Below are 72,089 nucleotides of genomic sequence, written 5' to 3' on the forward strand. Positions count from 1 at the left end.
ACCCAGAAACACCTACTGCACAACTTGAGTACACTGCACTTCTCTTTTGGCGTCACGAACAGGATACGCACGCTTTCTAGTGCAAGAAGCGTGAACTTTGTGCCTTATACCGTTGCCCTGTGACCAAAGTGACATTTTCCTGTTTTATTCAAGTGGACTTTGTGGATTAAAAATCATACCCAAAGTGTGTCAAAAACTTCTAAAAAGCGCTGTACAGTATTGCGCTGCACAGAGGAAGAAAATCGCCGCATTGGAGTGTGGTTTTGTGGACTTTAAACATTCCTGCTTGCCGTCAGTGAATAGACAGCGTTTGTACCTAAAGATGGCCGCTGGGCTTGCTGAATTTACTGCTGCGTCACCTTCATCCCGAAAAGGCGGGAAAAATTGGCGCCTTTCTGAGGAAAAAGCGGGAAGAAGGTCAAGGGCAGGCGCCACGGCTTATCTGGACATTTGCATGTCTGCCAGCATGGACACCGCCTTCCATATACTGGAATACCTGGGGGGCGGCTCCCCAGTGCAGGGGGAGGAGCTGGCTACTCTAATTGACGCGACCCTATCGCTCTCCTCAGAAGGATCGAGCATGTTGGATTGTGAACAGAGCGTTGCTGCAGCGTCCACACCTGTAATTAAAAAAATGACCGACACCGGTGTAGAGCCAGAAGAGGCTCCACCGGCCTACGCTCCGGGACCGGAGCAACCCGCCTGCCGCACCAGGGAGAAAGAACCCGAGCCCTACTATGGCTCATGGAGGGACTTTTTTCAGCCATCGTTCAAATGGTCTTCCCTGATGGCGGAGATTCGAGAGGCCGCTATCAAGCGGAACATAAAGACTAAGATCGTGTATGAGGAATTGACCAAGACCATCCACGAGAAGCATACACACACCCAACCCCGCCTGGAAAGGAGAAAGGGAGTGGTGCTGTCGTTTGACAAATCCCGTGGCTACGGGTTTATTCAGGACTATCTTACTGGCAGAGACCTCTATGTGAATCGAAGGTCTGTCAAGAGAGACTACCTCCCTTCGTACCAGCACAGCCTCCGCGAGGGAGAGGAAGTGGAGTACACCCCTGCCGAGGGCCTGCGAGGCCCCTATGCGACTGCTGTGACCCGTCCGAAGCGAGGACCTGAGGATTGGGAGGCAGAAGAAGGAGAAGACTACTCTGGCTGCGAGCGAGAACCGGAACGCTCTCCAGAGCCGGCCCATCACGCCTTTCAGGAGCGGAGCTCCTTCATCGGGCCGAACGTCTTCTGGCAGCCAACCGTGTTGGAGAAATGGGTGAGCCCCTATCCTTCCCCCGAGCTGCCTCGTCGGGAGAAGACAATATCTGAGCTGGAACAGTTAAAAGGACTTAGTGCTACCTTTGAGAACATCCGGATGGGACGGAGACCAGATGCAAGTCCAGAACCTGAAGAGGCCGAGTCTGCGTCATCGGTGACTGTACCTGCGCCGGCGGCGCCAGCAGAGAACAGCGACTCCGACACAGAGAGTATCGGTGAGCAGATCGTCCGGCTGGAGGAGAAGTTGCGGGAGTTGCGTAAGACCTACACCGCCAGGATCCAGACACCGCCGAGGAAGGATGAGGTAAGGGTGCCTGTCACCACCCGCCAACCACCTTCTGTTGTCACCGCTCCGTCAGTGCCCCAGACCGGACCCGCGATTGCCGTGAATTGCTGCACCCAGAGCACCGGACCGCTTGCTGCGGCGGTGCCAAGCACGTCACACCCTGCAGTGATTATGCCAGGGCCGGCACGGTCCACCAGAGGGTTCACCCCTAGGCCTATGGGGCCAATACCTATTAGGGGCCCCTTTACCTTACAGCTGCCCCCTGATACAGTCATGTGGGCCCCTCCTCCTGTAGAGGAATACTACAGAAGATACCTGCCAGCAGAGCCAAGCAGCTACAATATGCCACTGTGATCAGCCTGCTAGGCCTTTGATTTATTTCTTCATAAGAAGTTGATGTTAACCCTTCCAGGACAGGAGTCCTATGTTGCTGGTCCTTTGTTGCAGCTGCCAGTTTGTCCACGGCTCAGTGGTAGGTGTTGACCACTGAAATCACAAAGTCAGCAAGGCCACGTTTGTTTCCAGGACCTCCTGCCTGCTTTTGCTACCCACGCCAAGTTGTGCCTGTTCCTTTTTTGCACCTTTTACCCTTCACCCCCTTTTCAGGTTGATCAGGGGTATTACAGCACTTGTCTTTGCTGTCCATTTTATTGTGCAACCTGTTACCAAGGAACCGTGCCCGGAGACAGACTCAAAAGTACCTGAGCCTCTGAGATTCTTACTCTTTTAAAAGTATTGTGCCCAGAGATGGACTCCACCGCATGAGAGCCTCTGTGATTTAATGAGAAATGACCTGGGTACGGACTCATGTTTGTTATTTGAGCCTCCAAGAACTTTTATACCGTTTTCTACTGTTTTATCATGGACTTATTCATTGTCATGGACTATCCTGGTTCTAATGTTACGCTGTGCCAGGTCAGCGCCCCCGTTCCATTCACTATCCTGAGAGAAGAGAACGACGCCCCTTGTCACTACCCTGCACCTTTGCCAATTGGACCTGATGTAAATGTAAATGCAGATGAATTACATGTATGTATGACTGCATGTCTCTATTTTCTATTTCAGGTAGAGATTCCAGTTGGGAGATCCATGATGGAGTACGAGGTCGTACTCAGCTTAAAGCAGTGGGGTATGTAGTATACGGGAGTTGTAATACCCGTTACTACCAAAGGTCACTTGGTGTGCTGTCGTCCCTCCTAAATAATGGGAAGTTGCTTTATGTCAGTTTTATAAAATGTAATGTAATGTGTGTATTTTCCTGTCACTGAAACTTGCACTTACAGGCCTGCTAGGGGTGTCATTCCTACTTCTAGTCCATAGAGGGAGCTAGGGAGCCCTAGTTTATATAAGGCCAGACCAGGAAGTGCAAGGGAGACGGAGTCTAGTTTCAGTAAGCTACAGTTGGAGATTAGACTATGTCTGAGACAAGTCCAGGCCTGAAGCCTGCTGTTCAGGAGAAGATTCCCTCCTGAATACCCATATGCAGAAGCAGGAACATCTTAGCCTAAGGGCCTGAGGAACCATTCAGAAGCTAGGAGAGACTGAGGCAAAGATCAGAGGAGCCAGAGGTACTAAGAAAGACAGAGGAGGTACTTATCTAAGCCCAAATCAAGGATATAAAGCCAGACTTAGGTTAATGGGCCTTGGTGGAGGATTGCTACATTCCAGGATCAGACAGAGTTAGAGTGCAAGCTCCTTTGCTGCAAATCCTGTGTTCAACACTCTGTAATTACCCTGCTGTACTGAATTGCCTGCATCGACCGAATTGCACAATCGACTGTATGCTGAGGAACTGCGTTTCCAATATTGTCTCTGCCTGCAAACTACTAAAGTTGAAGTTCTGTTTAAGACTACGTTTCCTCAATTTATTCCTGCATCCGCAAACGGCGTGCCACCGTTTACTTGGCACTGGCGTCACGAACTATTCCCTACCTATACCTGCCCTTGCAGAGAGTCAGCTGTACCAGGTTAGTGTATATTGCACTACTACACCCAGAAACACCTACTGCACAACTTGAGTACACTGCACCTGTGCCCTGCCGCTGCCCCCCACTTGTCACCAGGGCCGCGCCGCCTGAGGTGATCGCCTCACCTGGCCTAATTGGTGGTGCGACCCTGCTGGCACCCCCTTCAAGTTTGCGGCCGGGGCAACGGCCCCCCAGCGCCCCCCTCCCACGCTATGCCACTGATAACCGCGGTAGGTCTACGTTTTACAATAGTACAATTAAATGGTGCTTTGTTCTCATTATCTGCCAGGCTTCCTGTCTCTGAGCGCTATCAAGGTATGGTTAATGTTTAACTGTAATAAAGACTTTTCTCTAGACTGTGATGCAATTACTGTTTTTTAAAGCTTTTAAGTGGTACTAGCTTATAGCATCACAAGACTCACTGGAGCCGCCCTGATAAAACCTGCTTTCGGCAAAACGCCAGAAATATAATAATATTACTATTAGTAATCCTACAATGTAAAGTGCCGCTCATGTATTACTAGTCATACCGCTACCAGAGAATTAAATAGTACTATTAGTAATAGTACCGCTCGTTACTGGTTCAATACTTCCAGTATAATACTGGTAGTAGTGCATTTAGGGCATGTTCACACAGCAGATATTCCATGTGGATCCATGTGAACCGTTCCTCAGTGGGAATCCATGTGGCCCAAGATTTTTTCAACACAGATTTAAAAGTGCATCAAGAAGAAACCTGGCGTAGATTCTGTGCAAGGATCTGTCACGTTCGTACCAAGACATAAGGATGTCCTGGCGACAGTGAGTGGCAGGAGATCTGGCAATACATAGTTTAATCTGACAGGTTTTCCTTGTGCATCAATAGGCGTCTGTGTTTCTGGTAATGGCCACAGCCCTTGCCTCCAGGTGTTACTTATGTGGTCATTTAACCTTCCTTATTTATAGTTGCTTCTCCCACAATGCTGTGCGGTTTATAGCTTCTGTGCCTGTGGATTGTTTGTGGTTGGATCTCGGCTGAGTTCCTAGTGCTTCCATAGCCTCTTTGAAGTTAAGTCTTGCCTTTCCCTATTGTTTGTATTAGGCCTGAAGTAGACTCCTGTTCGCCCTTCCTTTCGGAGGAACAGGTAGTCTCGTCCCTACAGTTAGTACCAGGGTCCTATAGGGCTAGATAGGACTCTAGGTAATCCTGCGCATGAACTCGCCTACCTTTGGGGTCTGTTCATACTGGTAATCAGTCAGGATTGGTGTCCATCCTCCTTCCCTAGTTCTCAGGCCTGATTCCCTGTTTCCTCCTATGCTCGGTGTGGTGTTTCCCTCCCACACCGAAGCGTGACAGAATCACATGGATGCCACAGCACAAAGCACCACGAAGATAATCTGTGATTCGGGATAACAAAGGGGCATCACTACAGTGATGGGGAGCATCCTTCATTTGTTGGAGGACCCTAAAAGGACATCACTACTGTGTGGAGAGCACTAAGGGAGCATAACTACTGTGAAGGTGGCATGTAGGAATGGGCACAAAAGAGGAATGATTCTTGTGTGGGGACCCTATTACTGCGTGCCACACAAAGAGGTCACTATCAAAGTGTATGGGGCACAAAGAGGCACTATTACTATGTGGGGGCACTTTTAAAGTGTAACTGGCGTTTTATTTTTATTTTTGTAATGTGTAGTGATACTGACTATTTTTGTAATATACTTTAATTACTGAAATCATACATTTCTATTAGAAAAATAGTGGCCCATTTTGAGCCTTAGCAACGCTGATCTGTCTTCCGTTTACATAACAGTGGAGACTTGCTATTACTGACTGCGTTATGTAAATGGAGATGGAGGAGCGTTGCCAAGGCTCAAAATGGGCCACTTTAGAGTTATTTTTCTAATAGAATTGTATGATTTCAGTAATGAAAGTATATTACAAAAATGGTCAGTATCACTGCCCGTATACATTACACAAAAAAACCACAAAAAAAACGGTTACACCTTAAGGCGGGTTTACACCATATGATGTTACAGCCGATTGTCAGGAAGCGTTCTTTCCAAACACTCGGCTGCTCGTTCAATAAAGGAGACCGCTGCATTTCCATGCAGCGATCTCCTCCACAGTATGACGAGGCATCACTATGGAGTGCACAATCTGCTGCCCAGAAATGATGATTGATGTGCCTGCACAAAGTACAGGATCCCCCGATGTACAAACGCTTTGTTCGTTCATTGGGTGATCGGCAGCACATTTAGACGGGCAGATTGTTGGGAACGAGCATTCGCAGGAACGGTCCTTCCCGATAATCCACCTTTAGGCCTCATGCACACAACCGTATGTATTTTGCCGTCCGCAAAACACGGATCCGCAAAAAAAAGGATTGCATCCATTTTTTTTTTGCAGATCCAATGTAACAATGCCTGTCCTTGTCTGCAAAATGGACAAGAATAGGACATGTTCTATTTCTCTTTTTTTTTTTTTTTTTGTGGAACGGACCTGCAGACATATGGACACAGAATGCACACGGAGTCACTTCCATTTTTTTTCAAGCCCCGTTGAAATGAATGCTTCCGTATACGGACCTGTAAAAAAAACGGAACGGAAATAGAAGAAAAATACATTCATGTGCATGAGCCATTAAAGGAATTGTCTACTATTTTGGATATCCCACTTTTGTGTGGGTTGATCACAGGTTGTCCTGTTAAAAGGCTGGAACCTCCACGATCAGTTGCAATCTGAGAACCTGGCAGCAAGTGTTCCATTTCCCTGCAGCACCCCCACAGGGCAAATGAAGTATTAGGCTAGGTCTACACGATGACAATAAGTTGCGCGACAGATATGGCACAACTACACTGCAACATTTGTCGCGCAACTATTTTTATAATGATAGTCTTTAGTGTCGCACTGCAGCATGTGGTAAAGATAGACCACGGCACTCGTTATTGTAAGTTGAATCAATTGTATTTTTTAATCCTCAATCCATCCAGGAATAAATGATGTATAAACTGGCCAACGTTTCAGTCCTTTGGACCTTGTTCACGGCCTGGGGTAAAGTAAAGATAGTATACATGGGTATTTTGTACATAATTCAACATTCCTAGATATGGTTTGTAGTATATTCCATTAGTGAGGCCTCCTGCACACGACCGTATGGCTTTTTCTGTGTTTTGCGGGTCGTTTTTTCCGGATCCGTTGTTCCGTTTTTTGTTTCCGTTGTGTTTCGGTTCCGTTTTTCCGTATGCCATATACAGTATACAGTAATTACATAGAAAAAATTGGGCTGGGCATAACATTTTCAATAGAGGGTTCCTCAAAAAACGGAACGGATACGGAAGACATACGGATGCATTTCCGTATGTGTTCCATTTTTTTGCGGACCCATTGACTTGAATGGAGCCACGGACCGTGATTTGCGGACAAGAATAGGACAAGACTCAAAATCTAGCGGAACGGAATTGCAGACATACGGAAACGGAATGCTCACGGAGTACATTCCGTTTTTTTGCGGACCCATTGAAATGAATGGTTCCGTATACGGAACGCAATAAACGGCCCGTAAACGTTCGTGTGAACGAGCCCTGACACGTATAGCAATGGCAAATATTTATGTCAAAGATCGCATTACAAAGAGGTATACAGAGGAGCAGCTGCCGTAAATACAGTACTATCTGTAGTTTAACCAAATAGCGGAAGTGGCAAAGTAGCAAAAATAGCAAAATAAGCAAACATAGCAAAATAGCAAAGTGGCACAGGGTGCAGAGTATCACAGGCCAACAAGTATTCCAAGAGCCATTTTTTGGTGGTGTAGCTTGTAGGGCATAAGAAGTATTGATTACAGTATGTAGACACACATAGTGGCGAATGCGGTATATCTTGGTCTATAATCACAAAACATATGGGATGCATAGGTGCCAGTGCCAGTGGTTGCCAGAGTCTGGGGCATCCGCTCATTAAGGTATATCAATATGAGAGCCTGGGTGTAGAACAATCAATTATATCAAACATATATCGCACATGGCGAGTGTACCTTAGTTTCTTGTAGCACGTTTCCTGCTGGATGGCGTTCTGTGCGATTGTTATGGCCCCAGTTTAAATGTAATTGGTGCCGGCATGCACCGCTTGTGACGCTATGCGTCCTGCGTCATCGCGGCGGGCCGTCATGCGCGTGACGTCACCGCGCGGATGCGAGTGACGTCACTGCGCTAGCGGCGTCGCCGCGCATGCGCGGTCAGCGGGCGGAAGTGGGAAATAGAATAAGGGTACTGGCCGAATTGTATTATGAGAGGGGAAAACCGTAGGTATTATAATCGCTAAGTCTATAGAAATATAGATGCAATAGTAGGCCAAAGGAGCAATTTTCTAAAGAGGGTCTATATCTATATGACTATATAGTACAACTATATAGAGTGTTGTATAAATCACCCATACTTCTACAAAGGGCATATATCTAGACGACTATATAATGCAACTATAATATACAGAGTGTTAAGTTAGATCACTCATACTACCCGGCTGGGACGGACTTTCTGAGTCATTTTGTCTGTGGGGGGGGTAGAAAAAGAAACAAGATGTTAGTAATCATATCCTGACAAATTACCATATGAATAGCAATGTAGCGGGGGCGCAGACCTAGCGGAATGCGTCTTGACTTGGGGGGGAGACTTCAGGCAAGGTAAGGGTTAAGAGTTGCGAGTGTGGTAAGATGGGAGGTAGTTAAGGGGTGGAGTCAGAGTCGGTTTGGCGGGCATTATAAAAGAAAGAGAGGGGAGGGGCTAGGGGTAGTTGAAAAGAGCGAGGAAGTTCCCTCCCACCCGCCCTGGTTTAGGAGTTATTTATAGTGTGCTGGATTAGGGGTGCGTTTCGAGTTAGGCGGGGCAGTTTCTGATGTGGGATCCTGGAGGGCAATTCATGGTTAAGAGATGCGCTAGATGGTGGAATGCGCGTCTATTGGAGTTAAAATAAGCTGGTAATGCGCTTCCTGTTCGGCCTAAGTTGGCCTAGGGGAGTTGTATACTTGGAATTGGTGGATCTGGTGTCCTTGGGTCGGTGAACGCGGCCAAGGGCAAGGAAAGTCAGGAGAAAAGGAGATCCGGAAAAGACGTGTTTTGGGGTTGCCTCCCAGGATCTCTTGGAGGGTTAACAGCGGATAATGTTAAGATAATGTGTGATATTATTGTTAAAGAATATGCATGTTTGGAAAAGTTGTAAGTTATATGTTAAATTAATAAAGGTGGCCTTGTTCGGCCATATTTTACCAACAAGACTGTGGTTGAGTATTATTAAAGGAGGAGGGGGTTGTGGTAAGGGTATGGGGTAGCCGGAATGGTTCTTCCATCCCATTAAGTCATACTCCTACTACCATTGAGCACCGTACCGAAGAAAAGAGGAGTGCCGTCCAACACAACTCTTAGCACTGCAGCATGTGACATGCTGTGACTGCAACGCGACGGTCGCAGAAAAATCCAGTCACAGCATATCGCAGTGCGACACCATAGACTATCATTATAAAAATTGTCGCGCGACATTGGTGCGACAAAATGTCGTCGTGTAGACCTAGCCGTACACCTGTTTTCATTTTAAATGAATGAACTGTGCGTGGAAAGCATGAACATATCAGGTCCTCCAGAGCAAGAAATGCCCTTTGTAGTCACTTTTTGCTGAGCAGGATTTATTTTAATAACTCAAAAATGTATTTTCTAAACCAGCCAAATCTTTAAAGATCTACAAAACTGAAATAACGTACCAGGAAACATCTGTCAGCACAGAATAGCCGATACAAAAAAAAAAAAAAGAGCACAGATATAACACAGCACAAAAATAGAATACAATGGAAATAAACATAGCAGAGCAGTGCCAGAAGTACCAGTCACACCTGGGCTTTTAACCCGTTGGTGACCGCCAATACGCCTTTTTACAGCGGTCACCAAGGGGGCCTTAGACTGGGCAGCCACCTTTTCATGGAAACCTGGTCTTTGCGCTGCAAGGGTCCCCCGTTCATCGGAAATTGGGGGCTCGGCTTTCACAAGTGCAGGAGTGCCATCCGGGCTGTTTAACACCTTACATGCCGCTGGTAATGGCGCCTTCCGCATTTAAGTGGTGACAGAGGAAGCAGATTTCCTCTATCTCCTATCAGCACCCCGCACATGCGATCGCGGGGTGCCAATATGTGTAATGCTGGCTGGGGCCTGGTGTAAGCTCCGAGAGCCTTTTTTTTTTTTTTTTCAGAGTATATGTATGATTTAAAGCATTTTATTTATTTATTTTTAATTTTCAAAAGCTTTATTTGTAAAAGCAGGAAATCACATAGGAGAATGAGGACTGACCTCCTATGCGCTAGTATATTAACAAACAAGTCAATAATAGTATGATGCATAAAAGATCACAAGTCATTTAAGAGACATTACGACATGTTGTATAAAGTACTAATGATTAGAGTGGGCTTAAGTGGAGTATGAGCACACGGGGACTATCTACCCTTAAACCCTCTATAGATTTCCAAGCAAGCCAAGTGACCTTGAATTTATGAATAGATCTGCATTCCCAGTGAGAAATTTCCTCAAGTCTGTATATCTGGTCTACTCTAGAGCACCATTTTTCAATAGCAGGGGTATCCGGCAAGAGCCAGTAGTGCGGAATTAAAAATCTAGCCGCATTGATTAACTGTCTGTAGAGGCCCATGTTTGGAGTCTTACTAGTTGTTGGATATAAATTTAACAAAGCAACCTCCGGCTGAGGAATGATAGAGGTCTCGCAAACTCGGTTGCATATCTCAAAAATCTGTTTCCACCAGTCCCTTAAGGGAGGACATTCCCACCATATGTGTAGGAAGGAGCCTCTAGATTTGGAGCATCTCCAGCATGTGCCCGAAGCAGATGTTGAATATAAACACGTTTTATCTGGGGTTTTATACCATCTGATTACCACTTTGTAGCATCTTGAAGCTCTGTGTGGGGAAATCAAGATTTGGTCTATTTCCTGTCTGGAAAACGTTCTATTCAGATCTCTTTCCCAGAGTCTAATGAACGCCGGGGTAAAGAGAGCGTCCGGAAGTCTTAATTTATTATAAAGTTGAGAGATTAATTTGGTTGGGGTCTGGGTACATTCTAAAAGACTTTCCAGCCATACTTGTGGGCGAGAAAAGTCCAGTGAGTTAATGTTTTGTTGAAGGTATGAGCGAAGAAAGAGTAATGGGGAGATATTTGGGTGAAGATAATTAAGTTTGGTCCTCAGATCTGTTAAGGAGTAAGGGCAGGAGTCTTCCGTGATGTCTCTAATAGGGGTCGTGGAGTTTTTAAGGGATCCCAACACACCCCCGAGACAGCCTTGAGTGCTTTCCACTCTCTGGCACAGCCTGCTGGTCAATGTCAGTATAGCATTGACATTAAAATGCAATACAATCCAGTATTTTAAAAGCAATCTCTTGTGGGACTATTGAGTGGTAAAAACAAAAAGTTAAAAAACAACAACATATCTTAAATAAAAAAATTCGTAGTACGCTTTTTTTCCATAAAAAAAAATTCAATGAAAATTGAAATATCCTCCACTTTTGGTATCGCCACATCCGTAACGACCCGCACGACATAAATATCATGTAAATTATCCACTATGGTGAAAGCCTTATTAAAAAAAATTAAAAATTAAAAACGCACAATTGCTAATTTATTCTTAGTCGCCACCAGAAAAACGTAATCAATGAAAACGCATAATCTACCCCAAAATGATACCAATGAAAACTACAAGTTGGCCTGTGCAAAAATTAAGGCCTCACAAAACTCTGTAGAAAGAAAAATAAAAAAGTTATGGGTCTTGGGAATCGGTGATACAAAAAGACTTTCTTCTTTTTAAAAGAAGGGGTTTATTGCACAAAAGTAGTAAAACGAAAGAAAAAAATATATATGTATTTGGTATAGCTGTAATTGTACTGACCCAGAGAATAAAGATATTATGTTATTTATACCGAAAAATGAACGACGTAAAATTTAGTGTCAGTATTGCTGTTTTTCCCATCTCCCTCCCAGAAAGTTAATAAAAGTTAATCAGAAAGTTATGTGTACCCTAAAATGGGGTCATTAAAAACTACAACTTGTCCTGTAAAAAACAAAAACAAGCCATCATACAGCTACATAGATGGAAAAATAAAAAAGTTATAGCTCTTGGAAGGCAACGATGAAAAAAGGAAGAAAAACGCTTGGCTAGCAAGACCCAAAATAGGCTGGTCACGAAGGAGTTAAAGCCTGCCCAGCCATTCATCTTGTCCTCTTTAAATTCAAGCAGCATGATATAATAATGTTCACACCCACCGATGTGCAGGTGGTAAGGAGAGTAAAGGCAATTTTTGGAGGTCTTTTTATGTGTTTCTGTCACGGCCTCAGTGCATGCCGCGACATTTTTGCCGCGCTTGCTGGTTGCCGGTGGCAACTTGTTTTTATGCATGTGTGTGCGCTTTCCCTTTTAGGATGTTTCCTTTCCCTGCTTAGGTGTGCACGGGGTTAAGGTGTGCTTGGTAGGTGTGGTGGGTGTGACCTCAGGCCTCCTATATGTTGCTGTGGTGGAGCCTGAGTGTCAGTTTGGCTGTTTGTAGCCATGATGGAAGGTGGCTCCAAGCTGGAAAAGCCCACGGGCGAGTCTTCGCTTAAACCCCTCCGGGAAAGCCTGCCCCTTTTGGAGCCTCATACAACAACCAAACTGACACTCAGGCTCCACCACACCAACATATAGGAGGCCTGAGGTCACACCCACCACACCTACCAAGCACACCTTAACCCTGTGCACACCTAAGCAGGGAAAGGAAACATCCTAAAAGGGAAAGCGCACACACATGCATAAAAACAAGTTGCCACCGGCAACCAGCATGCGCGGCGAAAATGTTGCGGCACGCACTGAGGCCGTGACAGTTTCCAACTTTTTGTAGTTTTTTTGCCCACGGACCTTAATCTGGCCTTTAAACGAGCAGTATTAGGAGTATACAGTATTAAGAAATGTGGTTAAACTGTGAGCGCTGCTTCCTGTGCTGTATAAACCATCTGGATCCGGCCGCTCCATAACAATGAAAACCTTTTGTCTATCTGCAGTTTGTCCATAATTTCTTGTGTACAACCATAGGGTGCTCATGTGATTGTGAGCAAGAGATCAGCTCCGGGCCAATTCCATATTACCTGGAGAAAGGTCCATTAAGAATGAAATAGCTTTGTGATTGATACTAAGGCTGTGTTCTCTTCTGCGGCAAGCTGATCCGGCACAAATACAAGCTGTTGGCCAGACCAAAAAAACTTTGCATCCAACGTTTTTTGTCCTGCAGAAACCCAGCATTCATGCCGGATCACAGCTGGAGCCTATTATAGTCAATAGGGATCCATTGGCGAACTGTAGAATGCGTTGGACTCTGGCAGGCTATTCTCTGCCGAACAGCCTACAGGAAACGTTCACCAGAGATGTGAACGTGGCCTAAGAACTTTCTGCAAAGCATATTATGCTCCACCAGCTAATGGACCTCTTTACTGTACATTATAAGAATTCACTGAGAAGGTCAGTGACCATATACATGCCGAGTAGAGTGCTTATGTATACAGGTCAAAGAACTCTGGGTCGCAGGGGAATTAAAGAACCAGATGCTCCTCCACAGATGAGAGCTGATCGCCAAGAGTTAGAGGACCAAGTCACAATAATCAGTAGGTTGATTACTATTTCGAAAATAATTTACCTCTCAAATCAATCCTTTTGCTCGATGCATTCCACCGCTATCAGGTGGATGATCTCCAATTTAAAGGGGGATTTTGGGGCACAATTCTAATTAGAAATGGCATTGGAGTGGGCAAAAATAGCAATCAGTACTCATCTTACCGATCTCCCCGATGCCGCTGTTCCGTTTTTGCTCTGGTCCCCACTTCTCTCCACACGGCCGTTGGTCGACCATCCCGTGCTTTGGAGAATGCAATTTGCGGTCCCCAATGCACGGGCAACATCTGTGCGGATACTGCGGATGGATCCACACCCATTCACGGAATGGGTCCGTGATCTATCTGCACCGCAAAAAAATAGAACATAGAACACTCTGTACCGCTAAAAATTTAACATAGAACACTCCGTAGTGCTTCCGTGGGTTTCCGTGCCTCAGTTCCACACCGCACCTTCCGGATTTCGGACCTGTTCAAGTGAATGTGTTCGCATTCGTGACGCGATTCAGGCCGCAATACGGGAATGGCCGGGCATCGGCTGTGTGCATGAGCCCTTACTAGTTCTCAGGCTCAATGTGCCGAAAATGCCTTTGACTGCCTGCTCTGCATAGCGCTGGCGGAGGACAGTTAGAGCTGGAACCAGTGACTGCCTGAGCGGGCATGTCCAAGCCAATTCTGATGTACTGAGCCCTAGACCAGGAAGTGGAGAGAAGCAGTGACCGGAGCAGGGGCAAGGGATCGGTACAGTTAGTACTGAGATTGCTACTTCACCCCATTCTGACCCCATGTTTAATTAAAATTATGTCCCAAAATACCCCTTTAACCCAAACAATGCCAACTGTGGCATATAAATGGAGAAACGGATATGTAAGTAGGCCACAACTGTCTGCTTTTATGGTCAGACAGTACATGACCAAATATATAGTTTATAAAAATTATATTAAAATTAAAAAGCAAAAAATTCAATAAAGAAATGTTAAAAACCTGCAAAAAATCCCAAGAAATCATATCAAAGTAAAATAATTAACACATATGCCGTATTGTACAATAAATTTTAGCATCATTTATTGTCACTGGTGAAAAGAAAGGGGTTAAATTGTTGCTCTTTTTCAACTGATCTAATACATTTAAATTATTAAATTTTTAACGTCTGTCTGGTTCTAGGACTGCACATGTCATCTCAGGAAAGGGAATGTGTTCCTTGGCGGTTTTAACGGATAACGAGTTCTGTTTCTTGTGGTTGTGGTGGTTGGGGGGAAGGTTGGGCTGGGGGGCTGGGGGCTTTACAGCTGCAGTTTGGGATGGAAATCCTGCTTGCTTTGGGACAGGTTCTACAAGTATTTAGGTCAGGGCTTCAGGATGATAAATCGTGCACCACTATTGCATCAATGTAAACACATTAGATTCGTGTAATATTCCTATGGAGACAAAATCCCCCGAAGGTGTTCGACTTCAGGCAAAAGCAAAGAATATTACAAAAAAAAAAATCACATACTTTGATCATCCTCTCTGAGTCACTGGTGGTCCTGATATGCTGGCGTCCTTCTGCCCCTGCACAGCGGACTTGTGGTGTTCTCTTCACACAGACCGAGGCCTGCTATCTGCCTGCAATATCCTTTACTGCCCATAGAGTGTGCATAATTGCTCTCTCTCTGACTCTTAAAAGGGCCAGTGCGCACTTACCTTGTTCTTCTCCAGCCTATGGCTGGTGACCCTACGGTATTTAAGGCACGTTCCCTTTTGGAAGGTGCCTGAACAATAGGTTCCAGCACACTAGTTTCTTGCAAAAATGTGCCGTTTACTCATTGCCTATTCCACGTACCAACTTCTGACTGACTCCTGGATTTGACCTTTCACTGCCTGACCTGATCTCTGCCCGATCTCCATTCTGACCTCAGACTGTTTATTGGATTGCACATACTTTGCCTCACCTTGGCCAGTAGTGTTGATCGCGAATATTCTAATCGCAAATTTTTATCGCGAATATCGGCACTTTGAGAATTCGCAAAGATCTAGAATATAGTGCTATATCTTCGTAATCATGAATATTCTAGATTTTATTTTCATCAGTAACCTCCCTTATTGCTTGTGGGCCAATGAGAAGGCCACAATGTCTTTGTCAGAGCTTAGCAACATCCCTAGCAACTAATAGGAAAGTTGCCTACCCCTTACTATATAGGAAACTCCCCAGCAGCCATTTTCTGCTGTTTTTTGCAGTTCTGAGAAAGAAAGAGAGCAGTGTCATTGCTGTGTTCTGTGCTTTGCAGACTCATCTGGATCCTTATTCAATTACTTTAGATAGTTAGCTCATATATATAATACAGATAGTTAGTGTGAGATAGTCAATGTAGGTGATATAGTGTAGCTGATAGGTTCCAGTTCAGGGTGTTAGGTAGTGTGATAGGAATTACTGTGCTGTGATAGGAATTAGTGTCTTTGTCATTTGCTGTCTGTTTTTCTGTGCTGTTTTAGGGAATACTGTGCTGTGATAGGGATTAGTGTGATTATTGCGATTGTATGTGTGTGGGGTCTGAACAATCAGAAATTGGCCAGCTGAGCAGAGATGTACCTGTCTAGTGAAGTGATGGTATGGTATAAGGGGGGAAAGCTGGTTCGCCTCCCCGTGGTGCGCCCTGGGTAATGCCAAATCAACCAGCAAATACTGGCGGTCAGACAAAGAAAGCTTCTCCTGACTAACAGGACACAAACTCTAATCTATAGACTGTGTGTGTGGTATATAGTGTGTGGCAGGAAAATGGATGTGCAATGTGCATGTGAGAGATATTTCTCTGCTGTCCATACATACAGGTGAAACTTGAAAAATTTGAATATCGTGCAAAAGTTCATTTATTTAAGTAATGCAAATTAAAAGGAATTGCATTAATGCAGCTTAAAATTAGAATTTTGTGACAAGGTTCAATATTCTAGGCTCAAAGTGTCACACTCTAGTCAGCTAATTAATCCATATCCCCTGAGCAAAGGGTACCTGAGATTGTGTACAAGAAATTAATGGAAGTGAGCACTCACTCTATGGCAATGACTCAGATTTAATGGTTAAAAATAATGTTAAAATAACAATACAATTTGTAAAAACAATATTAATACAATTATAAGAATGAATGGTCGACCATATATATGACACTTATGGAAATGCCGCGCACATCATCTGATACAATTCATGGAAGATTTGGTTGCTATGCATAAATGGTTCTCCAATGGTGGCCTGATGAACAAATTAATAAATATAGTAGTGCAATAATCAATAGTGAACAACTCCTGATGGTGCAAGGTGGTTAGTAATAAAACACATACATAATTAGCCCTGTGGTCAGGGTAAGGAAATAATGATGTCCATAAAGTGAAAAACGTGAATCAACACGGTTTGCAACCAAACCCTGCAAAACATCTCCCTTTCTAGAGATATGACGTCCGCGCATATTGCTTTGATTCCTAAGGAGGGGAAGGACTCCAAAATGTGTGCTAATTATAGGCCAATATCTTTACTCAACATAGATCTTAAGCTTTTAGCGAAACTTTTGGCTAACCGTTTGGCGGTCCTTCTCCCTCTTCTGGTACATGTGGACCAGGTGGGCTTTGTCCGAGGTAGGGAAGGCAGGGACAATACGGCTAGAGTTATCAATATACTTTGCCATGCCAAATGTACTTCCACTCCACTTGTACTCCTCAGCACCGACGCTGAAAAAGCGTTTGATCGCATAAACTGGAACTACTTAAGTCATGTGCTGGATCGGTTTGGCCTACCTGGTCCATATATCAAGGCGGTATTTGCTATGTACGAGCAGGCCACAGCACAGGTCATGGTCAATGGCGATCTTTCCACTCCCTTTCGAATACATAACGGTACACGTCAGGGATGCCCGTTATCCCCCCTTTTATTCATCCTAGCTATGGAACCCCTTTTAATAAAACTCCGAGCAGACACTAGGATTGAAGGTTCGTGTTTGGGAGGTAGGAGTCATAAACTAGCCGCCTTCGCAGACGATGTCATGATCATGACCTCTAACCCCAGAGTTTCCCTCCCTTTAATCCAGGAACATTTAAGAACATATAGTGAGGTTTCAGACTTTAAGATCAATGAAAGTAAATCCATAATTATTAGTACAGGCATATCTTCTCAACTTAAACGTTCCTTGATGGAAAACTCCCCATTTAATTGGTCATCCCCAACTGTAACCTACTTAGGAGTAAAGATTAGCCCAAACACCCCAGACCTTTTCTCACTTAACTACACCCCTTTGAAATCCTCCTTATTTGAAGCGTTAGATAAACTCAATAAATCAGCCCCAACTCTCTCGTGGTTTGGAAGGAAAAACATTCTCTCTTCCCTTGTCATCCCCCGCCTCACTTACCTTCAACAGGTCCTACCAATTCCTATCCCAAAATCCTACTATACCGCCCTCAGACAAAAATTTAGTGCATTTATATGGAATGGGAGAAAAGCTAGACTATCTTATTCTTTCCTGTCCCGATCTAGAGTTACAGGAGGAATTGGCTTGCCAGATCCTGAACTTTATGGGAGGGCCATATTGATGACCAGAGTCGTCGATTGGTTGAGGAATTCAAAAAACAAGTCCTGGGTCGCCTTAGAACAAAATATCATTGGCATGCCCGCCCGTGCTGTGTGCCTTGGTACTATCCTCCCCCCCTCTATCAATTTACAGTCATACCCAATAATTAAAGCTACCATTGAAACATGGAAATGGTGGAACCAATCTCACTGTTCAACCCCCTTCCCTTCTCCTCTGATTATAATCAGTGATATTCTTGGTTCCGCTTCCTCTGGACCTCGCAACAACTTTTCCAATTCAATTAGATCCTCAACAGTACCTATACTGCATCTCCTGGAGCCCCAGGGCTTAATGCCCGTGTCTGACACTATTAAATCTCTACTCAAGCCCCAACCTTGTGACCTTACTCTTATTCCGCTTATTAATACTTTCATTCGGAAAAATAATTCAAAAGGTGAGCTTTTGCGGCCTCTCACCTGGTTTGAAGCCTTAATAATAAATCCAAATCCTCCAAAAAAAACAATTTCACTTATATATAATAAATTGAGATCTCCTCCCCTAACCTCCAAACCGGCTTTCATTCGCTATTGGGAGAAAGAGACGGGCCTGGATATTCCTTTCCAGACCCTTCCTTCATTATTTGAAACCCCTCACAAATCATCCAGATGCGTAAGGGCTCAGGAAAACGGTTACAAGATACTATCACAATGGTACATAACACCTATTAAATCAGCACGTTTCACCAGACCCTCTTCTAATAAATGCTGGAGATGTCAAGATGAACCAGGCACTTTCCTCCATATATGGTGGTCGTGCCCCCCCATAAACAAATGGTGGAAAGAGATCTTTCAATTATGCAATCAAATTTGCTCCTCCGACATGTCCGCTTCTCCATATGGGGCTTTACTTACTCTTTTCGACAATAAAGCTTCCTTAGCTCCTTCTTACCTCTTTAAACAGCTCTTGCTAGCGGCCCGTTTGTTAATTCCCAAATATTGGCTGCAAACAATTGTTCCCACAATGGAACAATGGAGGCTCAAGGTAGACCAAATACACAGGTTCGAAGAACTAGCATCATGGGAGTCAAGAACACACTTGATATTTATGAAGAGATGGGCCCCATGGACAAAATATAGATTCCCTCCTCCTGTTTTAAATTCAGCTTAGATAAGAGATTCTAAACGCACGAGATCACACTGAATTTCCCCTCTAACCTCTAGACATGTCTATTTGAAATCCTAAGTATTGAGATCCACATCATAACCTACTCCCTTCATGAAGATCCGTAGTGTTAGTCCTTATGGAATCCTGAACCTTCTTTCTCTTCTTCTTCGCTATGTATTGCTTGAGAAATATTGAACATTTAGGCTGTGTTTTTTGCATACTGAAATGTAACAGTCCTTTGTCTAACTCTGCACAGTCTAAATTATTAATGCTTTGTATTTGTCCGGTACCACTTTACACCACTGTTGGTGTTGTTCAAGTTGTATTTTCCTCAACTGAAAATAAAGCTTTTAAAAACTAAAAAAAAAAAAAAAAAAAAAAAAACGTGAATCAAAAATATAAACTTGTAAAAAAGGGGAAGAAAAAAGAAAAAAAAGGACATCCGTTGGAGCCCTGCACAAACGTATACGCTGGTATATTTGAAATCCTTCCTATGCCTAGTATCCGGATCGGTGTGTTAGTTCATCAACTAAAACCGCATCAAACACTTTTACCGCTGGTTATAACTGTAGTTGGTGCGTATATGGCAGATAGCCAAATCAATGGGTTAGTTCATATAGTGAAACCGCATCAAACACTATAGCCGTTGGTGATATTCAACTATTAAATAGTTGGAGCATATAAACAGTCTGTAATGTCGACTCGGCTCTTAGTTCTGAAGAGATAGGTTATCTTACCTCCTATGGTAGTTTATCAGAGGATCTCTTCCTTAGTACGCTGCAGGACATGTGCTGGAGACGCCGCTCCGACTTCACAGCTGGCAAACTCTGACAATCTAGCCAAATCTCGCGATGTTACGAGTGGGACTACCGTCCGGTCTCTGTACTCACTCAGGTAGATATTCAGGGCGATTCAATTGTTACAAAGTTGCCTTTTTCGGTTTGGTGATTCTTTTTTATTGCATGGCCATGCAAAAGTTCCTTCAATGGAGGTTTTAGCAGAGTGTCTGATTGACCAGACGCGTTTCGGGATAATTCCAATCCCTTCTTCGGTGGTTAGGAGATTGTGACTTTGGGGTTTTCATAAGCTGTAAGCCATAATCATCCAAATTATGACAAATAAAGGCTTGAAATATCTCACTTTGCCTGTAATGATTCTATCTCATATATTAGTTTCACCTTTTAAGTTGCATTACTGAAATAAATGAACTTTTGCATGATGGTCTAATTTTTCGAGTTTCACCTGTACACGCTACAGACATAGTGCTGTGATGTCACAACAATACTTAGTGCACCAATCAGTAATATCTACTCAGACCTGATAAAATGTGAAGTTGCATGTATTGCACCAAAAAATATGCGCTTCATTAGTGCCGGTTTGCGCAGTCACAAATATATTAGAGCACTCTATCTGCATATAAAGCTATTGTTCTGCCATGCATGTGAAATGTAATCAAAAACAGCGCTGTAAAATTACTTACAGTGATCAGGAGTTCTTCCTCACAGTCACGAAAGTTGCTGCCAACCATTTTCTCCAGTCTCAGGAAACTTCTAGCAGCTTGAAAAATGTAGCAAAAGTGAGCCACGCCTGTATTGCGCGCGCAATACGCGCATATTACATTGCCGATTTTCACAATCAAGAAAATAATGATTGGAGATCATGAATTCTAGAATTTGCGAATTTATGGCGAATATTAGGCCAAAAATTTGTGAAATATTGCGAAAACGAATATTGCCCATGCTGCTCATCACTATTGGCCAGTCCCTGACTACGGTTGTATCTGCTCACTTGGTGCTCCGCACTGTTGCCTTTTCACCACCGAAGGTCAGCAGTCATTTGAACAGAGACTACTCCGAGAGGTAGTCGCCTGGTGGTTCCCCTGCAGCGGAGTACAAATCCCTGTACAGGGGTGCAAAGGTGAATACGAGAATGGCCGCTTATAAAACACCCAAATCTGTTCATGTGACACTGTGGATCCACATCCGCTTCATTTTGCTTGTCATCTTTTCACATCAAGGGTTTAGATGTCGTCATTTGAACACATGTGGTTAACCATTTATGTCTACTGCTTGTAAAGAAGATTCCATAAAGTGACTCTCCGCCTCGTATCATTCTGTGCTTTAGTTTCATTTCTTAACCTATTTTTACAGTAGCAGAAACTTTTTATCCTCTACCTAAATACTTTAAAGGAGTTTTCTGGCAGTAGAATATTGATGATTGAGCCTCAGGATAGGTCATTAATATCTTGATTAAGGTATTGGTTGATACTCCGGGTCTCCACCATCACTTAGCCCCACCATTCCCATACCCGTCTACCCACCATTATCCCCCCAAAATAACCACACCACTCATCAAATGGATTTAATTGGCCACAGCAGCCATTTATTATTAATATAAATACATAACATATATAGCATAAATAACATCACCGCAGACGAAGGAGGTCCTGGAATCCCCAAATTGTCCACTTGCAAACCACACGGCAAATCCACCTTGCCTCCAGCCGCAGTATACAAGCTCGGAGACACCCGGTGGTGGACGCCTCGCCAAACCGAACAGGTAAGCCCCACCATGAGAGTCCAGCCCCCACCAAAAGGGGCCCTCTCAACCTCAAATCCCGATCCGTAGTCCCAGCTTCCAGTACCTCCTACCGCCTCGACTGCCATGACATACTTTTCCCCCACCACAAAAAACAACCCCCATAACCGCCTCTTTATGCCTTATATCCAATAAAATTAATATCCCTGTTATCAGTGCTTTAAGTGGGCCAAAAGAGGTGCCGGTACTCTATTAGGCGCCGGTGCTCCCCCCCCCTGCACATCAGACCCCCCCATCACACACATATATATTAGTTCCTCTATGTACCAGTACAGTACCCCCCCCCACCACCGCACATTCGTTCCTCTCTGTACCAGTACCCCCCTGCACATCAGACCCCCCCCCCCCACTCATCACACACACACACATTAATTCCTCTCTGTACCAGTACCCCCCTGCCAGGGGGGTACTGGTACAGAGAGGAATTAATGTGTGTGTGTGTGTGATGAGGGGGGGGTCTGATGTGCAGGGGGGTACTGGTTCAGAGAGGAACGAATGTGGGGTGGTGGGGGGGGGGGGGTACTGGTACATAGAGGAACTAATATATATGTGTGTGATGGGGGGTCTGATGTGCAGAGGGGTACTGGTACAGAGAGGCACTAATGTGTGGTGGTGGTGGGGGGGGGGGGTACTGGTAAAGAGAGGAACTAATGTGTGTGATGAGGGGGGGGGGGGTCTGATGTGCAGGGGGGGTACTGGTACAGAGAGGAACGAATGTGCGGTGGTGGGGGGGGGGTCCTGGTACATAGAGGAACTAATATATATGTGTGTGATGGGGGGGTCTGATGTGCAGGGGGGTACTGGTACAGAGAGGCACTAATGTGTGGTGGTGGTGGGGGGGGGGGGGGTACTGGTAAAGAGAGGAACTAATGTGTGTGATGAGGGGGGGGGGGTCTGATGTGCAGGGGGGTACTGGTACAGAGAGGAACGAATGTGCGGTGGTGGGGGGGGGGTCCTGGTACATAGAGGAACTAATATATATGTGTGTGATGGGGGGGTCTGATGTGCAGGGGCCCCCTACACATCAGACCCCCCATCAGACACATATATATTAGTTCCTCTATGTACCAGTACCCACCCCCCCCCACCACCGCACATTCGTTCCTCTCTGTACCAGTACCCCCCTGCACATCAGGTGGTGGGGGGGGGGGGGGGGGGTACTGGTACAGAGAGGAACTAATGTGTGTGGGGGGAGGGGGGGTGCCTGTCACTCACCAGTACTCTTCAGAAGTTGGATTCCAAAGCAAAGTCGATGTTCTTTGCTGCACCGTCCGACTCCTGACTCCAAGGAGGACCAGTCACTGGTCGCCGCACTGATCGCTCCTCAGTCACAGGCGCGCGGGAAGGAGTTGACGTCACCTAACGTGAGGTCAACTCCCTGCCTGCGCCAGCCTGAGCCGTACTCTGCAACGACCCGCCCCCCTCCACTAGCTGCCCAGCCAACGACATTAGGGAGGAGATACTGCCAGCTCTCCGCTGCGCTCCGGCAGGGCCGGCCTTAGGTGTCCAGGCGCCCTGTGCGAGCTAACCTTGTGGCGCCCCCCCCCCCCCCAAAAAAAAACAAAAAAACACTGCTTGTTGCTGGCATCATGGCATAGGCTGGCTGACTATCCAACCAAGTAGTTACCAGCCCGCACACCCCAAAGGCCGGTGTAATGTTATACTTCCCTACTTCGTGAGATTTCCCTACCTTCGTCACTTCCGGTCGCACCGGACATGACGTGAGGAGGTGTGCAGCGCCGCGCAGGCGCACAATGACAGGTTAGGGAAGTTTCACAGCAGAGTGCGCATGCGCCAGGAGTCTCGCCGGCGGTTAGGGTAGGGAAAAACTATGGGCCAGTGCGCAGGCGCAGTGATCGGATGGATGTTCTCAGCTGGACACCGGCCGACACTGCGCATGCACCGGGAGCCTCACCAGCGGTTAGGGAAGGGAAAAATTATGTACGGGTCAGTGCTTTTTCCCTACCCTAACCGCTGGTGAGGCTCCCAGCGCATGCGCAGTGTCGGCCGGTGTCCTGCTGAGAACATCCATCCGATCACCGCACCTGTGCACTGGCCCATAATTTTTCCCTACCCTAACCGCCGGCGAGGCTCCCAGCGCATGCGCACTCTGCTGTGAAATTTCCCTAACCCGTCATTGTGCGCAGTGCGCCCCCCCAATATAATAAACATTGGTGGCGCAGTGCGCCCCTCCCAACACTCCAGTATAATAAACATTGGTGGCGCAGTGCGCCCCCCCAACACCCCAGTATAATAAACATTGGTGGCGCAGTGCGCCCCCCCAACACCCCAGTATAATAAACATTGGTGGCGCAGTGCGCCCCCCCAACACTCCAGTATAATAAACATTGGTGGCGCAGTGCGCCCCTCCCAACACTCCAGTATAATAAACATTGGTGGCGCAGTGCGCCCCCCCAACACCCCAGTATAATAAACATTGGTGGCGCAGTGCGCCCCCCCCAATATAATAAACATTGGCGCAGTGCACCCCCCCAATATAATAAACATTGGTGGCGCAGTGCGCCCCCCGAACACCCCAGTATAATAAACATTGGTGGCGCAGTGCGCCCCCCCAACACCCCAGTATAATAAACATTGGTGGCGCAGTGCGCCCCCCCATCACCCCAGTATAGTAAACATTGGTGGCGCAGTGCGCCCCCCCCCCAATATAATAAACATTGGCGCAGTGCGCCCCCCCCAATATAATAAACATTGGTGGCGCAGTGCGCCCCCCGAACACCCCAGTATAATAAACATTGGTGGCGCAGTGCGCCCCCCCATCACCCCAGTATAATAAACATTGGTGGCGCAGTGCGCCCCCCCCAACACCCCAGTATAATAAACATTGGTGGCGCAGTGCGCCCCCCCATCACCTCAGTATAATAAACATTGGTGGCGCAGTGCGCCCCCCCCAACACTCTAGTATAATAAACATTGGTGGCGCAGTGCGCCCCCCCAACACCCCAGTATAATAAACATTGGTGGCGCAGTGCGCCCCCCCAACACTCCAGTATAATAAACATTGGTGGCGCAGTGCGCCCCTCCCAACACTCCAGTATAATAAACATTGGTGGCGCAGTGCGCCCCCCCAACACCCCAGTATAATAAACATTGGTGGCGCAGTGCGCCCCCCCCAATATAATAAACATTGGCGCAGTGCACCCCCCCAATATAATAAACATTGGTGGCGCAGTGCGCCCCCCGAACACCCCAGTATAATAAACATTGGTGGCGCAGTGCGCCCCCCCAACACCCCAGTATAATAAACATTGGTGGCGCAGTGCGCCCCCCCATCACCCCAGTATAATAAACATTGGTGGCGCAGTGCGCCCCCCCCCCCAATATAATAAACATTGGCGCAGTGCGCCCCCCCCAATATAATAAACATTGGTGGCGCAGTGCGCCCCCCGAACACCCCAGTATAATAAACATTGGTGGCGCAGTGCGCCCCCCCCAACACCCCAGTATAATAAACATTGGTGGCGCAGTGCGCCCCCCCATCACCTCAGTATAATAAACATTGGTGGCGCAGTGCGCCCCCCCAACACCCCAGTATAATAAACATTGGTGGCGCAGTGCGCCCCCCCATCACCCCAGTATAATAAACATTGGTGTCGCAGTGCGCCCCCCCTCAATATAATAAACATTGGTGGCGCAGTGGGCCCCCCCTCAATATAATAATCATTGGTGGCGCAGTGGGCAGTGCCAATGAGGGTTAAAAAATAAAAATAATAATTAACTCACCTCCTCCAATTGATCGTCTTCTGTTCTTTCTTCATGACCTGTCAAAGGACCTGTGGTGACATCACTGTTAGCATCACATGATCCATCACCATGGTAATGGGTCATGTGATGAGCTCAGTGACGTCACCACAGGTCTTGAAGAAAACAGGAGAACGGCAGCTACGCGATCATCTGGAGGAGGTGAGTTAAAAAATTTTTATTATTTTTTAACCCTCACTGGCACTTCCCACTGAGCCACCAATGTTTCTTATACTGGGGTGTTTGGGGGGGAAAGCGCACTGCCTACCAACGTTTCTTATACTGGGGTGTTGGGGGGGGGGGGGGGGCGCACTGTGCCACAAACGTTTCTTATACTGAGGGGGGGGTGGGGGCGCACTGCCTACCAACGTTTCTTATACTGGGGTGTTGGGGGGGGGGGGGGCGCACTGTGCCACAAACGTTTCTTATACAAAAACAGGAGGCGGGTGCTGGAATCAAATAGCCGACAGCCAACCTCTGTGACAGGGAGCTGCGATCAGCTACAATTAACCCCTCCAGTACCGCACCTGAAGGGTTAACTCAACTGCAGCTGATCGCAGCTCCCTGTCACAGAGGTTGGCTGTCGGCTATTTGATTCCAGCACCCGCCTCCTGTTTTTGTATTCAGGTCAGTTATCTTCATTGGTGGCGCAGTGGCCACAGCCCCTCCCCTCCTCCTCCTGCCTCTCTTCTTATTGGCAGCGGCGGGGGCAGCAGGCAGGTCAGACAGGGGAGGAGGAACGAATCAGGTCAGACAGGGGAGGGCTAGATGGAGGGGGCGCCCCGAGGGAGAACACAAGTTCAGCCTCGCCTGCCGCATATTACATTGCGAGCTGTCGGCCGCCCAGCGCCCCTGTTACTATGGCGCCCTGTGCGGCCGCACAGCCCGCACACCCCAAAGGCCGGCCCTGCGCTCCGGTACCGGAAACCCACGTACTGGGCGCACGGAGAGGTGCTGGTACTCTCCAGGGCAATTTTTGGAAGTGGCGGTACTGAGTACCGCCGCGTTCCGGCCCACTTCAAGCACTGCCTGTTATCAAACCAAAACGCCTTTTACCATCCACAAACCTGGCTCGATTCACTCCCTTATCTCACCCCCTCCACTACTACCAAATATATGGGAGGGTGGGTGGGAGTTTTCTCTTTTCACAAAATGGCACCCCTCGCCTCAGTACACCCCCATAAATAGCCCCCCAAACTCCTCCCCACTAGAGCAACGCCCCCAACCCCACCATTCAATTCAAATCCCTAAACCCCTTAACCACCAAGACCCTACAACCAAACCTAATCATGCTGGCCTACCCTTAGCTGCGCCCTAGTCCGGCCAAACTGATCAGCAGGGATCAGCTTTGGGCACCCTGGCGTGCACTATGGCTTCTTCCTAGGCCAGTGACTTCATGTTCATGACCTATTGAAGTGAATGGGTCTGATCTGCAATACCAAGCGCTACCAATATACAATGTACGGCGTTGTGCTTGGCATGCTGTCAGGAGGAGCTGATCGGCGGAGGTGCCAGGAGTTGGACCCCCCACTGATCACATATTCATTACATATCCTGAGAATAGGTCAGCAATACTTTACTCCCAGAAAACAAATTTAATATATTTTTATATCATCAAGCAATAAAAATAGTTACAAATTGTAAAATATGTCACCTGCAGCAAAGCACAAAAACTCTCTTCTGGTCATCTGGGCAAATGGACAAACCTGTGCCTTCCTCAAACAGTGACAAACACCCCAGTGTAAAGTGCATTTAAATAACCCACCAACAACAAATGTGATGTCATGTTGTCATGATGAACAATAAATAGTGATGAGCGGGCCAGTGGATGTTCAGGTTCGATGGGTTCAGCCAAACTTTGTTTCAAAGTTCGGTTCGGGTCCTGAACTTGACCCTGAACACCGAACCCCATTGAAGTGAATGGGGACTGTAAGGGATTGTCTCTTATCCGGGGGTCATTCTCACAGACTTCGCTACGGACACCAGATTGAAATCCAAACTATGCTTTATTTTCAAGCACATCAGCACAAAACAGCAACCAAAACATAAATCAAAAACAAATCCTCAGCCGTCTGGCTACTGACTAGACTAGACTTTCCCTCTCTCATAAACTTTAAACAATCAGGGTTCCCGTTATGCTCAAGGAGAACGAGTTTTGCAATTTTCTTGTCTCTCTTGTTTCTAATGTCGCCCAGATGTTCACCAACTCTCCCACGTATTCCTTGGTACAACTGCATGTGATTTTATATACTACTCCTTTACATATGCAGTTTATAAAATCTAGAATTTTATACTTCCTCCCGTACTCTGACCGATACAGGTTACACAGCCACCACACCTGTAGCATCCACAAACTTTCTAGCAGCTCTGACATCTTGGGGTAATTCTCCAGGGACCTCTGCACCACCAAATTCAGCACATGCACCAGGCAAGGGATGTGCACCAAACCGGCTAGGCCCAGAGCTGCTATGAGATTTCGCCCATTGTCGCACACCACCAGGCTGGGCTTCAGGCTCAGCTGCATCCAACCACTCATCGGTCTGTTCTTCCATGCCCACCCACAGCTCCTGCATGGTGTGGGGTCTTTCCCTCAAACATATGAGATTCAGAACAGCATGCTGTCGTTTCCCCTTGGCTGTGCTGAAGTTGGTTTTGCAGATGTTACACTGACCGGATGAGGAGGCAGTTGAGGAGGAACAGGAGGTGTAAGCGGAGTTGGAAGCAACAGAAGGCACCAAGAAACGTCCAGCAATCGCCCGTGGTGGTAGAATGTGCACCAAACCGCTTTCCGCCTCAGGCCCAGCCGCCACTACATTTACCCAGTGGGCAGTTAGAGATATATAACATGCCTGCCCGTGCTTACCGATCCACATATTGGTGGTTATGTGGACCTTGCCACTGATGGCATTGTGCAGCGCACACCTGATTGTTTCCGCCACTTGTTTTTATCTAGGGACAGCCCGTCTGGAAAAGTAGTGGCGGCTGGGAACCATGTACCATGGGACAGCCGCCATCATTAAGTATTTAGAACTGTCTGTCTCCACCAGATGGAATAGCAGCATTTCAAAGGCCAGGAATTTGGAAATGCTGGCATTCAGGGCCAGGGCTCGCGGGTGGGTAGGGGAGTACTTCCTCTTTCTCTCCAGTGTTTGGGGGAGGGACAGCTGAATGTTTCCATGGGACGGTGTGGAGATGCTCGGTGACACAGGTGGTGGTGGTGTTGCTGTCACATCATCTGTTTGCGGGGTGGTAGGTGGCCCTGTTGCTCCAGAGGGGGACAAAGAGGCTGAAACCGCAGCAGAAGAGGGAGCAAGAGGAACCTCACATCTTTCGTGGTTTTTCAGGTGTCTACTCCACTGCAACCAGGTCTGGCCTTAGGTGTTCAGGCGCCCTGTGCGAGCTAATCTTGTGCCCCCCCCCCCCGGTTCAGCTAATGTCCCCGTAGTGCCCCCATAATGTGCCAGTATAAAATACCCCTATACAGTGCCCCCATAGTGCTCCTCTCCCCCTTCCTTCTTGTGCCCCCCATAATGTACCAGTATAAAATGCCCCAGTAGATGCCCTCAGTGTCCCCCTTAATTTGCAAGTATAAAATACCCCTTCTTAGTGCCCCCCGAAGATGACCCCATAGTACTCCTCTCCCCCCTTCCCCATAGTGCCCACCATAATGTGTCCCAGTATAAAATTCTACTGTACAGAGCCCCCATATAAAATACCCCTTCTTTGTGGCCTCAGTAGATGCCCCTATAGTGCCCACCAATAATGTGCTAGTAAGAAGTGCCCCCAATAATGTGCCAGTAACAAGAGCAACCCCCCCAATCATGTGCCAGTAATAAGAGCCCCCCCATCATGTGCCAGTAATAAGAGCCCCCACATAATGTGCCAGTAATAACAGCCCCCCCTCAATGTGCCAGTAATAACAGCCCCCATCATGTGCCAGTAATAACAGCCCCCCCATCATGTGCCAGTAATAACAGCCGCCCCATCATGTGCCAGTAATAACAGCCCCCGCCCATCATGTGCCAGTAATAACAGCCCCCGCCCATCATGTGCCAGTAATAACAGCCCCCGCCCATCATGTGCCAGTAATAACAGCCCCCGCCCATCATGTGCCAGTAATAACAGCCCCCGCCCATCATGTGCCAGAAATAACAGCCCCCGCCCATCAAGTGCCAGTAATAACAGCCCCCACCCATCATGTGCCAGTAATAACAACCCCCCATCACGTGGTAGTAATAACAGCCCCCCAATGTGCCAGTAATAACAGCCCCCTAATGTGCCAGTAAAAGTATTGCATATATAAAATAAAAAAAACACTTACCTCAGTGTCGGTGTAGTGTCCCACTACGTAAGGGTGGGCACTACTAAGGGTCATGTTGCCCCACCTCCTGTGGGAAATTGCTATGGTATTTTATATTGCAATGTAATGTATAATGTCATGTTAATTCCTGTGTACCAGGCCTGTTAGGGGTGTAATTTCTCCTCCCAAGCTGTAGAGGGAGCTAGGGAACCCCTTAGTATATATAGTTAGGCCCAGACAGGAAGGAGTGAGTTCAGTCTAATCCAGGAGGCTAATTAGCTCAGGCTAGCCTGCCTGAGGTCCCTGAGCAAGAGAAGCTCAGAAGTTAATCCAGGGGAAGAAGTTACCTCCTGAAGATATATAGCACCTTTAAAAGTACAGTGCAGAGCCACTTTTATCCAGCCAAATAGAAAGCAGAAGGATATTTACAGCAAGAGGATATATACCAGAGGAAGTTTTCCCTACCCAAGGATAAAGTCAGCAATAGGGCATACGAGCCTTTGTGAAAGCCAGACAGGATCTGAGGAAAGTACAGCCTGATCTGTAAGTGTTATTCCCTCTGAGTATCTTGCAAAGACTTTGCCTGCCACTTATGTGAAGCCTGCCTGTATTCAACATTATACATATGGAACTAACTGAAGACTGTATATAGTTGAACTGTTCAGTAAAAAGAAGTTCTGGTTCACTGCAACTGTGTGTACCTCAATTCTTCCTACAATAAATCGGTGTGCCACCGTTACCAGCACTGGCGTCACGAATTATAAGGGATCTTGCCACAGGCAAACTAAACCTAAAACACCCAGGGCACCTCAACTACCACCTGGCCTGGTCCCTATACACAGAGAGTGCCCCAGAGGATCCATGTGCCAGCCTCTCCATCACTGCTGTACGCCTGCCCAGGGTATATAAAAACTGTGAGTACCAAGAGCAACCCTCGGTTTGTTAACTACCCCTGTGACCTCACATTCGCTCACCCTGCAGGACTGGCGCACTGCATCAGCGATGCGATGCAGGCCTCTTCCGGCCTGTGTCCCGCGCTGTACGGCTCAGGCGGCGCGATGATGTCATAGTGCCGGCAGCCCATCAGAGGAACAGAGAAGGGACACACCTCTCCCCTGCTCCTCCGCACAGCCTTCTGTATCGTTGTCCTGAGGATCGCGATAAAGATGACTATGGAGATGAGCGCTTCCACAATGGAAGTGCTCACCTCCCTGTGCCCTGCCGCCGCCCCCTACCGCGCCCCTGGATCCGCCACAGCCACTTGCCATGGCGCCCTGTGCGGCCGCTCAGCTCGCACACCCCTAAGGCCGGCCCTGACTGCAACTTGGGCTTTGCATTTAGATGCCTGGTCATGCAGGTGGTGTTCAGGTTTACAACATTTATGCCTCGCTTCAGGCTCTGACTGCACAGCGTTCAAACCACCAGTGTCTTGTCGTCAGCACATTGCCAGAAGAACTGCCACGCCAGTGAACTCTGCGCTGGCTTTGGTGTGTGTGTTATGTCACTGACCCAATTAACAAACTGATTAAATCTCTTATAACAGTAAGGCCTCATGCACACGACTGTTGTTTGGGTCCGCATCCGAGCCGCCGTTTTGGCTGCTCGGATGCAGACCCATTCATTTCAATGGGGCCGCAAAAAATGCGGACAGCACTCCACGCTTTGCGGACAAGAATAGGCATTTATATTGCCGGCGCCCATTCCGTTTTTTGCGGATACGCGGTTTGCAGACCGCAAAAAACGGCACGGCCGTGTGCATGAGTCCTAAGACGGATGAAAATGCGGAGTTTTGATCCCCAAAAATGGCTTTTGGTCACCCACAGAATTAACAGCCTGGTTAAGTATTGTATTTCTGTGTCACTGGTGCAAAGGTGTTGTTCGGTCCGGATTCGCTCGTCCCTACCAATAAACGAAAGGAAATACAAGTAAGAAGAGAGTGTGCAGATGCGCTCAGAATCAAGAATAATCTTTCAGTTGTGAAGAGTGTGAAGCCAGGCTTGACGAAATGACTCATTTCGTCAAGCCTGGTTTCATGCTCTTCACATGATCTATTCTGAGGATAGGTCATCAATATTTAACCCCTTCCTGACCAGCACCATACTTTAAAGATGGCACCTGCTTGCGAGTGCAGTGGGCGCCATGGCCTCCAGGTGTCTGCTGTTTTAAACAGCAGACACCCAGGACTAATGTGTGCGATCGACAATAACATTGATTGCATACTTTTAACCACTCATGACGGAGGTATTGGTTATTTGTCACTCGACCCCTCCCCCCACCATCCCAACTACTTAATTGGCCCATGCCTCCCCACCTGATCCCCACAACCCAGGTTAACTAACCCCAAGAAGACAAGGACACCTATGTTAGATTAAATCGGCCACAGCAGCCATTTTTATTAACATAACATACATATATGTAAATAACCCTTTTAATATTATAACCAACAATGTTTGCATAACCTATACTCCTCAAACCAAAAGTGGGAGGTCCTTGAAGCCCCAAAATAAATGAGTTACCCCACCGTGTTGAGCCGTCTTGCCACCAGCCGTTGACTGCCAGCTCGGAGGCACCACTGACGGCCTCCCAAATTTCAGCCACAACCGAACGCCAACCATGGGGGTCCAGCCCCAACCGTGGAGCCCTCCCATCCTCACCACCTGATAATCTCTCCAACTTCAAGGACCTCCCCCCCGCCACCAACACATAGGCTTGACCTCTCAAGCCTGCACGTCCCTCCACACCCGCAAAGCAGTCTCGATACCCTCCTGCAAGGCCAGACACCACATATCTAACCCCACTGCGTTCAGATAATCTCCGTCCGCCTGCCAGAAACCACCAGTACCTTTCTCAAGCTCCACGTCCCTCACTGCTACCGCCCCATTCCTCGCCATGAAACGCCCAATTGCCCGATTCACCTTCACCCGGGCCTTGTTCACACCCTTCAACGAATGCACCCCCCTCCACACCTTACTCGGCGCTATATCTGACCACACATTTACCAACCTCAGGAACAGCGCCCACAACCGAAGCAAATCGAATTTTATATCCTGGACTAACTGCCGAAAAGGTCGCGCCCCCAAATCGTTGCCCCCGATATGCAGGACAAGCACATCCGGACATCCGGAGCCCTGTCCTGTTTAATAAACCTGTGAACCTCAGGCAATACCCCACCCCAAACTATTCCTCTGCGACCCAGCCATCTTACCACCGCTACTGAACGAGAAAACCCCAACTGCTGCCCATCCGGCCGAACCGCTGCCCGGATGGCTCCCCAGAAGGCATACGAATGTCCCAGAATCCAAACTAATGCTGGGTCCACACCTGTAACGAGACAAACAAAAACACCAAGAAGCAACTCTACCAAATAGACTCCATCCTGTACAGCAGCAAACAGTTTCCGAACCACTCTCTATTATTTTTTAATATATTTTTTTAATAAACCATTGTTACATACGCTCTGGCCGGATATATGACCTAAACCGAATGGATTCCAATCTGCTGATCCGTTTTATCACATCGTCACCCAACCCCCACCGAGCAGCCTCAGTCGCCGCCCCAATTCTAAAGGAGTGACCAGAATAGCCTGCCTGCACAATGCCCAACTGAACCAAACACTTCCTAAAAACCGCTGGAAACGGGAAAGGAAAGACCCATCAGCATGAACCAGCAAAGGAGAGACTTCCCCACGAACCTCCGCCCAATACTTCTGCATACAATGAACCGGACACATTGGACAATCCGGGATCGCAAACACCACAACCCTGCGCCCCTTCCCTTCTACATCTGTTTTTGATCGTCTAATAAGAAACTCCACTCGATCCGGACAAAGGTCCACATCGTCCCCAAACACCCCCCCCCCCCCCATCTCCTAACCGTCAGACAGACCAGCTCACCCAAACGCAACGCTCCAAAAAATGCCAGTGAAAAAGCTAGACGAAACAGCTGTAACTCCCACCCTGACCTACAAACACTACCCAGCTGTTCCCCCACCCTTAAGAGCAATGCAAACAAAACTGGCCTCCTATCATCTACACCCGCCCACAAACGCCGCCAAGCTTTTAATGCCCTTACCACTAAAAAAGACTTCCGCAGCCTAAAACCAAATGACAACCCCGAAATATAACAATTCATTTTAGACACTGACCACCCCTCTTCCCTGCAATGCCCTATGAACAACAACAATGGTATTTCCAAATCATCCGTCTCAACCCCGAAACGAAACCGCCACTCTTCCCAACACCGCCAGGCTTTTAAGTATGTCTCCCACGTACCGGGCGCCAATGATGACCGGATAAGCCCTGCTACGGTGCCTCCAGAAGTTCGCGTAGGCAACTCGGGCAGCCAAGCCCAACCTCCTCTGCCTCCGGAGCCAGTCGACAGAAACTCTCCCACTGTGAACGAGAGAGAGCATCAGCAATGGAGTTGTCAACCCCGGGTACATGCACAGCTACCACCCACGCATTGAGTGACAGACACTCCAATACCAGCCTCTGTAATAGTTGCACCACTAAAGGCGACAAGGCCGACAACCCATTAATTGCCTGAACCACTCCCAGGTTGTCACAGTGGAAGTGAACCTTCTTGTTTTGAAATAACTCCCCCCACAACATTACGGCCACTACAATCGGGAACAGCTCCAATAAGGCCAAGTTTCTAACCTAACCTTTTTTTACCCAGCTCTCTGGCCATCTACCCACACACCATTGACCCCCGCGGTAAACACCAAAACGTCCCGACCCGCCGCATCGGAAAAAAGCTCAAAATCGAACGAATCCACTACCTCCCCCATAAACAACAAACGACCATTATAAGGCTACTTTCACACTAGCGTTCGGGTGTCCGCTCGTGAGCTCCGTTTGAAGGGGCTCACAAGCGGCCCCGAACGCATCCGTCCAGCCCTAATGCATTCTGAGTGGATGCGGATCCGCTGAGAATGCATCAGTCTGGCAGCGTTCAGCCTCCGCTCAGCGAGCGGACACCTGAACGCTGTTTGCAGCGTTCAGGTATCCGCCTGGCCGTGCGGAGGCAAGCGGATCTGTCCAGACTTACAATGGAAGTCAATGGGGACGGATCCGCTTGAAGATGACGCCATATGGCTCAATCTTCAAACGGATCCGTCCCCATTGACTTTCAATGTAAAGTCTTGACGGATCCGTTCAGGCTACTTTCACACTTGAAACATCAGACGGATCCGCTCTGAACGCTAGTGTGAAAGTAGCCTAATTCTCCAAAAATGAACCCCAAACTTCTAAATCCACCCTCAATTCCCGCCCTAACCTAATGTAATGATGGGGTGCCGCTATCCCCGCCGTCGCCCCCGCCAGCCTCCTGCTAAAAATCCTACCCATGGGCATTATTTGGCATGCAAAATTAAGTTTTCCCAGAAGTGACTGGAGCTCTCGCAACCAAATTTTCCTCAACCGACACACCCTCACAACCTCCCTTCTTAAGTCTTCCAGCTTATCCAGGGGGAGCCTACATTCCATCCGCACAGAATCGATCACTATTCCCAAAAAACTTAACCGAACCCGCCACCATCTGAACTAAAGGTCCTCATAGCATCTCACCTGGCTGCCTGGGTGCTGTGACCCCATCAGCCATAGATCCTATCTTCTGATGTCCCGTCCTCTGTGCTGCTCCCGGCGAAGCATAAAGAGTGCATTTGGATGTGGAAAGCGGAGTTCATCTTTTTCTATCAGAACTTTATAAAAACTGTTAATAAGAACTGTGCCTTTTGCTACCAGTACTTGTACATATAAACTGCTGGTTACAGTTTTTTACAATCTGGTCTCATCACTGTGAAACGCTGTGTGCTCATCTACCTGCCTTGCGCCCTACAATGCACCAACACCAAGAGTACCCCAATCACCACCAGGCAGCAGACCCCTAAACCAGGGTGTGCCCCGAGGGGATGAATGGTTGTGTCCCTTCACTGTGCTTACGGCCCCTAGGGGAGTGCTGAAGTGGGAGCTATTGCCACCATCCATACTACCACTCGCATGCTATTAACCCAGCACCTTTCCACGTAAGGACGGACGTTGCATCTGTTGCTTCCTACAATAGAGCACTGTAATATAACCCCAACATTATCTCTATCTACTAATCTACAACTCTTATCCTCCCTTATCACATACTCTCAATACATTCTGCAGGACTTCCCCCGTGCTGCACCCATTCTGTGGAATTCACTATTAGACTTGCTCCTATTATTCCCAATAGAGATTAGCAAATTGGAATCCAAATTTTTTATTTTATAAATTCTGATTCAAAATAGTTTCTTCAGATTCGTTTGAGTACAATTCTTTCAGAAGTGGGGAGGAAAAGTGGTGAGGAAGGCCCTCTGTGATGTCATGATCCTGTGACCAGTGCACCAAGGAATGTGCAGTACCCTAGATGGGGTATCCGCAATTGTTTGTTAATGTACTGTCAATGTAATGTGTGTAAACTGATGAACTGTGTGTTATATCAATTGGCCCCTCATCGGTCCACCGTGCACCTCACGTGTTGCCCCTGCGACTGGCTGGCTGCATAACTCCTGTCCACGCGGGCACAGAGAGGCAACAAGCTGAGAGAGCCTTTTCACTGCCGCAGTGAAAACAGCGCTCTCTCAGCCCGAGTAGACTGCCACCAGCTTCTTGTTTGATATAAGCCCGGTCCGCTAACCAGATTATATAGGGTGAGAAACCAACCCGTGGTAGGTTATAACTAGGCTGAAACACGGACGTGGGGATTCGTGATCGAGATACAAGACAGCACAAGATTAAATTATATATTTAATCGCCGTAAGGGTACACTAGATATAGCACAATATACACAAAGAATATATACAGTGGTCTGAGGTTACAGATACAGGTTATATGGGTACAACAGGGTTAAGCACAGTAAAAGTCAGTTACCTGGTAAATGGAAGTTCCTTTGGGTCATAAGGGTGGAATAGCCCTTGGCTGCAGTCACGTGGGGGCAGTAAGGTCAGCTGGTTCCTTGTTTCTCCAAACACATTGGCACAATGTGACCCCCTTCAGAAAATACCTGGCTTGCATGGGCTTATGACCTGTAGCCAGCCACTCCCCTCCCCGCCTATGGTAGGGTCCTTCTCTGGTGCTGGGAACAAATGGCCCATAGGGCTCATATCACCAGACCAGAATGTCGCAGGAAGATGGTTCCGGGCCCAATTGATCCGCCTGAGTTCCGGCTACAACTAGAGTCCAAACATGGTACCGGTATTTGGTTTCTGTGGGGAGATATGGATATCTCTTTTCCCTGGCATGCCCCCATCAAATAAAGCCCATGGGCACGTACATCGTGGCCACCAGGACACATATATGTATCCGGTTTGCGCCTGTGATGGCCGGGCGATTCATAAATCCTTATGAAATGTAGGTGCCAACATGTCTGGAAGGTATCCTTGATCCTGGCAAGGGCTGATACCTCCTGCTGGGGGGTTTTCCTGCAGAATTTAGCTTGCCTCCAACCTGGTTGATTGAGGTGTGACCTTCTTTACCTGGGGCCTCCTTGAAGCCTGGACCCCTGGAGCTTTCTTCCGTGCTAGCTGACAATCAGATGGCTGGGGGGTGGGAACTTATTTTGCATGTACACTGATAAACATGCCAAAAGACAATCAGGGCTGGGGCTTTGAAGCAGGGCCCTCCTGTGGAGTTCACTACATTTTCTATCTGTCAGCAAATGGGGGTGTGAGGACATGGCTTACAGTAAATATTAATCCATATTCCTCACACCCTTTCTATATATAACATATTTAACTCTCTCACTTTCCGTTCCAATACATATGGCGAGGGAGGGAAATTTTTTCCCGATTTGGGTAGAAGAGATTCATACCAATCAAATATATTGGCCGATTCTCTAATTCCCAGTTTTCAGGTTGCCTACAAATTCATCTCTTTAAGAAGGTCACACAACCATAGTCCGTGGTGGTGCCCAGCCTGAGCAGATATCTTCATTCCACCATGTCCTCAACTCACAACCCACAATGCCAGGTCTTCTTGTGTGGTAGAGGTCTTCTCAAGCTCCAGAACTCAGATGTCTGCTGCTGTTGCTGCATCTCTTCATTCCTTACCGCTCCCTGAAGATGACCTCTTCCCCAATTACCAGATTACACCACAACTGATATCAGAGACACAGACAAAGAACACAACATTCCTCCCTCCTCCAGTCATTACACAACCTTCTTAAGGGTACTTTCACACTAGCGTTATTCTTTTCCGGCATAGAGTTCCGTCCTAGGGGCTCAATACCGGAAAAGAACTGATCAGTTTTATCCTAATGCATTCTGAATGAAGAGCAATCCGTTCAGGATGCATCAGGATGTCTTCAGTTCAGTCTTTTCTACTTTTCAGGACGGAGGTAATACCGGCCCAAAAAACTGAACACTTGCCTAGAATGCCTGAATGATTTTTTTTCCATAGGAATGTATTAGTGCCGGATCCAGCATTCAAATTGCTGCATTGACGGATCCGGTATTCCGGACCTTTAAAAATGTGAAAAAAAATAAATGCCGGATCCATTTTGCCGGATGACACCGGAAAAACGGATCCAGTATTGGAATGCATTTTTCTGACTGATCAGGCATATTTTAGACTGATTAGGATCCTGATAATTCTGAAAAATGCCTGATCAGTCAGAAAAAATGGCATGCGTTTGCATACAGTTTGCCTGATCAGTTCAGTCAACGGAACTGCCTGGCGGAATCAAACAACGCAAGTGTGAAAGTACCCTAAGAAAGTGTCAGCAGAATAACAAATATTGCAAAAACCACACACTCTTACATCCATCTCTATTGCAAAACATAGGAATGGTTCATAGGTAACCCCAGAGACGAATCATAGGTAGAGTAGCAATTTTGTGGCACAAATATATATAAAAAATATATAAAATTATACTTCTGCTATACATGAATACATAATACATGGGAAACTACTATGAGGTTTTTAGCCAGAATATATCTGTGACTTATTAACATTGAGCTCTACAGCTCAGTGGTTAGGATTTGTGCCTTCAATGTACTGTAGTTGGTCAGGAGTTTGAAGCCGGACAGAAATACTTCAAAAATAGAGGTTAGGCTGAGTTCACATCACAGTTTAGCTTTCCGTTCTTCTGATCCGTCAAAAGAAGAAAGAGAGAAAAAAAATACAGGATCCTGTGAAAAAAAAAAAACGGATCCTGTTGCATCAGTTGTCATCTGTTTTAACCATTGCCGTCTGAGATCCGTTTTTTAGATGGGAAAAAAAGTACTGCATGGGTGTCCACCATTTGATGTGAGTACTAATTCCCCCTCTTCATGTGTGAACATACCCTAAGGCCTTATTTTGTATTGCATGTAAGTGAATGGCTGTGCTGTTCTTAAAGAGACAGTACCTTTAATTCTGTGGACTTACACTCTAAGCTCTCTAAGCTGGAGACCATACGATGGACTGTAAAAGATGGTGGTGCGGTGACCACAAGGTCCTGCAGAGGCGCTGAGTGATTTTCTTCTAAGTGACTGTGCATTCCTGGGAGTAGCATATAAACAGGCTAAGGGCAGCCTCTCAGAGACCCATTGCAGGACTGTAAGGCGAGTGCCTTTTGTACAACCTTTCCTGGTAGGAACTCCTGTGGGGATTAATGTCTACAAACCCAGACATGTCATGTATTTTCAATAGAACCTCTAACTCACTGTTGACCCAGCCTACACGCCACACAGCGTGGGCACAACGCAGCATACTGTAAACTGATCCGGGGGGCAGCTGCGAATCTCATCCACTTTCATTTCTTTTCAGTATTTTTTGGGGGGGTTTGTGTGGAATACATCCTTTTCTTAACTCCTTCCTGACCTACAGTATGTCCAGGTCGGATGCTAGTTTCCCCAGTACAATTCCATCACGGTGAGCTCGTGAGTGTGCTATGAGTGCTCTGGTGAATTAGCCATGGTAGGCAGGTTAGCGGACGCAGTACAGAGGCAACAACAAAGTCTTTAACTTAAACAGTTCAGTGTTTATTCACACAGAAGGCAAAACAAAATGACAGTTCGCAGTCTTGGTGTGTGTTCACACCATAGAAAGTCCACAGAACAAAACATTCACCTTGTTAGCAGTTTTTCATCAGCGGTCCCCAGCAGCTTTAGGGGCCTGTTTTCTAGCATGCGGCTCTCAGCCCTTTTGCACGGCACACATCTTCAGATCCCAAACCACAGAGACTCCACAGCTTCACTGTGAGATGGAGGATTTTCCACACCACCTGACAGTGCTGACTGCTTTTTATAAGTCTCCCAAGAACTGGCCTGGAATGTGGGGAGTAGCCACCCACCCAGCACTTTGGCTACTCCTAGTAAGAGCCATCCCGGATCAGCTTTACAGCCATACTAACCAGCTGAAGTGTCAAACTGCAAGAATGACATTTCAGGAAAAAAAAATCGACTCTTACCTCACCTAGGCCAGGATCCTCAGTGCAACAAACCGCCCATCAATGACGACCCCTTGTTCCTTCCTACAGTGCACATAAGATTCGTGGCTATATTACACAACTTTGTTCCTGTTGAAACTGCCAGCATTGAGGATAACGCTGATCCAGGTGGTTTAACCCCCTTAAATGCCACCGTCAAAGTGACCGCAGCATGCAAGTGGCCAGACAGAGGGAGGGGGCTGATTTACGTGATCACAGGGTGCTGAAGGATGCTATGGCACACAGGGCGCCTACCAGTCTGCCATGTAAACATGCCAGCAGCAGGGTCCAATAGGCTGCTTGTTAAAGAGGCTCTGTCACCTGTATCAACGCTACCCTAACAGGCATATAGCCTGGTAGGGTTGATGAAGCTGACAAAAAAGATACCTGTCTTCTGCTGTCGGTGCTCTGGTGATGAAGAAAAATTAACTTTTAAAAATATACAAATAAAGTATTCGAGCACCAGAAGGGGGGATTATGTGGTTCGAGCACCGCTCCAGTGACGTCCCTGATGCTCCTTCTGCTGTAGTTCATGCCTATATGCCTGGTAGGGATAGCGTTGATCCAGGTGACAGAGCCTTTTTAATGCCAACCTGACAGGTATAATACACAGCAATGCTAATGTATTACAGTGTATTATAGAATGATCAAATCCCCCAGTTTACTAGCAGTACTGAAAAAAAAATAGTAAAATTAAAAAAAATAAAATGAAAAAAGTCAAAAAGTCGTATGTGCCTCAAAATGGTACCAGTGAAAAATGTTAACTCATCCTACAAAAAATTAATAAATACATAAAGAAGCGCTCACACAGCTCGGTTAACAGAAAAATAAAAAAAGTTATGGCTCTTGTAAGATAAGGATTAAAAATTAAAAATTGTCAGATCTTTAAGGCCAAAAATAGGCAGGTTGTTAAGGGGTTAAACTTCTCCCTGCACCTCCTGCTATGCTCCCAAGAATCACAAGCTTCAATTTTGAAGAATTCCAGACTAAAAATTGCGAGAGACGATTATGGAAACTGCTTGGCACACTGCAGACATAAAACTGGCATACTTTAAAAGGAGCGCCCATGCGCACACACGATTTCAGAGGAATTATTTTGAAACAGTATTGTTGCAATTCATTTTTTCCAGCTATTTTTTGCTCATCATCAGCGCCATCTTGTCGCTTTTTTTTTAAGTGCAAATTGCTTTCCTTGCTGCAAATTATTTTATAATTCTAATGTTTCCTGTTGAATAGACAAAGATAAAAGAGAAATTCTTCCGGATGTTACAACAAGCCTAATGAGGTACTAAAGGTCTCCAGTATCCACGCTGGGGCAGACTCATATCCCCCCTCCCCGTCCCGCACTATTGATCTTCAAGAAACAGCGACATCTTGTGTCTTCTTTTGTTAACTGCAATGCTGTAATACATTCCCAGAGACACTGTTACTGTGCAATGTGTACTTATAACAGCGCACAACACAACGATCATAAATGACACCACAATTGTTTGGTCATGTGGCCTTCCCCATTTATAAACCCACAACCTGCATGCCCCCATTTATAATGCACCAATACACCCCCACCACAGACCAGACCTCTAGTAGTGCAGACCCTCAAATAAATATAGACCCAGACCATACAACAGACCCCCTAAACAAATACATACTCCATCAAAAAAATGCAGACCCCCTAGATAAATACAGATTTCCCAGACCCTCCACATAAATACAGCCCCCCAAAAAAAATAAACCACAGAAAACTCAGATGGCCGCAATACATAAAGACCCCCGAACAGAGCCCCTAATGAATGCAGCGTCATGCTCCAGTGGCACAGTATACTGCAAACTACAATGGTGCTATCTTTCTGTGTGATGGATGTGCAACGTTCCCCAGGGCCGTTCGTGTCCCAGGTCTATAGGAATGCCGAGCGGTGTGGTGCGGCCTTAATAGTCTCTGTGTGTGTCACGGTGCTCCTACCTGGATACCGTCGCTCCTTAGGCCTCTTTCCCACCAGCGTGACGGATTAGGTCCGGATGCATTCAGGGTGCGTTCAGTGAAACTCGAACCATTTTGCAAGCAAGTTCAGTCAGTTTTGTCGGCGATTGCGTTCAGTTGTTCAGTTTTTTGCAATGCGTTTTGATGCGTTTTTCACAAGCGTTATAAAAAAATGAAGGTTTGCAAACAACGACTCTCAGCCACCATCAGTGAAAAACGCACTGCATCCGTACTTGCTTCCGGATGCAATGCGTTTTTCACTGAAGCCCGATTCACTTCTATGGAGCCAGGGCTGCGTGAAAAATGCAGAATATAGAACATGCTGCGTTTTTCACGCAATGCAGAACTGATGCATGAAAAAAAACGCTCATGTACACAGACCCATTGAAATGAATGGGTCAGGATTCAGTGCGGTTGCTATGCGTTCACGTCACGCATTGCACCCGCGCGGAAAACTCGCTCGTGTGAAAGACTGGGAGGCAAACGTGAGTACCCTGCTTTCTCTCTCTCTGCTTTAGTAGCTGGACTTTACTCTGGAGAGACTCCTGCTGAAGCAGGGGGGACCTTTCCCCACGCTGCTCTATCTTTCATGTCTTCTCAGCTCCACTATGGAGTCCTAAAACTGGACCTAACTAGAACTGCAACCCCTCCCTTTGTTAGGAAACAGGACTCGCCCACCTCTGCCCAAAGGGGGGAGAATGGAATGGTAAGTTCCATTCTATCTAGAGATCTCTCATTCTACCAGATACACACTACCACCTGCTGGTGAACCAGGCATATAATATGAACAAAACAGACCATTAGAGACAGTTGCAGGATGAAGGAATGGTAATACCACTCTGGGGTGTTACAGATGCATTTACTATGTATGCATGTATTCACATGGTAATAACATGCCATATTCATAGCCATCACTAGATGGGGTTGCTGCCACCCTTAAAATCTATAGGAGACATTAGAACATTCTAGTTCAAGACAGTCTTTAGTCTGAACAGCAAAGAGAACAGATGCAAAAATGTAGAGCTGACACTCAAGCTCATCCTGGACCCGTTACCCCTCAGGATAGGGTTGGAACATCTACAGACCAGAGGAGAGATGGAGGTGTAGGGAAAGTCCAGTAGGGATAACTGTCTGACAATGACTCTATGTCACCTGTGTTCAGGAGTTTCCTTGGTGCCTTCAACACATAGTCTGTGAACATCTCCATATCCTAAGGTGGATTTTGTAAAAAATGTACTGTGAGAACTGCAACCTACTGTATTCAAAGAATGGAGCAGAAGTGTTTGCTTGCCATGAGGGAGAACCACCCTTCTCATTGGATTGTGCAGTGACCCCTGAGGAGCCGGTGTAGAGGATGGTAGTGGTAGTAGGCCTGATAAAGTGTTCACGGTGTACTCCCTCAGGGTGTTGCTCCCTGGAGATTGGTGCAGTGCAGTGGTACAGTGCCCTTCCCATCACTGCATGCCTGCTCAGGGTGCTTTCAGAACCTTGATTAAGAGACCTTTTTTGATATTATAGCAGTGCTGGTTGATACAATTATTAGTGTTGGGCGAGCATGCTCGGCCGAACACCGCGTGTGCTCAAGCACGATGCTCAAGTCTCCGCCCCGCAAGTTTGTTGAAATCACTGACCCAACCTGGGAAGGTGGCAAGCCGAGCGAGGACAGCAGTACAGAGGGGAGGGATCCGCAGCACCGCAACAGGCTGGAAGAGGTAGTGGGGCAGTGCCTCCTCTTCCCCTGTGTTACGTTCTGGCCAATCCCCTGTCCAAGACGCAGGCCCGGATGCCTCCCGCCCTGCACCTGGACCTTGGCAAGCACCATCAGCTAGCACATCCACTTCTGTGTCCCAGAGCAGCGTACAGATGTCCATACCCCAGGCATTTGAATGAAAGCGCAAATACCCAGCCACCCACCCACAGGCCATAGCACTAAATGCGCAGCTTTCCAAATTGCTGGCCCTGGAAATGTTGCCATTTAGGCTTGTGGACACTGAGGCTTTCCGCTGCCTGATGGCGGCGGCCGTCCCTCGTTTACTCAGCCCCCAGCCGCCACTATTTTGCCTGGTGTGCTGTCCCCGCCTTACACCAGCATGTGTCCCGTAACATCACCTGTGCCCTGACCAACGCAGTTATTGGGAAGGTCCACTTAACGACTGACACATGGACAAGTGCTTGTGGCCATGGACGCTACATTTCCCTGACGGCACAGGTGCTACCAACGCCAAGGATTGCGGGCCTTACTTCCATCAGGATTTCTGCCACCACCTACATAAGTGGCTGCAATCCCCCCTTCTCCTCCTCCACTTCCACCTCTGAAATGTCCTCTTGCAGCACCAGTCAGCCATCAGTCAGTAGCTAGAAGCAGTGTAGCACTGCAGTGGGGAAGCGTCAACAGGCCGTGCTAAAACATATTTGCTTAGGTGACAAACAGCACACCGCCGCAGAGCTGTGGAAGGGTATAAGGGACCAGACTGAGCTGTGGCTCTCGCCACTCAACCTAGAACCAGGCATGGTTGTGCCTGATAATGGCCGTAACTTGGAGGCGGCTTTGGGGCTCGGCAACCTGACACACATACCATGCCTAGCCCACGTGTTCAACTTAGTGGTTCAGCGGTTTCTCAAAACCTACCCCAATTTCCTGAGCTACTGGTGAAGGTGCGCTGCGTGTGTGCCCATTTCCGAAAGTCATCTACAGCTGCCACCGGTCTGACAGCGCTGCTGCAGCGCTTGCAATTGCCAGCTCACCAGCTCACTCCACGTTCCACATGTTGGCCAGGCTTTGTGAGCAGCAGAGGGCAGTAGTGGAATACCAGCTGCAACATGGTCGTCGCCTTTCCAGTCAGCTTCCGCTCTTCACTAGTGTTGAGCGCGAATATTCGAATAGCGAATTTTTTTCTCGAATATCGGCACTTTGCTAATTCGTTAATATTTCGAATATAGTGCTATATATTCGTTATTTCGAATATACATTTTTAAAAAAAAAAATTTATTGTTACCCTAGCTTTTCAAAAGGAGGTACTTTTAAGAGATGATTCCCTGCTCACTGCCCGCTCAAGTCATTGCCCGTTGCCGCCTCTATCTACTTCACCATGGGAACGCCTCCATGCTAGAATGTACTGTCGGATTTGAGAATCAAGTTGCAATCGCAATGCGAATAATATAACTTGAATAAATCGCATAACGATTTTAACTTGTACCTGGTTTACAATGGTTGGCTTTCTTGAATTAGCGAAGATGGAGAATATTTCGTTTTGACTAATAAATATATTCGTCATCCTCGCTAATTGAAAGTAATTTAGTAAACCAGGTCTAAGTTGAAATCGCAATGCGATTAATTCAAGTTATATTAATTGCATTACGATTTTAACTTGAAGCTGCTGCTGGGTCTCTAATGGGATGGGTCAGCTTGCTAGAATTAACGAAGTTAACGAATATGGAATCTAGCAGTGCTAATTTGTAATTGCAATGCGATAATATTTGCTATTATTATTAATCGCATTGCGAATACAACTTAGAATTGCCAGGATTAATGCAGATATCAATCCAACCTATAGGGTGAGTTGACTAAAAGTTGTAATCGCAATGCAAGAAAATTAACTAATATTGATCGCATTGCGTATCCAACTAACATCTCTGTATAGGCAAGTTTAGGATTGCTGGAAATAATTAAGGAAGATAGAGTAGTGTTATATTCATTCGTTCTCATCGTAATCAAAAACATAGGGCAGATAAGGCATGGCAGATAAGTGGCAGATGAGGTTTAACACTGAGAAATGTAAAGTTATGCACATGGGAAGGAATAATGCAAGTCACCCGTACATACTAAATGGTAAAACACTCGGTAACACTGACATGGAAAAGGATCTAGGAATTTTAATAAACAGCAAACTAAGCTGCAAAAAACAGTGTCAGGCAGCGGCTGCCAAGGCCAATAAGATAATGGGTTGCATCAAAAGGGGCATAGATGCCCGTGATGAGAACATATTCCTACTACTTTACAAATCACTGGTCAGACCACACATGGAGTACTGTGTACAGTTCTGGGCTCCTGTAAACAAGGCAGACATAGCAGAGCTGGAGTGGGTCCAGAGGAGGGCAACTAAAGTAATAACTGGAATGGGGCAACTACAGTACCCTGAAAGATTATCAAAATTAGGGTTATTCACGTTAGAAAAAAGACGACTGAGGGGAGATCTAATTACTATGTATAAATATATCAGGGGGCAGTAACAGAGATCTATCCATCATCTATTTATCCCCAGGACTGTGACTGTGACGAGGGGACATCCTCTGCGTTTGGAGGAAAGAAGGTTTGTACACAAACATAGAAAAGGGTTCTTTACAGTAAGAGCAGTGAGACTATGGAACTCTCTGCCTGAGGAGATGGTGATGGTGAGTACAATAAAGGAATTTAAGAGGGGCCTGGATGTATTTCTGGAGTGTAATAATATTACAGGCTATAGCTACTAGAGAGGGGTCGTTGATCCAGGGAGTTATTATGATTGCCTGATTGGAGTCGGGAAGGAATTTTTTATTCCCCTAAAGTGAGGAAAATTGGCTTCTACCTCACAGGGTTTTTTTTTGCCCTTCCTCTGGACAACTTGTAGGATGACAGGCCGAACTGGATGGACAAATGTCTTTTTTCGGCCTTATGTACTATGTTACTATGTTACTATGTTATATATCGCCTTACTCGATAATTACGTAGTTGTCATTATCGCTTAATGCGATAATAACTTAAATTGAGGAAGATGTAGAATACTTCGCTATGTTCATTGATGTAGAATACTTCGCTATCTTCGTTGATGTAGAATACTTCGCTATCTTCGTTGATGTAGAATACTTCGCTATCTTCGTTGATGTAGAATACTTCGCTATCTTCGTTGATGTAGAATACTTCGCTATCTTCGTTCATGTAGAATACTTCGCTATCTTCGTTGATGTAGAATACTTCGCTATCTTTGTTCATGTAGAATACTTCGCTATCTTCGTTGATGTAGAATACTTCGCTATCTTCGTTGATGTAGAATACTTCGCTATCTTCGTTGATGTAGAATACTTCGCTATCTTCCTTGATGTAGAATACTTCGCTATCTTCCTTGATGTAGAATACTTCGCTATCTTTGTTCATGTAGAATACTTCGCTATCTTTGTTCATGTAGAATACTTCGCTATCTTCGTTGATGTAGAATACTTCGCTATTTTCGTTCATGTAGAATACTTCGCTATCTTCGTTGATGTAGAATAAAGAATACTTCGCTATCTTGATTCTTTTATTAATATAAAGACATAGAATATAGCGCTATATTTGGGTTAAATCTAGATCTACAAGATTAAAGATTAAAGAATAGGAAAGTTGCCTTATTATTAAGTTATAAGGCAATTAGAAGTTATAATTTATAACTTCTAATTCTAAGCTTAAAAATCGCAATATGCGAATGATTAAATCGCATATTAATCGCGATAAATACAAAAATGCCGAATATTTGATTTTGACGAATATAAGACGAATATTCATATTATGAAATATCGCGAAATCGAATATGGCACCTCCCGCTCAACACTACTCTTCACAAGCGAGGAGTGGGCATGGATGTCTGACCTCTGTGAGGTTTTACACAACTTTGAGGAATAAACACAGATGTTGAGCGGCCATGCTGCTATTATCAGCGTAACCATCCCACTTCTGTGTCTACTGAAACGCTCGCTGCTGACAATGAAGGTGGACGCTTTGCATGTGGAAGATGTGGAAATAGGGGAAGACAGTACACAGGGTGATAGCCAGACCACCCTCAGTTCGTCTTCTCAGTGCGAATTGGATGATGATGATGATGAGTAGGAGCAGGAGACGGTTGCCTCCGCTACAGAGGGTAGTACCCATAGCAGGTTTATTCCATCTGTTCAGCATGGATGGGCCGAGGAGGAGGAAGAGGATGAGGAGATTGAGAGTCATCCTCCTGATGAGGCCAGCAAAGTCTTGTCTGTTGGGACTCTGGCACACATGGCTGACTTTATGTTAGGCTGCCTTTCCCGTGACCCTCGCGTTATATGCATTTTCGCCAACACCAATTACTGGTTGTTCACCATTCTCGACCCCCGCTACAAAGAGAACTTCTCATCTCTCATTCCTGTGGTGGAGAGGACTAGTAAAATGGTGCAATACCAGAATGTCCTTGTGGAAAAATTGATCCCAAAATTTCCAGCTGACAACGCTGGAGGCAGAGTACGTAGTTCCTTGGAGAGACGAGGGGAATACACAGCAGTTCCAACAGAGGCAGGGCAACACTCTCCAAGGCCTGGGACAGTTTCATAACACCCCGCCAGCACCCTCACCCTGATGCGCAGCCTACTGTCACAAGGAGGGAAAAATTTTGAAAGATGGTGCGTAGATGGTACGTAGCAGACCGTGTCAGCGTCCTCAATGATCCCTCTGTGTCTTACATCTGTTGGGTGTCCAAGCTGGAAATGTGGCATGAACTTGCACTCTACGCCCTGGAGGAGCTAGCCTGCCTTGCCGCCAGCGTTTTGTCAGAGTGGGTATTTAGTGCTGCTGGGGGCATAATAAGTGATAAGCGCATCCGCCTGTCAACTGAAAATGCTGACTTGTTGACTTTTATCAAAATGAACAAGGCCTGGATTGTCTCTGACTTCTCTACTCCACCAGAGGAAAGCGGCTGAACATAAAGGCACTCTAAATGTGGCTTTTATGGTGTATTGAATACACTGTATTCCCATGCACCCCTTCCACCACAAAGGGTTTATGGTTCAATCTTTTCTCGTCCTCCTCCATCTTATCAACATGCTTATTAGGCTGCCCTCGCTCCTAATGTTTTAGAGGATCAACTCAGCAGCAGGCCCTCAACCATAAGTTTTTTGAGGGTCAGCTCAGCAGGCAGGCCCTCGCCCATAATTTTTTCCATGGTCAGATCAGCAGCAGGCACTCGCCCCAAATGTTTTAGAGAGTCAGCTCTGCAGCAGACCCTCAACCATAATTTTTTTGATGGTCAGCTCAGCAGCAGGCGCTCGCCCATATTTTTTTTTTCCATGGCCAGATCAGCAGCAAGCACTCGCCCCAAATATTTTAGAGAGTCAGCTCAGCAGCAGACGCTCAAACCATAATTTTTTTGATGGTCAGCTCAGCAGCAGGCCTCACCACCCAGAATTTTTTTCCATGGTCAGATCAGCAGCAGGCACTCGCCCCTAATGTTTTAGAGAGTCAGCTTTGGCAGCAGACCCTCACACCTAATGTTTTAGATTGTCAGCTGAGCAGCAGACCCTCACCCCTAATGTTTGAGATGGTCAGCTCAGCAGCAGGCCCTCGCCCATAATGTTTTTAAATGGGTCAGCTCGGCAGTAGGCCCTCGCTCATATTTTAGATGGTCAGCTCAGCAGCAGGCCCTCGCCCATAATGTTTTAGATGGTCAGCTCATCAGCAGGCCCTCGCCCATAATGTTTTAGATGGTCAGCTCAGAAGCAGGCCCTCGCCCATAATTTTTCCATGGTCAGATCAGCAGCAGGCCCTCGCCCCATAATGTTTTATATGGTCAGATCAGCAGGCAGGCACTCGCCCTAATGTTTTAGAGAGTCAGCTCAGCAGCAGACCCTCACCCCTAATGTTTTAGATGGTCAGCTCAGCAGCAGGCCCTCGCCCATAATGTTTTAAATGGTCAGCTCAGCAGCAGGCCCTCGCCCATAATGTTTTAAATGGTCAGCTCGGCAGCAGGCCCTCGCCCATAATGTTTTAGATGGTCAGCTCAGCAGAAGACCCTCAACCCTAATGTTTTAGATGGTCAAATCAGCAGAAGGCCCTCGCCCCTAATGTTTTAGATGGTCATCTCAGCAGCAGACCCTCAACCCTAATGTTTTAGAGGGTCACCAACAGGCCATCAATCATAATTTTTCAAGGGTGTGTATGATGCCCTCCTTTATGTGTAATAAAAGGGTGTATTGGAGTGCCGGTTCCTTGTAATTTTTGGCAGCCCTTTCACTTAGTGCATAGGCTTTATGAGTGTAGGAGTCCCACTACCTGAACAATTGTACCACAATGTGAATGAGGCCTCCTTTATGTGATATACAGGTTGTATCGGAGTGCCTCTTCCTTGTAATTTTTGGCAGAACTTACACTCTGTCCTGGAGGCTGGTTTTTAAAGTCAGTATAAAACTGAGTCTGCTTATATAGAACCTACCAGTGGCCATTTGGCTCCAGGAGAAGTATAGGTGGCTCAGCATGCATGTTGGTACTTGCATCCCTGGATCCGATGAAAGCTGTAATGGCACCGGACGGGGTTACAAGCAAAGTGTACTTGGCGTGCACGCTGACCTGCATTCCCTGGATTTTGTGTGGCTGTCATGGCCCATAAACAGGTAGGAACTAGTGTTAGGTACCACTCAAATGGAGGCGACCTTGACGTGGTGAGTGGCTTATTACGCTTTGGCCAAAATGTACACCAATGTCTCATCCAGCATAGAGGCAGGGCAGAATGCTGGATGTAGTGTGCGATCACATTTGTATTCTCCACTTACACTTTATATGCAAGTAAATATACAGAAAAGAATGTTTCCTAACAATTTTTCTCTAAAATCGATTTTATCTTCGGTTTTGTGCGTATTATTGTCAGTCTGTAAAAATACGGTTTGGCAGGAAAAGATATGAGAAGGTATTGTTTTTCTTATTTAGTGATGATGATATCGTCTATGAATACACGGCCTTTCATTGACAGCTCTGTAAAGGGATCACCTTCTACCTTTATATAGTATTAGGCGTCGGTGAGTATACGAGAGGCCTCTGCCTCATGGTCTTCTAGGTTTTCAATAACAATACCACCAACGTTGTCGGCTGGCCTGTTCCTGATGACTTAGGTTACTGCGTCCTAAAGTAGAGAGGGTATTGAATTTACATGTAACCGATCATCGTACGCCTGCAGTCAGGTAAAAGCGGGAGGGGGTTAACTAAAGGAAGCCTCTCAACTGGGTGTGGTGGTGTGATTTTTCCCTTGCCTACGTTCCATGATGAGGAAGCGCAGGGATAAAGCTAGTTACGTTATGTGTGGAGAGGTTAAATATTTGAATTGTGGTTTTAAGGGAAGGTGATCATATACAGTATATGTCCAGTTATGAAGGTCCTGCCATTCCAGTGATGTGGCTTCTGTCCATCAGAAGTCATGATGTGCCTTTCCCTTTCACAAAACTGCTGCAGCCAATCACTGGCCTCACACGGCAGGTCACGTGTGCAACAACGGCACGTCACTGCAGAGGCTCAGTGTTTGCGTCAATGGAGCGGCACATCTTCACTTACAGTCCATTTGGGATTGGGAACCCTGGTGCTGGAATGATGGGGCTTTCAAAAAAGTGAACACGTTTACACCACTTTTCACCCCTGTACTTAAGGGATTTTTTTCTTGGTAGGACGACCCCTTTGATATTATTACCCTGATTCAGCGTGTTTCACCATCACCTGTATGCTGAGCAGCTTTATATTCTGTTGGTGTGCAGCGCCATCTTGTGTTCAATTGTGGTCACAATTTTCCCCTAATTCTTTTTTTTTTTTACCAGCGGCGCCATCTAGTGTGCATTTACATAAGTAGAGATTATTATTTTAATATAAATTCACGTGGATAGCTCACCACCCTTCTCAATATGAAAAAGGTGCTCTAGTCTGAAACTGATCACCCAATCAGTCAAGGCTTATGATAGAAATGAATATATATACGACTGGCACTCACTATGTGGGTCACGTCAACAGCATTTAATGAATGGGTTCAATAAAATCAAACAGCAAAGATTCGATGCTAATCACACTGTAAAAAGTATAATAGTAAAAATCACACTATTAAAAAATATAGTTATCGAAATATATCCGTCTCTTCTAGGTGCAATGTCCACACTGGTGAGTTGCGGTCCGGTCCGGTGGGAAGCAGAACCCCTTATTAAGGTTTGTAATGTTCCCAATATTAATATGGGCAGTGTCGCCTGGTGGCCCACATCCCCGTTTCTACTTACAATATATGGGACCACCTTGAAACCATAAGAATTTGGGCGTATCAAACCAGTGGATTGCACATTTTATATTTCAATATAGATATATCTTTTAGGGTGTATTTTGTATGTGATATTATTCCCACAGATATTATTTATTTAATAGTGTGATTTTTACTATTATACTTTTTTACAGTGTGATTAGCATCGAATTTTTGCTGTTTGATTTTATTGAACCCATTCATTAAATGCTGTTGATGTGACCCACATAGTGAGTGCCAGTCGTATATATATTCATTCTATTCGAGATTATTATTTATTCATTTCTATTCTATTTCTGTTATGTCAGGCCTATCCAAATAATTAGAGATGAGCTAAGTTCATATTATGAAATTTATTCACGCTTCATTTGGTGTAAAAGCAGAATTGCATTATGGATTCCATTACCACGGACCATAACGCAATTCTATGATGGAATGCATAACGGAATGCCTTTAGAGGCATTCCGTTATTCATTCCTCATAATCGAAGTCTATGGGCTGCAAAAACGGATCCGTCCCGTTTGCGTTATGCAGTGGAGTCCTCTCCTGCATGAAATTTACTCATCTCTACAAATAATGCACTGCTGTCTTCTCAAAGACATAGTGGCGCCACCTTGTGTCCATTTCTTGTATTGCATGTTTTCCTCTATAATATATTAAATTTTATATATATATATCTAGTGCAGTGTATTCGATGAGCCACCATCTCTTCTGTGCAGCAATGAGCAGGACACCGGTCTTGGTCACATCTCGTCTTAGTTCTGATCATTTATTAGCTGAGTTAACCATTTCCTGATCTGAAGACCTGAAGTCCTGGTAATTTGTTCTCTGGCCCTCTGCTTAGGGCCACTGTTCTAGGCCCCATTTAAATTGTCAGATCCCATGATCCCCAGTACAGAGGGAAGATGACTGGAGGCTGAAGGCCATGACAACGCTGGAGTAAATTCTGAAAGGGTTTTCTCAGGAATATGGATAATAATGGTATATCACTAAGGTAAAGTTAGGTTCATTGGTATTTCCTAGAACAGTCTGGAGCGGCGCTGTGTAAACTCGAGTGGAGTTTTCATTCAGCCACATCATTTTTAGTGATTGTGAGGGTCGAGAATTGATTTTTATTTCTTTATACAGTTCTTCTTATTTTACAACTATATGCACACTTATTTTCCACTAGAGGGAGCTATAAAGTATAACGGACTCCCCTAGTGGTCAATACTGGTAAAGAGCATTAAAAATCAGTTCCTGTAAACCAGAAGTCAGCAACCTTCCAGCAATCCAGCTGTTGTGAAACTACAACTCCCAGCATGTACACTTGCTCAGCTGATGTCAGAACTCCACTAGAAGTGAATAAAGCATGCTGGGAGTTGCAGTTACACAACAGCTGGAGTAATGACTGAACCCTGCCATAAACTATAATCTGTGGGGCTGGAGGAATGGGGAAAGGGAATAGTGTAACACCCCAGAGTGGTGTTACCACTCCTGCACCCTGCTACTGTCTTTATTGGTCTAACTTCATGTCATCGTATGCATTTGTTTCCAGGTCCTCCACACTGTGCGTTCCTAATAATGTTGTTATGTAACTGTTCATGTAATGTGCCTGGTTCACCAGCAGGTGGCAGAAAATATGGCAGAACTGTACTTAGAGAGAATTGAACTTTCCATTCCATTCTAACCCCCCTCTGGAGAGAATTGGGCTGGTCCTACTTCCTGCAGGAAGGGTGGGGACCAGTTAATTCCAGTTTAGGTCTTCCCTAGACAGGAAAATGGTGTGCAGGGGCACGTCTCTGCTGGACGTACCCATGCCAGCCAGAGCACCTTAAGCTCTGCTGGCCATGAAGGCCAAAGCTTAAAGCCTCAGGAGCCAATAGGAAAGTTCCCTGGCATAACCTAGAGTCAGGCTACAGAGAAGAAGTGCAGCATACAGAAGAAGCTGAGTAATACAGCCAGCCTGCCAGTACAGCAGAGTCAGAGAGAAAGATATAGCAGAGTTGAGTTTGCCTGCCAGTTTAAGGCTAAAGCCTGCTGGAACCAAGACAAAGCCTGAATCTGTTGGAGAAATGTTTATTCAAGTAAAGCTGCCATTGAACTTTATTTCAAGTCTGGATTCAAGTTATTTCTTCAAATCCCTTAATTATTCCTCCTATTTATTGCTTCAGAGCCAAAGCCTGGGGTCCAGCCATATCCAGGTAGGAGCACCGTGACATACATAAAGAGACATTTTAGCCCGAAACATACCACTCGGCATTTCCTACACCTGGGATGCGTTATAGAGAGGGCCCTGGGGTTAGGCGCCCGTTGCAATAGCAATGAGGAAAATAAGTGTTAGAATATCCCAAAGTCCCAAAGATGGTGCAGAGTAAGTTGCATCTTGCAGCATCAGGGACAAGAAGGATATTAGAGAGGGGAGGGTTTTCCAGGAATTAAATATCAATGACATAAGCTGGGTTACCAATATTAGATCAGTGGGAGCCCACCATCTGGCATTTCTGTCGATCAGCTACTTGAAGGGGCCATGGCACTTGGATGAGCCTCACAGTTCCATCTAGTGTGTGGTGGATAGGGCTGGTTACTCAATGGGAGCCGTGCTGCAGTAACCAGCTCTGGCCACTACACAGTGGATGGCACTGTGTAGTTCTGGTGCCTGTTCCCAACGCCAGAGCTACTGGAGAACAGCCGATCAGAAAGGCTTTTGGGAGTCAGACCCCAACAATCGGATTTTGTTGAGTTATCCAAGAATGAGCCATCAATATAAAAATCCTAGAGAACCCCTTTAACTCCCAGATAAGCCCTTTATACTTGTTCTTCCCAGGCCCCACCACTCGTCCCTTACTTGTCCCTTAGAACTGTTGGTCATACTTGCCAACTTTTGAAGTGAGACACCAGGAAGAGTCTGTAAAGAATAAACATGTTTGGTCTTATGTCTTGTATAGAGGACACACCCCCAACCTAAAGCATTTAAATTCTAAATATTACATATTACCCCAGTCATCATGTTCCAAAATGAATACAGACCCCAAACTTGCCCCCCCTTAAATTAAAGACACAGACGCAGCAATGTAAAAGGGGGACCTGAGGGAGTGCGCTAAGATACAGTCAGGCATACAAGAATGAACGCATGGACAGTGAGCTGTGTGAACCAAAATAACTTTATTGATTCTAGAGGAGAAAACTATATACAATATAATGTACACTGTGATCCAGCAGGACCACACGGAGTGGGGTGCACTTCGGTGTACTGAAGTGGTAGTACAATCTCTCTGGGTTGCTAGCAACCCGAGATTGTCCACAGTGGGACCCCAGCAAAAATAACTCAGTTACCGCAGTTGCTGACAAGAATAGGACATGTTCTATTTTTTTCAGGAACGGAATTGCGGATCCGGAAGTGCGGATCCGGACAGCACATAGTGTGCGGTCTGCATCCGTTCCGGCCCTGTTGAAAATTAATGGGTCTGCACCCGTTCCGCATAATTGCGGAACGAATCCTGACCATTCATACGGACGTGTGAATGGACCCTAAGGCTGTTCTGTCTTCATACACGTTCACACAGTGTGCAGTCTGACATTCAGCATAAACCATTCCTGTCTTCCAAATAAGAGGACTGTTCTTTGTAGTCTAATTTTATTGGCAAAACAGGAGTATTTGATCAATTGATCGATTAGTAAAACTATAAGAATACAAATAACATGAATAAGTATATAGCATAGCATGTACTGTAACATTAGCATAACACTGAAGCACATGGTAAAATGGCTGCCTAACATAGGACTTCATGTCTAACACCTAACAGTTATAACGACTTCCCTGAGTAGCAATGATAACTAGCTGAACAGCTCTGAATAACATAATGTCCCTGAAACAAAGATAGATCTCTCACCAGATATGATTTTACCAGGATGGTGGTTTTTAAGAAGGAGATATGCAGGAGGACAGCTCTGTACTGTGTCCTGGAGACTTCTCTTTCCCAGGATGCTTTGCACTCCCACAATGATTTGCACCACCCACAATGCAACAGTCTTTGTAACAATAAAAACAAAGTACAATACAATTTAACACCGATGGATGGTGCTATAACCACATTTATGGCAGGGCTGAAAAACGTATTGGTCGTGGGGTAAGACATGCCAAACCTGAACTATATGGCTGAGTTGTGCCTGGAGCCACGGGCGTGGGTAGGCCTGGAGAGGGCGTACCCTATTGGAGTGTGTGAAAAAAAGGGGATGGGAGGGAGGGGTAAGTGAGACACACCCCTGGTGGGTAGGAGTTACGGATATATATAGGGAACTTACGCCCTGCCCACAAATACAGGCTGATATCAGCCTTAATACTTATGGGCAGGGCTGAAAACGTATTGGTCGTGGGTAAGACATGCCAAACCTGAACTATATGGCTGAGTTTGTGCCTGGAGCCACGGGCGTGGGTAGGCCTGGAGAGGGCAAAAAGTCAAGGACACTATGTTGACTAGACCAATTTATTCATATTTTTCCCAACACGCATGAACTCTAACGCTATTGGTTTAAGAGAGGGGCTTGTTCTTGGAGGGCAGGAGAGGACTGTCAGGAGGTGCTGTTTGCAACAGGGACATTGATTTATTGAGGATCTGGACTGGGCACCATTATTCTGGTGCGAAATATTTAACTTCCGTGGGCGGCCCTGTCTGATTTGTCTTGGTCAATGGGATACGGAGTATATAGTGGTTATTATGCCAAGACAGCTGTTCTACGCGGAGACAGCCGTGTCCCAGAGAGCTGCTAGTGAACTCCCCTAGCCGGGGGAAGCCATGGAAACATGGCCGCTTGAATTACCGCTGGAAAAAGGCCCAAAAGGGTTGCCGTCCAGTGCAGAAGACAATTCCCTGAACAACTCGCTCGACACTGGCCGTCTGCGGGCGGAAGCCTGCTTTGTATTTAATTTATTTTTATATTTAATATATCTTTGGAAGAGCGACCTGGGTTACTACGTATGACGTGGTGTTAGAGGCCTGCTGGCTCAATCCTGATGGCATTGGACGAAAGCTTCTGTTGGGAGAAACAGAAAGCTATGAACGCCAATATGTAAAATATTTCATCCCAACTGCCCTGAGTATAGAGAAGTCTAAACTATCGAACGCTTTCAACCCAGCTCTGTAATTCCTGGTCGTGTTTGGAGCTAACGACTGTCTTATGAGATGTTTCGCTGCTGAAACCGCCTTTACCCTTGTTGCGCGTTTCTTACCTTGTGGAGGCTTTGTCTGATTTGAGAACGATAGTGGCCGGAAGATACTTCTCTGGAATCTGAGGGGAACATTAAGGAGACTGAATAACGTAGCCGTGGAAATCGGATGAGGACCACGAGACCCCTTGACCGTCCAGGAGCCCCTAACTAAAGGCCGAGCCTGGATAGACTGAAGTGGGGTGTGGCAGCTTTAACATGACATATAGCGTGGTAACAGCAGCAGTTGGGCCTGACGGTCCAGTTGTCACCCAGACATTTAGCTTGTCCTGGGTGATCTAAGAGACAAGATTAATGGCATGGCATGCTATCGGCAGTAGCTGAACCTGGGCGGTCAGGTCATTTAACATGGCCTGGACGATCCAGGTGACAGAGAAAGACATAGCTGGTAACTGCAGCGGCTGAACCTGGGCGATGCAGGTGACATGCAACATTTTATCATGGCCTGGACGATCCAGGTAACATACAACATTGAACTCGGCCTGGACGATCCAGGTAACATACAACATTAAACTCGGCCTGGACGATCCAGGTGACATATGACATTTAACTCGGCCTGGACGATCCAGGTGACATACAAAGACATAGCTGGTAACGGCAGCGGCTGAACCTGGGCGATCCAGGTGACATGCAACATTTATCATGGCCTGGACGATCCAGGTAACATACAACATTGAACTCGGCCTGGACGATCCAGGAAACATACAACATTGAACTCGGCCTGGACGATCCAGGTGACATACAACATTGAACTCGGCCTGGACGATCCAGGTGACGTACAACATTGAACTCGGCCTGGACGATCCAGGTGACATATGACATTTAATCATGGCCTGGACGATCCAGGTAAAATACAACATTGAACTCGGCCTGGACGATCCAGGTAACATACAACATTAAACTCGGCCTGGACGATCCAGGTGACATACGTCATTTAACATGGCCTGGACGATCCAGGTGACAGAGAAAGACATAGCTGGTAACTGCAGCGGCTGAACCTGGGCGATGCAGGTGACATGCAACATTTTATCATGGCCTGGACGATCCAGGTAACATACAACATTGAACTCGGCCTGGACGATCCAGGTGACATACAAAGACATAGCTGGTAACGGCAGCGGCTGAACCTGGGCGATCCAGGTGACATGCAACATTTATCATGGCCTGGACGATCCAGGTAACATACAACATTGGACTCGGCCTGGACGATCCAGGTAACATACAACATTGAACTCGGCCTGGACGATCCAGGTGACATATGACATTTAATCATGGCCTGGACGATCCAGGTAACATACAACATTGAACTCGGCCTGGACGATCCAGGTAACATACAACATTAAACTCGGCCTGGACGATCCAGGTGACATATGACATTTAACTCGGCCTGGACGATCCAGGTGACATACAAAGACATGGCTGGTAACGGCAGCGGCTGAACTTGGGCGATCCAGGTGACATGCAACATTTATCATGGCCTGGACGATCCAGGTAACATACAACATTGAACTCGGCCTGGACGATCCAGGTGACAAACAACATTGAACTCGGCCTGGACGATCCAGGTGACAAACAACATTGAACTCGGCCCGGACGGTCCAGGCGAAAAACAAATGACAGAGCCGGTATTTGCAGCGGCTGAACTTCGGACAGACCGGATAACGTGCGGGCCTGTTTGAGACTGTTCACTCGTCACTGGCAAATCCTCCCGGCTAGGACATGTGTTGGAAGCGATGAGCCTATTACGTGCAATCGTGGACCCCTGGAACCTGCTGGCATTGTGAGGCCCCGCCTCCATATTATGAAGCAACCCATGCCCGCACGTTCCAAATGAACCTTAACCGACCCGTTGTGTTTGTCAAGTTAATAAGTATATATTTTGCAATATTGCCCCAGACACAGGCTGGGTGCCGGGCTGCCACTGCCCTACTTGCCGCCGGCACCCAATGTGCCCACTGCTTCTTACCTGTGCCGCCTCTGCTACATTGTGCATCTCTGTTTTTTTTTTTGTTTTTTTTTTGATTGACTCAATATTGTAACCGTGGAGGTAGGCAGAGGACCGCAAGATCTCCTGACGATCCAGGGGACTCCTAACTAGAGACTGAGCCTGAATAACCTGAAGGGGCATGTGAAAAACTTAGCCTGGATAAACCTGATAACAAACCATGACATATAGCGTGGAATGAGCAGCAGCCGAACCTGGGCGACCCAGGTGACACATAACCTTCAAATCGACTTGGACGATCCAGGTAACGAGACAAATGACATTTTTGCATGTTGACTGAAATGGCTGAACCTGGTCGATCCAGGTGACGTGCAACATTTAACTCGTCCTGGGCGATCCAGGTAACACACAAACATGAAACTTGGCCTGGACGATCCAGGTGACACACAACATTCAATTCGGCCTGGGCGAGCCAGGTGACAAGACAGTGACATGGTGTAGCCACAAGAGCGAGCTGAACCTGGGCGATCCAGGTGACATACAATACTTAACTCGGCCTGGCAATCCAGGTGACAATACTACTGGCATGTGGCAATTTAACCGCCTTCACTCTTCCCTGTTGACTCATGTTAAGGCCGCGCGCAAGTGGAGCCCTGAACCTGTTGACACTGCGACCCCCCTAACAACCACCGAATCCAGCGTGGCACAGCCTCCATGTCACGGCGCAGCCCCAGCCCAAAAACAACCCGAATGAGCCCTAATTCTTGCCAACAACACAGGCTGAGCTCTGGGGGTACCCGGCGCACACCCTGCTTCCACCTGTGACGCCTTTGCTAACCTGCGCAAGAAAATGATAGGGGTGCGTGCTCCGGAGGGAACGGTGGACATGTGTGGGAGGGAACGATCGGTGCTCTGCTGGAGTGCCTTGGGGAGGCGGGCGGAAGTGGGTGCGTTTCACCTTGGACCGCAGGACATTCGTGAGGGGAGCGCTGGTGCCGACCGTGAATATGCGGGAGCACCGGGCTCCGGGAACTTACCTGAGACGAAGACCTCTCTCAGGAACGAAGCGCTGTGCAGCGAAGCGCACTAAAGAAAAACAGACGCCTCCGGAGGCCCGGCGGTCACGTGTGCGTTCTACCGTGAACCGCACGCCATTTGCGAGAAGGGGGACCGACCCGTGGCCGTAAGTATGCCGTGTGCAAGTACTTACCTGGTGACGGACCAGAAACACAAAGTATTGCACTATACCGTGTAGTGAACCGAACTTTGAAACGACCGTGGTGCTTGCATGTGACGGCAGGAAGATGTGGCTCCTCCCACGGAGGTAAGTGAGACACACCCCTGGTGGGTAGGAGTTACAGATATATATAGGGAACTTACGCCCTGCCCACAAATACAGGCTGATATCAGCCTTAATACTAGTCACTAAAGAAATAGCAAAACTGAGGAAAAAGTTATCTGTAATGATCTCTCCTAACCCTGCTGGACAGAACAAAGGCTTTAACTGCTGAAGCGGCACCAAAACTTGTCCTCACCCTGATTGCAGGGATCGACCTGAGCTCAGGATTTAAGTCCCATTCAAAGTGCGCACTAACCGAGTGGAAAATACTTTAGGCTGAGATCTTCGGTGCAGGCCTGAATGGCAGATTGGTTTTCTTGATGGATGATCCAATGCTGGCCTCAGGGCAGACCTCTGATCCACTCCGCTCCTGATTATAAACAAAGACTACAGATCCTCTTTAGCAGGCGGCAGATCTTCAACAATTGGCCCTTGCTCACTGTGGATGAAGCTTTGGATCTCTGGTAGTGTTGAGCGAACTTGTGTTTTAAGTTCGGCGTCTAAAGTTCGGGTTCGGGTTATGGAAGAATCGCGTTATGGATTACGCTACCATGGACCATAACGGAATTTAGAATCCATAACGCGATTCTTCCATAACCCGAACTTTAGACGCCGAACTTAAAACACAAGTTCGCTCAACACTAATCTCTGGTCGATCACAGCACACCTCAGGTAAACAACTTAGCAGACACATCTAAATCTGTTGCCCTCAAAAGCCTCATTCACACGTCAGTGTTCCACGTACTCATTCATTTTAATGTGTGTATTCACATATCATTTTTTTTTTTACCACCGGTCCCTGGTTTTAGCCTGGAAGCACACTATATTTTGTCAATGTTCACGAATCCATCATGCCCATTATAGTCTATGGGTTCGTGAAAACCACATATGCCATCCGTGTTGCATCCGTGTTTCACGAATCATTAGGAGGAGATGCTTTGAAAATAATTTTTCAGCTGAGCAGGGTCAGTGAAACACGAGTCACACATGGACAGGAAAAAACGGACACATGGACCCACCATGGATCCTTCACGGATGCATCGCTGACCACCTTCTCACAGATTTAAGCACAGACACGGAGGTCTGAATGAGGCTTAAAGGAGTTAGGAAAATGAAATACCTAAATATTGCTTTATTATAAATATATTCCCAAATACCTTTCATTAGCTATATTTTTTTTTTAACTCTTTTTTTTGAAGTATAACAAGTAAGGCAAGTTACATCAAGACAGTGCAGGGGTAAATCCCACACAGGGGATACAATGACATCATGATATATCTCGAGAGTCTTACATCAGACCTGAAGAGGAATCCATTCTCAGATAAATATAAGAAAACATCAGAGGTAATAAAGCATAAGCTAGAGCCCTCGATCACACAGCAGGCATATGGATAACATCAGCCACAGAATACATGCATGCATTGTGTAAGGCCTCTTTCACACGGGAAAAGGTGCGGGTGCGTTGCGGGAACATGCACGATTTTTCCGCGCGAGTGCAAAACATTGTAATGCGTTTTGCACGCGCGCGAGAAAAATCATCATGTTTGGTACCCAAACCCAAACTTCTTCACAGAAGTTCGGGCTTGGGAACGGTGTTCTGTAGATTGTATTATTTTCCCTTATAACGTGGTTATCAGGGAAAATAATAGCATTCTGAATACAGAATGCTTAGTAAACTAGCGCTGGAGGGGTTAAAAAAAATATATATATATTTTTTAACTCACCTTAATCCACTTGATCGCGCAGCCGGCATCTCTTCTGTCTTCTTCTTTGCTGTGTGCAGGAAAAGGACCTGTGGTGACGTCACTCCGGTCATCACATGGTCCGTCACATGATCTTTTACCATGGGGATAGACCATGTGATGAGCGCAGTGACGTCACCACAGGTCCTTTTCCTCCTGGTCATCAAAGAAGAAGACAGAAGAGATGCCGGCTGCGCGATCAAGTGGATTAAGGTGAGTTAAATTATTTATTTTTTTAACCCCTCCAGCGCTATTGTACTATGTATTCTGTATTCAGAATGCTATTATTTTCCCTTATAACCATGTTATAAGGGAAAATAATAATGATCGGGTCCCATCCCGATCGTCTCCTAGCAACCGTGCGTGAAAATCGCACCGCATCCGCACTTGCTTGCGGATGCTTGCGATTTTCACGCAGCCCCATTCACTGCGTTGCATGGAAAACGCACAATATAGAGCATGCTGCGATTTTCACGCAACACACAAGTGATGCGTGGAAATCACCGCTCGTGTGCACAGCCCCATAGAAATGAATGGGTCGGTATTCAGTGCAGGTGCAATGCGTTCACATCACGCATTGCACCCGCGCGGAATACTCGCCCGTGTGAAAGGGGCCTAATGTTAAAGGAGATGAACACCACTCTCCCCACACCTTGTGAAACTTTTGTGGGCATTTTCTGTGAATAAATACAATTTTCTCCCTACTCACAGTGTGATTGACCAGTGATCTCCATTGACCCAGTGTGGGTGCTCTATCAGCCATCTACCTCAGAGCAATGGCTTTTCTAGCAAAGAATAGAGTCTCACTCAAGAATATCCTGTGGTGATGCCCCCAGGTTTCCTCATCTAATATTCCCAAAACACAGACTTTAGGGCAGAGCGGCACTGCAGTGGGGACCAAAGTTGTCAGCACCTCTGTGACCGCTCTCCAGAAGCCCTGTAAGTGCATGCAATCCCACATGAGATGCCAGAAGTCCGCATTATCCTGCAAGCATTGTGAGGTAGTCTGCCCATGTTGTGCAGTCTAGTGGGCGTGAGGTAGCTTCTGTGCAGAATAAACAGCTGAATCAGCCTATTATTAATTGATGGGGAGACTTTTACCGGAGCCATCAGGGCTTCATTCCAGCCATCAGCCGTCAGAGAAGGTATGGAGTTTTTCCACTTTTCCTCGACAGCGAGAGGGTTCATCAGCATCCGGTTATTGAGCAGATGTGTATAGAGCACAGAGATAATACCCCTCGGGCCCTGTGATCTTAGAACACCTATTAAAGGGTATTTTGAAATTTTCCGGTCTCCCGCCCCAAATTGAGCTATTAACGCGTGCCTCAACTGCAGATATCTAAAGAAAAAATTACGAGGTAACTCAAACTTCTCCTGCATCTGCGAAAAGGAACAAAGAGTGCCCCCGACATATAGGTCTCTCAGGATAAGAACCCCGTGGGACTTCCACAGATTCACTCCCTCTAATTCTTTCAGATGTGCGAACATGGGGTTGTCCCATATCGGTATATCATCCGGGAGATCCTTAAATGATTGCATCTTGGCAGCACTCCACACCTGGTGGGCCAATTTGTGTATAGGAAGCAAGCGCGTAGGAGCAGACCGTGACCCCTCTAACAGTGGCCACAGGGAGGACATGCTCAGATATTCCCTTAGATAGTATTCCGCATTTGGTAATTCTGACGTTAGGATCCAGGGAGATAAGAATTTCAACTGACCGGCTAGATAATGCAGGAAGAAATCAGGCAGGGCGGCACCACCCTCTAGCTTAGATCTTTGCAGGACTTTAAGGGAAAGCTTCCTTCTAGACTCCCCCCAAATGAAGTTAGCTACTAATGAATGAATGCGACCAAAGAATCCCTGTGATATCGGTGTGCATGCATGCGCCAGGAGGTATAGCCCTTTAGGCAATAGAATCATTTTGACCAGATTTAGTCTCCCCATAGTTGATAACGGTAGGGATTTCCATGTTCTGAATTTGTCAGTAAACAGGGATTCCAAGGGCGCTATATTTAAGGAGTACGCCAATTGGGGATCCCTGGTGATCAGAGTTCCTAGATACTTGAAACGTTCTACAACCGGTAAATTGCAGTATTGCGAGGGCCACGTTTGTGCCCACAGGGGCATAAGTGCTGATTTCATGCAATTTATGTGTAAACCCGAGTACTCTCCAAGCCTATATCAATCGCTCTAGGGAGCGTAGTGTCAGGTTCATCCATAAAGAGAAGGAGATCATCCGCATATAATCCAACTTTATCTGTTCTGTCTCCCATGCTCACCCCTCTAAAGACCGGGTCCTGTCTGATTCTTAGGGCGAGATGTTCTATCGCTATGGTGAACAGCAGCGGTGACAGGGGGCACCCTTGCCTAGTGCCTCTATGAAGTTGAAAAGACTCGAGAGTGATCCATTCACTAGTATGTTTGCTTTGGGAAGTCGGTATAGTATCTCCACCCACTTGATAAACTTAGGGCCAAATCCAAAGTTCTGCAACACTTCTAACAAATACACCCACTCCACTCCATCGCTTTGGCTGTGTCCAACGATGCCAGAGCCCAGTGCTTATCTCCTGCCGCTCCTATCTACGCGATGACCTGTGCTCTCCTAATGTTATCAGACGTCGACCTGCCCGGTATAAAACCTGACTGATCTTTATGTACTATAGTGGTGATTACCTTGTTTAATCTAGTAGCCAGCAGTCTTGTGAGTATTTTATAGTCTAGATTCAGGAGCGAAATCGGTCTATAAGACCCACACTCCAAAGGGTCTTTGTCTGGCTTCAGGATCACCACCATAGTAGCATCATACATAGATTCTGGTAGCCGGTGTCTTTGCTGAGTGGCTAGATATAGTTTAAGAAGTTGGGGCCCTAATACATCAACATATTTAGAGTACACTTCTACCAGGATCCCGTCCGGGCCAGGCGCTTTGCCTGCTGGCAGCTCCTTTATTGCCATTTGAATTTCATCTAATGAAATGTCAGCCTCTAGTAGACTCCTGTCCTCATCACGAAGCTGGGGGTGTGCTACCTGCGCTAAATAGGACCCCAGCTCTTGAGGTGTGTAGTGAGCTGCAGACTTATAGAGATCTTGGTAGAATCCTTTGAAGCATCCCAATATCTCGCTAACTGATTCTACCACTAGACCCTCAGAGTTCTTTATTCTAATGACCGGGGGAGGGGGGGGGGGGGGGGGGGCGACGACGACAAACTACTACTGCGTACAATGTGAGCAAGCAGTTTATCCGCCTGATTACCCGACTCAAAGGATTGCTTTTTTAAAAAGAATAATTTACGCTCACTCTTTTCCGTGAGATGCATCATGTAAAGCCTACCTTTAAGCATCCAATCCTGCCTATTCACTTCAGAAGGACTAGACCCGAATGAGTTCTGTGCCTCCTTGCAATCAGCATGTAGCTCCAGCTCTTTGCGTGCCGAGTCTCTTTTGATATAGGAGATAGATGACTTGAGACACCCTCTCAAGTAAGCTTTCAATGTCTCCCAGAGTAGCAATTCATCCGTCATCTCATCCTGCACCTCCAGAAATAGCTGAAGCTGATCAGGGATTCTATCATTCATGGTCATAAGGGACAACCAGAATGGATGAACGTGCGTCTTGACACTCTGTTTGACACTATCCTGAAGTCTAATTTGAGCAAAAACCGTTGCGTTGTCCGAGGGCCCTTGTGATCCATAACTAATATCTTTGAGATCTGTGTATACTGCGGCACTGCCCAGAAGATAATCAATCATCTCTAGCTGGAGTGAGGCAGGAGTACTCCCTCTGAAGTGGATGCCTCAGTCTCCACAAATCCAACCACCCCAGTTCTTTAATCATTCTAGAAAGGTTAGTGGTATGCTGAGTGCAATCGCCTCCTCTCCCCACTGAGTGAAATCTATCCATGTCTTCATGCATCACTAGATTAAAATCTCCTATGCAGAGAAATTTGGCATTGGGGTATTGCGCAGCGAAGCTGATCACCACCTGGAATATGGTTATAGTGGCAGGGGGGGGGGATTATGTATATTGACCACAACATACGGAGCACAATTAATGAATGCATAAACAAGAATATACTGCCCTTCAGGATCCACCACCGATTGCTGAACTTCCCATCTTATGTTCCTGTGAACAAGTATAGCTACTCCTCTGGAGTGCGTAGATCCATACGCGTTCAGAGACCACTGGACCCATGGCTTCTTAATTCTATTCCCTGTTTCTGGCGTCAGGTGAGTTTCCTGCAACCCCAAGATGTGAGGATTATACTGTCGGAGGTGAGAGAATACAGCAATCCTTTTTCTAGGGCTGCCCAAACCTCTTACATTCCAGGAGACAACATTTAAATCTGCCATCGGTACATTAATAGCTTATTCTACAGATACCCCAGCACCCCCTCTTCAGGAGAACGAGGACCCTCTCATATACCCTCTGGGCTGAAGTAATGTGACTAGTGCAACATGCCTTAAACAGAGTAAACAGTATAAAACACATCTAGCATTGAAGCATGTCAGTGTGAACAGGATACTTGCGGCATCTTGGGAGGCAAAAGCATCAGCGAGGCCCTGGACGACTCGGCCTCTTGGAGATCCATTCCTCCGCCTCCTTGGGATCAACGAAAAAGACCGTCTTCTCTCCATCTTTCACCAGAAGACGTGCCGGATAGGCCATGGAGTATTGCAGGTTTAAATCACTTAGCCGGCGCTTGACCGAGATGAAGGTGGCTCTTTTCTTTTGCAGCTCAGCTGAAAAGTCAGGAAATAAGCGATATATTCGCACTTTCATGTTTGATGTCTCGCTTATTCCTTGCTTGACTCAAGATGAGATCTCTGTCTTTCCAATTAAGCATTCGCGCCAGTAGGGGCCTTGGGGGAGCTCCTGGAGGGGGAGGTCTAGCAGGAACCCGGTGCGCTCTTTCAACGGCGTAGGCGCCTGAAAATGGCGCTTCAGGAAATTGTGCCTTGAACCAAAGTTCCAGAAAAGTAGCCGGATCCGAGCCCTCCGCTCTCCCAGGTAGTCCCAGGATCCTGACGTTGTTACGTCTGGCTCTGTTCTCAAGATCATCACACTTTTGTTGCCATAAATTCACAGACCTCTCCACATCATTCACTCTGCTTACAAGCGGTCTTGTGAGGTCTTCTAGAGCCGAGACCCTGTCTTCTGTGTGACGCACTCGCTCCCTGAGCTGCTGCACATCTTGTCTCAGCAGGCCCAGATCCACCTTCACTTCCTCTATTTTGCAGGTAAGCGATGTCTGACAAGTGGAAATTGCTGCCAGGAGCTGATGAGAGACAGTCTTTAGGGTTACCTCTGGCTCCCCCGAGCCTTCCGCCTCTGTCTGCTGCGCTGCTTGACCTCGCGTGACTGCCGCCCGCGGTGTAGCAGGGGCGCCGGCGCCATTTTGGGCCTCCTGCCTCACATACTCTGTCAGCTTTTCAGCCGCTAGTTGCGCTTTGCTGGGGCCCATCGTCACCTTCCCAGGCCTCCTCCTCCTCTTCTGCACTTGCCACTCGGTGTTTGGAGCGGCCAGTATGTCAGGATGCTGCAGGATTCAGTACGGGGCTCGGAGCAGGCCACGCCCCCTTCATTAGCTATATTGGTTCCTTTTGTCTAGGGATCAATCATTAGGAGAAAAAAAATGTCCGCCGTCCTTTTAGTCCACACTAAACCTGTCCTAGTCACACAGAAGGACAAATTACTTCACAACACTGAGCTAAAGAGCTGCCTTATCCTCCTCTCTGCTCTGCTTGTCAGGGATTATGATCCTGAATACGGCTGATAAGATCTTCAGCTGAATCATAGTAACATAGTAACATAGTAACATAAGGCCGAAAAAAGACATTTGTCCATCCAGTTCAGCCTGTTATCCTGCAAGTTGATCCAGATGAAGGCAAAAAACCCTGTGAGGTAGAAGCCAATTTTCTCCACTTTAGGGGAATAAAAATTTCTTCCCGACTCCAATCAGAATAACTCCCTGGATCAACGACCCCTCTCTAGTAGCTATAGCCTGTAATATTATTACGCTCTATCTCTGAATCTCCGAATCTCTGAAGGAAAGGAGCTCATCAGGAGACATGAAGTACAGAAAGGACAGACTGTGGTAATGGAGACTGCATACAAGAGCTGCTGCTCATTACTCACATCTCCACCCTCCTCTCTGTACTTCATGTCTCCTCATGAACTCCATTCCTACAGAGATTCATCTGAAGCTCATATTAAACTGTATTCAGGATCATTTATAACCCCTGACAAGTATAGTAGAGAGGAGGATGAGGCAGCTCTTTAGCTCAGTGTTGTGAAGTAACTTGTCCTGCTGTGTTATTAGGACTGTTTCTAGTGGATGTTGATGTGTGGGAGTCACCGTCTGGGGCGGCGGCCATTTTATTTCTCCTAATTATTGCTCCCTAGACAAAACAAGCCATTATAACTAATGAAAGGTATTTGGTAATATATTTATAATAAAGTATTATTTAAGTATTTTCCTTTTCTTAATTCCCGGAGAACCCCTTTAACTGCCGACTTTCCGTCCTCCTGCCACATCCTTGGATCAGCCCCTCTAGCCTTTTCCCAGGAAGTCATGTGTCCTCAGGACATGGCAACCCTCAGCCCCGGTGTACAAAATAAATAAGAAGCTACTTTTAAGAGTCCATTTCGATAAGAAAGCAAATCCTGTGCAGCTATCAGATTACTTTTCTCGCTCCATTAGTCGTAATGGGACTCCCTGACGGAGGGCCTCTAGTGGCCAGTCACAGAAACTGCATGTTATCTCACTGACAGCCTATTTATGTAGTCACAGATGTAGTCAAATGGGGTATCATATGTCTCATCCTGGGGGCCCCAGCCGGTGACCCCTTCACATCAACATCCACTAGAAACAGGGTAACGATTCTAGCCCAGGAGCCCTCACTAATGAGGGACAGCCAAAGCGCGACCTCTGCTGCCATCTTGTGGCATTTTGGATTACTGCTGATTCTTTATCTTTTGCAGAATATTATACCATATTATTGTAAATTACTTTAGAATCTCTGTGTTTCTGGTTGGTTTGTCTGGGGAGGAAATAGAAAAAGACATAACGGCGGCTGTATTCACATCTTCACACTACGGCTACATGCACACAAACGTTAACGGCCATTTTGAGCACTAATTGAAGTCTATGGAGCTATTCATTTGGCCGTTTTTTAATGACCAGTGAATAGTGGCCGTCAAAAAATAGGTCATGTCCTATTTTTGGCTGTTTTCACGGCCAGACAGACCCCATTGAAAGCAATGGGACAGTTTTTAATGGACGCTTACCACGCGATCATACTAGGAGTGCGCAGGGATGTCATCACACTTGGGGGCCACTATGGGGGATATTATTATTGCTGAGGGTCAATATGGGGACGTTATTATTGCTGAGGGCCACTATGGGGGAGATTATTACTGCTGGGGGCCACTATGGGGGAGATTATTACTGCTGGGGGCCACTATGGGGGGCATTATTACTACTGAGGCCACTACGGGGGCATTATTATTGCTGAGGGCCACTATAGGGGAGAATATTACTGCTGGGGGCCTCTATGGGAGGCATTATTATTGCTGAGGGCCACTATAGGGGAGATTATTACTGCTGGGGGCCACTATAGGGGAGAATATTACTGCTGGGGGCCACTATGGGGGGCATTATTACTACTGGGGCCACTATGTGGGGCATTATTACTGCTGTGGCCTCTATGGGGGACATTATTATTGCTGAGGGCCACTATGGGGGACATTATTATTGCTGGGGGCCACTATAGGGGAGATTATTATTGCTGGGGCCACTATGGGGGACATTATTATTGCTGGGGCCACTATGGGGGGCATTATTATTGCTGGGGACACTATGGGGGACATTATTATTGCTGGGGACACTATGGGGGACATTATTATTGCTGAGGGCCACTATGGGGGGCATTATTACTGCTGGGGGCCACTATGGGGGCATTATTACTGCTGGGGGCCACTATGGGGGCATTATTACTGCTGGGGGACACTATTGGGGGCATTATTACTGCTGGGGCCTCTATGGGGGACATTATTATTACTGAGGGCCACTATGGAGGACATTATTATTGCTTAGGGCCACTATAGGGGAGATTATTACTGCTGGGGGCCACTATGGGGGACATTATGGGGAACATTATGTATACTGCAGGAGTTGGGATTTTATTTAAAGAAAAAAGCCAATGAAATTCATACATTTTTAACGGCCATGAAAAATGGATGTAAAACGACCATTAAAAACGGACAGACGGCCAGAAAATGGATGTAAAAATGGTTGAAAACTGACCATGAAAAACTGACAGTGTGTGCGTTTTTAACGGGCGTTTTCTTGCACGTCATGTACGCGTAGCCTATGTACTCCTGGTCTTCTCAAAAACATAGCTCGCCATCTAGTGTCAATTATTTCAATTGCAGGCTGCAGTCCAGTAACACAATCCCTTTCCTTGACTCCTGAACGTCACATTTGCTCTATGAGGCGGTGGTATTGGAACCAGATCTGACTTTTCGCAGAGAGCTGGGGGTGAAACGCCCCCCCCCCCCCCCCCCCAGGAGCTGTAAAGGAAGCCATATTGTTTGTCAGCCAACTTTCGCAGGAACACAAATAAGAACTGAAAAGTATTTTTAACAACAAAATAGGATCATTTATGAATTTCTATTTATTGCATTTTTTTTTTTTTGAATTAAGGTAATTTTATAGATTTGTCTTCTCTGGAGGGTTTATTACAGGTGGGATTGCATGGACCATACGTAATAATTTACATTGTAGACAGCGCCATCTGGTGTCCAGTTAGCAATATGCTCTTAGGCTCCTCATGATATTCCTGTATAAATACAGTCATGTGGGCAGGAGGATTTTTTGCTTAAGGTTCTACAATTTGGATCATGAAGATTTTGGGGTACGACTGCGGGTGTGAATTTATTAACTTGTACATTAAGGATGCTTCCATTTGCTGTCAGCAAGCACAGATCTTGGAAATGATGAGGATCTGTAACATGAAGCATATTAGAAAGTTGTAGAACATTTTATTATATGAAATTACTTGTCCTTCTTACTGATAGTAATGTGAATTCCCGCCAGCAGAGGGAGGTCCAGGTGGTCAATCATTAACCCCTCAGTGACTACCAATATGCCTTTTTATAGCGTTCACTAAGGGGCCTGGTATTGCCTTTTATAGCCTCCTAAATTAATTTTATTATTAAATAAAACAAATTCCAATAAAAACAAAACTTTTTTTCCATTGAAAATACGCTTTTCAATGAAAAAAATTGCAAAAATAAAATCTGCCCCACATGTTTAAAATCGCCGCGTCCGTAACAACCTGCGCTCCACAACCATCATGTAAATTATACCCTGCTGTGAACGCTGTAAAAAAAAAATGGCAGAGTTGCTAATTTATTCTTAGGGTACTTTCACACTTGCGTATACAAACGGATAGCATTTGTTTCCAGATCCAGATGCGGATCCGGCTGACAAATGCATTGAAATACTGGATCCGTCTCTCCGGTGTCATCCGTAAAAACAGATCCGGTATTTATAATTTCCGCATTTTTAAAGGTCTGCGCATGCGAACACTTGGTACCGGATTCGGCATCAATACATTTCAATGGAAATTAATGCCGGATCCGGCATTCCGGCAAGTGTTCCGGAATTTTGGCCGGAGAAAATACAGCAGCATGATGAGGTATTTTCTCCGGCTAAATACTGTAAGAGGCACTGAACTGAAGACGTCCTAATGCATCCTGAACGGATCGCTCTCCATTCAGAATGCATTAGGATAAAACTGATCAGTTCTTTTCCGGTATTGAGCCCCTAGGATCGAACTCTATACCGGAAAAGAATAACGCTAGTGTGAAAGTACCCTTAGC

Source organism: Bufo bufo, chromosome 3 (genome assembly GCF_905171765.1).
Source record: "Bufo bufo chromosome 3, aBufBuf1.1, whole genome shotgun sequence".
Taxonomy (NCBI): domain Eukaryota; kingdom Metazoa; phylum Chordata; class Amphibia; order Anura; family Bufonidae; genus Bufo; species Bufo bufo.